Source organism: Crassostrea angulata, chromosome 8 (assembly GCF_025612915.1).
Source record: "Crassostrea angulata isolate pt1a10 chromosome 8, ASM2561291v2, whole genome shotgun sequence".
Taxonomy (NCBI): domain Eukaryota; kingdom Metazoa; phylum Mollusca; class Bivalvia; order Ostreida; family Ostreidae; genus Magallana; species Magallana angulata.
Genome location: NC_069118.1, coordinates 25,035,329 through 25,107,417, shown reverse-complemented (window position 1 = coordinate 25,107,417; position 72,089 = coordinate 25,035,329). Strand labels below are relative to the sequence as shown.

Sequence of the window (72,089 nt, the reverse complement as noted above, 5' to 3'; positions counted from 1 at the left end):
AGAATAGTAAACCCTTATTCAATTTTAGGGATTTGAAATGTTTTAATTTCCCAATTAATTGTAATTCATTCATCCCTGAGAACGAGTTCTATGAGCAATATGATTCGCTTCTTCTAATTTTTGTAACAGTTTTCTCTTCAATTTTGCCCCCAGCTATAAGTTGGGGTTCAGTTCGTTCCGTTCAAGTTTTCTTTTTCTGACTATATTTGAATTAAAATACATGGCGCCCTGCAACATAAAGTGAGGTCCATGCAGCACCGCCTCCCTTGTTGCTACATGCCTTAATGAGTTAACAGAAACAAATCAAGTGAGATTATTTTCTATATCCAGATGTTATCTCTCTTATTGGGACATCCAACTTTAATGCAGTGTATAACTTAACTACATTCTCCCCCCCCCCCCCCCCCAAAAAAAAAAAAAAAAAAAAAAAAAAAATTTTCAATTGACTTAAATCTCGGTGTTTCGTCCTTGATAAATTGAGTTAGAATGACGTATAAAAAATAATAAGGGAAGAAAAAATGAAGATATAAAGGAGTGATTTATAAAGCATTTTTATTTTTAAAAAATGCCAGGCATGTTTTTTTTTAAATTACTTGTACATGTGTCAGCTCTGCGAGAGCATAGATCATAAACTGATAACTTATATATAGAAATTGAAAATCATGTTGAGTTTTATTTCATTAACAAAGATTTTTTAAAGATGCGAGTCTCCGATGCTGTTTTATATTCAAATAGTTGAATACAACATTTAAAATTTGGTTTCTGTCTGAAGATGAACAACTTTGTTATATTTTCAGAATGATTTCAATGTATTCAGGTACGTTATTCTGATTTGAAATTTTGATTTACGGAGTGCCACTGTTGCAGACACTGTCAATTTGCAAGTTTAGTCATTTCTATGTTCATCATTTAGTATCATGGTTTCTCCACAGGTGCTTGAGGACAGAACCCCTCCACTCCCACCCCCACCCCCGATTTCTACCCCCAGGGTAGATAACTCTCCGGCTTTTGATAGTCATCTACATTGACAATTTCTGAAAATAAATGAAAGTTAATATTCAACGATTAATGTAAATTCATACCCAACCTGCATAAAAAAGTATATTTATGCAGAGGGCTGGCTCGAATATAACATATTAATAAGCCTATTATATAATTTTCAGATATGATGCATGTCACATGCGTAAATTAATGACTTTTAACATTTCCATATCAAAAGGAGAGTCTAAATCTGTGAGGTGAAAGGAGGATATGAAAAGGGGGAGGGGTCTCTAAGCACCTACGTGATTAATCATGCATTAGACATGCACAGTACGAACTGACCTCGTATTGACCCTGTTGACCTGGATTCCGGCCATTACTCGGTCTACAGGCAGTGTCAAAAGTTCATACACGTACATGCATATGTATCTAGTCGGCTTACATGTCTAAATCTTTATGTTTATGAGTTCCATTTTATCTATAATTTTATTCATATTAGGAAAAAAAATATCTTTTTATATGTAAGCCCAATTTCATGTGAAATTTAATTAAAAAAGAATTCATATAGCTAGGGATGCCTAACTGCAGTGATATGTAAACACAAATAGGGCACGAGCCCTGTTTACATGACAAAGAATTGTCAGCCCTGTATCTTGCTTTTAACTCCACGAATGACTCTCAAATTTCATTTGATCCTTAAGGTCTTCCGCTGGGAGCGGAAGACCTTACTATTAATCTGAAAATTTTTCAAATTTCTTCTTATTTTTTTTTCTTCTAGACGCCAACTTTGATCCTTAATATCTCGCTCGTTTGTTCATCGATTGTTTTGAAATTTTCAGGACTGATAACATGCCGCGTGATGTTGTCTTTGCATATTTTAGTTGAGGAAAATACACATCCGGTTTTGAGTTATTCCCCTTTTATTAAAATTGACGACTTCTTTTGTCCAGGGGGGTTTAGCTTTAACGATGACTGTCAGAGTCTCAAAGATGGGCTGGTTTGGAAGCTTATAATACATTGAAGTTGTGCGAGATATATTTTATTTATTATTTGAATGCAAATAAAAGGGGTGGTATAGATGTTGAAACAAAGGTAAGAAAAAAATTCAAAAAAATTCGCGTATTTTCCGTGTTAGTTTTCTACCTGATAAAAATTTGTTATAACATGTATTTTAAAAGTTCTTCGTCTTACCAAAACCTTTCATTCGGTAAACAGAAAAAAGGGGCTGTCTCCTATAATTAGGGAGTTAGAGGCGTCAAAAGTGTCAACTAAGAACTACATTTATTATACTTTGAATTGAATGTTTTAGAAGAAATCTATCGAATTAACATACACACTTAATTGACTAGCAATTGTTTGATGTACATTTAGTACGACACGCGAGTGAATGAAATCGCCCAATTGATCGAAAATCGGGTCACACCCCACTTCGGCGATTTACTTGTACGTAGCTTCCGGTAAATATTCCAATTATATGAATGTATATTTGTATCAATTAATCCAAATAGATGATTCTTTGTTAATGATGATAATCCAACACCAACTATTACTTACATTGTAGCATAATAGACAATGTGTATCATCTTGTTGCGATGACACCCCCCCCCCCCTTTTTGACCGTTCAAATATGGCAATCTATTTTTAAATCCGGATTACACACGTGCATTGTGAAAAGCCCTTTTACTTGAAAACGCTTGCTTATTGTTGCTTATTACATCCCATATAACGTTTTCATCAATTCTGAATATAAATGTTGACACATTAAAGATGCATTGTCATGACGTCAGGCAATTATTAATTCAAGCTTGTAGGTGGAATGAAAACATGTTATATGACATAAAGATAACAATAGTCAAGGGCTTTCCGTCATTTTCAAGCCATGATAAACATGATAAAAAGGAATCTCAAAATAAGAAAATAGACACAAAGTAAACTGCATTCCCGGCATATGTTCACATTGTATCATGTGTCTCAGAATTCCTATTTTGGACTCGTCCACTATAACTTCGAAAAAATTAATGAATGAGACATTCTGGCGCGTAGTCTTGTAAACGAATTTTCCATTGGTCAGAATGGATCTTCCGTGAGGGTCGGGGTAGGTATAAAAACCAATTTAATCGTTCAAAGTTTTGAATTGTTAACAACGATATATTAGATCGAATGTTTTAGAACGATTTATAAACCCAAAATACAGTTATTTTTAATCGATTGACGTGTGGGCATAGGTATTAAGTAGGCGGGCATCCTTACACCCCATTAATTGAAGACGAATAAAATCGCGTCCAGCAGATAGAATAGCAAAACTCCCTGGCATTTTAGTCCATGTTATTATAAATTTATGATTTTGTTTGTTAATAAAAATTCAATACAATTATTAATTAACAATGTACACTCTAGTACTCTAGTACAAAATTTTGTTGCGATGACCCCCCCCCCCCCCCCCGGCCATTATACCTTTTTTTAAATCAGGATTACACACGTGCTTGCATTTGCAGAAGACAATCTGGAACTTAACTGTTAACTATATGTTACCGATATCATCTCTTTGCAAATGTATTTCTCCTTAGTAAGTACGTGTGGTAACTTATACATGTAACTGTGATAACCATAGAGGAATGCATGATCTGCACATAATAACTAACTGCTTGATACAATATTTCTTTTTTTCCAACATGTTTTAAGTCAGTGATAATATGAAAATATATGCCTGACTTCATATCGGAAATTACTCATTTTCTTTATTCCTCTTCTCAATAAACAAAACAAACCAACAAACCAAATTGATCCAGATAAATATAATTATCAAAAATAAACCAAAAAAACAAACTACACATATTCATCCTTCACCCACAATATTGCCTTTCCGATATTTGTCATCGTTGTAGACCCGTGTAACAATCTATTTAGTAGGTGCTTGCACGACATAGAACCTCTTGCTGATCAACGTTTTCATTAACGCATATAAAGGAAACAATTATTTAGATTTTTTCTTGAATTTATTTTGATGTAAATAAAAAAGAGAAGAAATTAGTTCTCAGTCTCTCTTTATGCTTTTTTTGTTAGCGGTTATTCTAAGTTCATTTTGCATATCCTTTTGTAATTTAAAAATATGCAATGTAAATCTTTTTTCCATGCAATATTTCGGATTAAGCAATGAAGAGTAGTATCTTGAAACTTCATTCAACATTTTATTAGACCTTTAAATTGTAAAATGCTAACAGTGAAAAGTGTGCCCGACTTCTTTTTTTTTTAAGGGAAAACTTTATTGATTAAAAAAACCTGATTCCAGACAAAATAAAATGACATAATCAGTTTGACATTCTCTTAGTGCAGTTCTGTAGCTCTTAGTCTGAAAAAGAATCGGATAGACGACCTAGGACCCAGATCGTCCATCCAAATTTCTTGAATATTGCAATTTCTTTCGTACGCGGACGCATGTTGACCGAATACTCACCGAGACTAAATGGTTCGTATTTTAAGTTTTAACTGCGTTTAAAGGTAATATTGGAATTCCGATAATTTTGAAAATGATTAATTAAATAAAAATGGTTAAAATTACCGTTAAATCACCGGCATCGGTGTTCCCCATGCGCTGATCTAGATGAGAAGGGGGAGGGTTCCAGACCCCGCCCCAACCCCCGCAAAATTTCTTTCCATTGCATGTACAATATAAAATTACAAAAATATGCCTCGGACATCCCCAGGCAAACTCAATAACCGTCAGACACTCAACCCCCACCCCAGGAACATTTTTCTTATCCGCGCATGCCCCCTCCCCTCTCAAAAAACAAAATTATTCTTCAGAACCCCTGTAAAATTTCCAGGATCTCTGCATACATTCTAAAATATTCATTGGCGCTTGCGTTCGATAAATAATGCGAGTAAAATGTTTGGTCTTTTTACCTTCATACCGGGCATACCCACTGTGTGATTATAATCGTCATCCATATTCTGTGTATATTGAGTCAATTATGATGATAAGATAAGTTTCTCAAATTAAATGCACATGCAAAATACAACATGCGGCGAATCAAACTTCAGACAACTTTTAAAGATTTGTATTTGCTTATATACATGTGTTTTGTTTCTTTTACTCAGTGTTTATACATCTAATATTGTACCATTATCAGGTATCAATTTTTGTATTACGTCACAAGTATGTTGCTTGCAACAAGCTCGTCTCTAGTTAGAAATACATTAATTTTCTAAAGCACTGTAAATAATCAAAATAGAAAAATAGAATTTGACAAAAATCGTGACCATGCCCCTTTTATATATCAAAGTCACTCATGTTTCATTAATGTTCTATTAATACTGCAAAATGGGTTTTGTCAATTTAACCCCTTATTTTTGATATAACGTTTTTTTACACATACACACACACATGTAAGTAGTGGTACATGTAATACCAGTATGTTATTTAGTTGTATAGGACTAAGCAACATCCGTCTGAAATCTATCTCTATTCTGATAATTAACACACCACTTGTCAATTTATTCGATAAGGTACAGTAGCTGTATTTCACGTACAAACGATGCTTATATTATGCCCCTTTTTCAAATAATGGAAGAAGATAAAACATTTTTTTTTAAAAATATACTTATTAATGTTAGAAATGAAAAAAAATACAATTATGAATTCAACAGTATTTCAAAAGTAAAGCTTAATTTGTTTCATAGAAAATGCCAACAATGATATTCATTATTCACAGAAAAAGGCCAGTTTTCTTTGATTTACATCACATTTTTGCAATTACATGTAACGATGTCTACTTTAGATATTTGATTTTCTTAACACTGCCTTTGTAATACTCGCACACAAACAGATTGTCGTCATCGTCTACGTATAAACCATACGGATCCTCCAGATCACAGTTATCAATGTAACGGAGAAATTGTCCATTCTGATCAAGAATGTGGATACAATGGTTGTCACTGTCTGCTGTCAGGATACGACTCTGACTGTCTGATATGATACCCAAGGGCTCAAATGGGTCTTTCTTGGTAACTGAGCGATTACCAGTGTATCTCCATCTGAGTTTCCCTTCCCGAGTAACCACCACTACTGCACTAGCCCCACAGTCAGCTACACAGATGTCATGGTTTCTGTTCTCTGTGATGTATTTATTATTACTATTCCCTGAGAACAAAGGGTTACCTACATCATCAAATTGAATTGTTTGTTTCTCTGTATACCTCCAGTAACGGACAACTTTGGATTGCGTTTTATCATCACTGTACATGGTAACTAGGAGATGACCAAAAGAAGTGACACATAGTTTACTAGGCGTCCACCCCGGTAATCTGATCAACTCTACTGTCACTCCATTCTTTAATTTATTTACTGTCCCTGTTGCTCCACTAACATACAATAGATCCTCATCACTGTCTACAGCTATATCATTGGGAAAATTACCTGAATTTTGTTCGATTGTCTGGAGGAGTGAACCTTTAATGTTGAAGCATTTGATATCATTGGTCTCTCCACTCGTCCATATCTTATTCAGACAGGTAACATTACGTAGAAATTTATGCCCAGTCTGTATTGTGGCAACAAGCTCCGGTTCATCCAGTAGTTCTCTGGCTGAAGTTTTGGGTCGGTTCAGTGACAGGACATTTTCTTCTGTATCAGTAGATAATAATGGGGTGATCTGCCCAAACAAACTATACAGCTTTTCGTGGTCTATTGGTTTTGGAATGAATGTTGGCAGTGTAACCTTAACTTTGGGTGGGGGCTTACTGAACTCACTGACCTTAGAGCTGTATTCAAAGGTTTGGGATACTTCAGTAGATTTCTCAAGTGTCCTCAAGGCCAGAATTATTTGTTTTATGAGGGACTGTATCTGTTTGATTTTAGCTAAGTGTTTCTGTAAAATTTCTTTGTGTTTCACTTTCATCTTGCTGATTTCAGTTTTCATTTCGTTGATAACGATGTCGATTTCTTTGTGCCATTGTTCTCCTTGTTTGGATATCGTTGTTGTAAGTTTATCGTATCCTCCATCCAGGTTGGAAAGCTGATTTTCTGAATCAAGTGCAATTTCTTCATATGTAGGGGAAATATGATATTCTAACTCTTTTGCATCTTTCTTAATATCATCTTTCATTGTCTTGTAAACTTCTGTAACTTCTACAAAGTTATGTCCTTTGTGCTGTTTTGATGCCATACAAGAAGAACAAACAAAACTATTGTTGCAATCCTTGCACTGAAATTTACAACTTTTTTGTGGATGCATTTCACATTTCGGATAAATGAGGGTTGATCTTCGTTCGTTGAAAGGGACTATTACATGTTTATAATATCCATCTGAGATATGATCTACTACACAGGGTTTGCAGAGGTTCACATGGCAAAAGTCACAGTAACTGTGTACTATGGCGGTCTCACAAAGACTACATCGGTGTATATCCTGGGCACTAGAACGGGGATCCATGGTTGTTCAATCTATAAAAAAGAATTAAAAATTAATATATATATGTTTTATGTTCAATGATAAATAATGTGTTCTTAACTATATAATTCATCCAATTACTAGTAACTAAAATTAATTTTTAATTGATACAAATCATGGGTAGGTTTCAAAAATGTTTCAATCATTTTAAAATAACTCAAGCTGATATAGTTACGTTTGATTACCTACTAGATAGTAGATAAAGTTGAATAAACAGAACGTTAGATTCAAAACGAAAGTTGGTTTTTAATGAGATGAATATTCTTTTCATCAATTTAGATCTAATCAGAATTATACGTTTAATCACCATAATTAGTGTACAGTAGTAGTTGGGGCTAGATGGACCGTGGATATCGGCCTGGGTAGCTCGGTCGTAGAATCCTGACGCCCCATGTTCGTTTTAACTCGAATCAAATCTACATATATCATAAAGCCGTTCGGGCTTTATTAAATTTGATCACGCCCCGACCAAAGGTTTCGCCTCCTATTACTCAAAGAACGATTCCTTATTCCTTAATCAAAGATACAAAGACAAGCCTTGTAATTTTACAATATCTTACTTTCTGCTAGGCGTGGCAAAAACGTGACTGATCCTGCTCTGAATGTGATCACCGGATTAGAGGTGAAAAAATACACGAGTTACTCCCCGTTCATCGCTATCGACTTTGCCTGCTTCCAGACACGAAGCACAGTATTTGAAAGGGGGAGGGGGGCAAACTCATCCGAATATTCGTGACGAGCAAATAAGAAAATAAAAATAAAAAATCAATGAAATTCCTAATCCATTTGGGGGGGGGGGGGGGCATAGTACTATAAGTACTATTACTTTAATTTCACTTTTCATTTTCTTGTTTCCAATTGAATTGTTTACAAGGTTTCAAAAAAGTAGGGGGGGGGGGGGGGACTTCATTGTAATTCAATTCTTTAGTTTATGTGAAATTGAATGTAAGTTGATATTATAATATATTGATATTAATATTGATATTATTTTAATATATCAATATTATTATATTTTTATATAATCTTCTATTCAAATTATTGAATTATGAGCGTTTGAATGGAACAGGGTCTACATCTAATAAAATTTGATTGCACGAACGCGGAGCTAAATAAGAATTTGCTTTGTAGAACACGGAGTTTCGACTTGTAGAGCGCGGAATCTTTACATGCAACAATCATGTTATTAAACATACATATGCCAATGAACACATCAAAGAGATAGCACAGAAACCATTAATTAGTCTAACTTTGAAACTATACGGTTTTTTTATGTCTGTGCCATGTCACTTTCGACTTTTACCCTTTGTAGCCCATTTGTAGTCGTTTCGAGTGGACTCGAGCACAAATCTGTGCATGTCGAAAAAATGTCTTTTTATGTCGCCAAGCAACGGCGAGAATTAAAAACGGTTTTGAATCCTCATGCGAGTTTTATAATCTCAAACAGATATCGAAGACATGTTGAACTGATGCTGTCTAATCTCGTGTGTATGTAGGCGACAAGTCGAAGTCGTATTATGTCGGCGCTTCTCGTCGTGTGAAAAAGTAGTTCGACATTCTACGAGTTGCGCTGCGAGTTTTCAGGACATAAACAATTCAGTTAATAGGACATGAAATGAGTTTAAAAGACTTCTGTTCAACATTTATTTGTACGAATTTGGTCGTGTTCTGTTCGAAAAAAATTTCAACATAGCAATGCATGGTGATCGAGCTGTTTTATTTTCATTTGATTTTTTTCTGTCCTATATTACATGGATGATCGTCGAATCATCTTTATCAGCAAATATCTTTGTTGCATAGGTTTCTGAAACTTTGATGGACCATAAAGATAAGTATCTATTAGAACCAACAAACGAATAACTAGCCAAGTCGTAAGAGGTTGTCCATACTTGTACATTTCTCGTAGAACAATCGTCACAACTCGTCAAGAACTTGTACGTGCAAGTTTCGACTAATCTCGCCTCATGCATTATCGTAGGAAATCTTCGATTCTGGAAAAGTGTCGAACATATATCGTACAAGTGTTGCCTCAAACTCGTGTTAAAAATAAAATTATGAAATATGCATATTTTACACAGGTTGGTCCATCTCGGTAAAATTCACAAGAGTTTTTCATGAATTGAGTGAAACGTTTTATGAATATTACTTTTACTTTCAATGAACACAAACAGTACATAATTAGAGAAGTATATAAACCATTACTACTTATATAAAAACGAACTGTTTGAAAGAGATGATATATAGGCAAAACACTGAAATTTGAATCATCAAAACTTTCCTCAGTCCGTTTCCTTTCAACTTTCACCGTATTCCTTAAGTTTTTCAAAACCAGCATCTCAGTTCGGACGATCCAAATTTTATCTCCCCTGTTCTCTTCAAACGCTCAGAATTTCTTAATAAGTGAAGATAATGGATAGAGAATTTTTTTTTTATTCCACACATTCTGCAGACATACAATGTATGATTATGATGCTTTAAATATAATAATTCAGAAGTGCAATTTTTTTGATAGAGAGAAAAAGAGAGAGAGAGAGAGAGAAGGAAAATTCAAGTAGAAATTGGATTCCAGATGTTCCAATGAGTATCAAAAATCTCATTTTCACCATTTTATAAGAAATAAAGTTCTGTGTTTCATAGAAGAGCTTTAAAGACGACATTGCATAAGAAACACTCAACTGTTTCTCGGTACACCTTGCTGTGTAAATATAGTACTTTAACCAAAGAAAAATGATATTAAGGATATCTTTGCTTTTACCAAGGATGCCTAGAATGAAAGTTTTCTTGGTAAATGTAACCTGAAAATTGATTTTTTCTTTTAAATAATGTTTAAAATTTTCTAAAAAAGATTGAACACATTCACAATCCCACAGTTTATGTTCTATAGTCTCCTCTTCTCTGTGACAAAAGGTACACATTTTAGAGTTTATTTTTTTAATTTTGAATAAAAAAGAGTTTGTTGCTAAAATTTTGTTAATTATTCTGTATTGGAACCATTGAAGTTTACAGTTTTTTGTTATTATGAAAGGTAGTTTATGGATTAATTTCCATTCCATGTCCTCTATATCTAATAATTCATTCCACCTTCTTTTACCTGTTGTCACAGAGGTATTATTGTTTTAAATATCATAAAAAAAACTTTGACTTTTTACATTTCATAACTTTATGTATGTTTTCTCTAATAAGCGGGTTTGCTAATTTTCTTAAAGTTTGGTTTTCACCCAATTTTCTGATGTATGTCTTTACAGCATGGATTATACTTGCAAATTCTAAAAAGTTGACCGTTACATTATTATACATATCACAAAACTTATCAAAACTAAGAAAAGTATTATCTTCCTCAATGATATCATTGATGTATCTAATATTATTATCAAATAGTTGTTTATTAAAAAAAGATTTCCCTCCAATATGGATCAAAGGGTTATAAAATAAAGGTGAGTCTGCAGTTGCGCCAGACTCTAATATATTATGCAGGTCAACCCATGCCTTAAACACATCTATCCAGAACTTGTGTTTTAATGATTTCAAAAGTATACTAATGTATTCAATACCACATGATGTAAATTTATTTTGATTAAAATTAATTATGAATTGACTCAACCCCCTGCTTGTAACAATAAGCTGTCTCACCCAGAATAATTTCATGGAGGATATATTTGCTTTGATATTTATCATCTTAAGACCACCTTCTTCATATTTTTGAACAAGAACACCCCTCTTTATTCTGTGAGGTGAGCCATTCCATATAAATGAAAAGATTAGCTTTTCTAATTCTTTACAATAAAAGACAGATGGGTTTGGGATAGACATTAGTATATGATTCAACAAAGGTAGTACTAATGTCTTAATAACTGTAATCTTGCCCATGGGAGTTAAATGTCTTTTCTCCCACTGTTTAAGGATAGACTTAATTTTAACCAGTTTTGGATCATAGTTAATACTAGGCATATTTAGCAAATCAACAACAAAATTTATTCCAAGCAAGGTGAATTTAGTAGATCCCCAATTCAACTTGCTATTAGGAATAAGTATATCATTACTATATTTTTTGGAACCTATCCATATGAGTTTTTTAATAATTTATACACAAGACGGACATTTCCGAGAATCTATGTAATGTAGAAATGGTTTCTAATAAACTTTCTTCACTTCCATCCAGGATAATCGAGGTGTCATCTGTAAGTTGCGAAATCTTTTTTTCTATATTACCAACTGTTACACCTTTAATTTTTTATTTTTTTCTAATTTGTATCGCCAAAATTTCTGCACAAATCAGGAATATATAAGGGGATAATGGATCTCCTTGTCTACACCCCTTCTGAATATTAAAAATTTCAGAGAGATTGCCACCTTGATTAACCGCAGATGTTATGTTTGTATAAAAAATCTTAACCCACTGTCTAATAGTGGGACCAAAGTTAAAAAAATCTAAAGTTTGTTGTATAAAATTCCAAGATAAGGTATCAAAAGCCTTTTCAAAGTCGATAAGCAATAAAATACCGGGAATTTCTTCATCTTCGGTATATTGCATTATGTCCTATATTAACCTTGTGTTTTCTCCAATATATCTATTAGACATAAATCCAGTTTGATCTGGATTTATAAGTTTATGTAAATATTTTTTTAATCTAGCAGCAATACACCCAGATGCAATTTTGTACACAGTATTTAATAAAGTTATAGGACGCCAGTTCTTAATATAGTGTCTAGCTTTGTCACCTTTAGGTAGCAAAGTAATTACACCATGTCTTTGTGTGACTGATAATATATTATTTTTATATCCATAATTTATAGATCTAACAACAAAAACACCAATGTATTTCCAAAAAACCTTAAAAAATTCTGAAGAAAAACCATCAGATCCAGGTGATTTATTAGGTTTCATACTAGAAAGTGTTTTTGAAGCCTCACTAAAAGTAATTTCACCCTCTAAAGAATTTGATTCCGTTTCGGACAGTTTAGGAATGTCAGCATATATTAATTCATTATTTAAACCAAAGTTGACATTATCTAACTTTTTTTCATATAATTTTGTATAAAAGCTTTTAGTTTCAGTCAGGATTTTTGTCTGGTCATATATTACCTCCCCTGAATCTAACTCCAATTTTGGTATAATCTTACTAATAAAATTCCTGGACTCCAGTCTACAAAAATAACTTGATGGTTTTTCTCCTTCTTCAATCCAGTTTGCTCTACTTCTAATATAATTGCCCTGTAATTTATGTTTTCTAAGCTTTTCTAATTCCTGATTTTTGTTATATAGTAAATCTACATTGCTTTCAGAAATATTCTTTTCAATGTCTTTAATTTCTTTCACCAATTCTTTTTCCTGTTTTTCTTTTTTCTTTTTAATATATGATGAATAAGAAATAGTTTTACCTCGTATTTCCATTAACAATGTTTCAAGGAATAACTGATCATTAATGGTGAAAAGAATATTTTCATCTGGCAACTGATGTAAATTGTTTATATTATAAACTGGTAAAGCATATTGTTTCTTAACTTGAAGTATAAAATCTCTAATACACTCTAAATAATCATTATCATAAGTAAGGAGTTATTAAATTTCCACAGCCCTCTTCCTTTCTTAAAATCATTAAAGACAAGTGACATGCTTATGGCCGAATGATCTGACCTGTAACTGGATTCTATTGTACATGTTTCTAAACTAGACAACAATGATTCAGATATAGAAAAAAAATATAATCTGCTTTGCTAAAGAGGGGATCGTTTCCTCCATGTATATCTACGTAAATCTTCATGTAACTGTCTAAAAGGATCTATATATGTATAAGTCTCGATCATTTCTAAAACCTTATTTCTAGCTTTCGGGTTATTTATACCCTTATAATTCTAACAATCTGTAGTAGGATCTAAAACTAAATTAAAATCTCCACACCAGATAACATTCTGGCATTGCATATCATCAATGTGCATTTGTATATTTTCATAAATTTGCGGGGTGTCCGTATTTGGACCATAGATATTGCATAATAATACATCATGGCTTTCTATAGATATCTTAAGGTAGTCCTATACTCGGCACTAAATGGGCTCAATCATTAAAAGCTTAGCTTTAAATGATAAATATACATTCTAGCAATACATATACAAAAGAAAATATGCATGTTTACATGCTAATTTGTTTGTTATCACCTCTCAGACGGATGTACCCCCTTGCGAAAATTATTGACAATTATGAAATTTGCCAGACGTCCGTTTATCCTAAAAATAATTACCAATTTTGGGAAAATTAGAACTGAACATACAAAATAGAGTATAAATATTTATTTAAGCCATATCTCATCAATAATTTTGCGCAAATTTTTGTAAGTAAGTACGCTTTATGGACCTGATGTATCAAAATAGAATACAAAAAATGCAATGCTAATATCGCGTTTGGTAAGTTTTTTTTACTATTTTATGGACTCAAACTTAAATTCATGGTGTTTATTCTATAGATTGACATCTTAGAAAAAAGATTTGGTAAAATAAATTATATGTTGACGGATTACTTTTCACGCTATAAGCTCTAAACCAAGTAGACCCTGACGAAAAAATCCGTAAAAATCACATTTTGCTACAGTTTTCTGCCTAGATCTGTCAACAATGTTAGATATCATTTAAACATTAATCAATTGACGATTGATTAAATTCGAAATAGCTTCTGTCTCTAAATTTAAACCGGTTTTAGTAAAAGAAAAATAAAATTTCGGGGGGGGGGGGCATCAAAACAAAGAAGATATAAGCATACCTGAGATCCTGGTTAATCAGAAACTTCGTTTTTCATTTTACTTAACAGAATCGAGTTTCTCAACATTAACCATTTCTATCTCTCATAGAATACATATATTACCGTTCTAATTGCTTATTATTGCCATTGTTTACAACAGCGATGTAGAGCAAAATCAATACCGGGTATCTAAAACGCTTTGTGAAAGTCGAACCAATATTGTAAAATCCGTATTATGACGTAGTGCGATACTCGGACTACTTTAAGTAATAAAATATTCCCATCAATATCACCTTTTTCAGCGAGATCCTTGACATTATTATCTACAAGGACAGCAACTCCTCTAGAATTTGAGGTAAAGGAACTGAAATAGCATTGAGATCCCCATAAATTTCTGACCTCATTTTTATATCTTTTGTAAAATGTGTGTCCTGCAAACAATATAAATTATATTTCAATAATCTCAAATAATTAAAAACATGGATAGAGAATTAGCAATATTGTAGATCAATGATTTTCACAGATTTGTGTTTTTCTAAATTGTGTTGAAATGGCGATGAACGCTAAAATTTAATTGTTGCTTAGATCATTTGCTGTCCAAAAATATCGACAATTTTGATAGTCAACCACCAACAGCGAAAAAAGGCATTTCTCTAATAAACAGAATTTTATACCATTTACAAACTCCCCCAATGATATAAACCTAAAACAGATTTGAAGTAAAATTTTAAATATTGGCGAGTTTAAAAGAAAATTATACATTCCCTGCTTCGTGGCACTTACCAATCCTCCGCCTTCGCAATGTCCTCTGCGTTCAATAAAGCCGTATAATGGGAGTGCTTCAGCATATTAAAGATCTATAGATCAGCCTATTTAGGCCAGTCTAATGAAATAAATAACTTATTTTGCATTTAATCGCAAAATTAGTTGCGTTAAAATAACACAATCTTGTCTTTAAATTGCAATGTGCTTTGCGTTAAAACGCAAAAGAATGCGTAAAAACGTAACAGGAATTGCTGATTAGATTGCAAAGTTTTGCATTCAAACGTTTAATCGAAAAAGTTTTGCATTTAATTGCAAAAATGGTGTTGCGTTTAAGTGCAAAAGTTTTTGCAATTTTTGCAATTAAACGAGAAGAAACATCAGAAAGTCTAAATTTGAAGACTTCATGTCTACCCAACAAAATCTCTAGAATCAAGGAGCTTCCAGTTCCTCTGCCTAAAACTGGCGCCCCTCTAACTTCAAATTCTGGATCCGCCTCTGCTCTAGACATGATAGTGAATTGCTTTGCGGTAATGGATTCAAAGGGTGGGGGATGCGCCGGGTCCCCCCCCCCCCAAATTGTCAAACCTAAGTTAAGTCATACTCATTTTGGCAAAGAAAGTGTACAATTGCGTGTGTCAGTTTTCAGCGTTTTGGAAACTTGAGGGATTTCTGTACATTAGACATTTCAACAGTGTAGTATGAAGAAAACTCGTGTGTTTAAATGTGAAATGTACATATAAAGCCCATTTTAGTCATGCTCTTTCAAATGTGACCAGTCAGCCATCTTAAAGTATTGGTTATATAAGCTACTGTTTTTAACGACTCTTCCATGTTTATTATGAATATCCTTTTTAAACTTCATTTACATCGCCCCATTGAACTTGATTTTTTTAAATGATTCATTTATTGCATTCGTAAGAAAAATTTCTAATATTTATGCAAGGCAGAGAGTTATGATAGGATTACTGGATGTCTTAAATCTACCAACCTTTAAAGATTATAATTAACTTTATTAATATTAAATATTATCATGAGAGAAATTTCACATAAATCAAAAGTCTGTAGGCTTTATTTTTACCCTACAAATTCTCTAGAATCCAAGAGCTTCCGGGGGCTTTGCTCCCTGGCCCTCCACTAGGGCTCTGCCCGAGTGGACCCACTGGGGGCCTAAAGGTCCATAGACCCCTGCCTAAAACTGGTCCCCCCTCTAACTTCAAATCGTTGGTCCGCCCCTGTAAGTATTTGTTTAAAATAAGTCTGTTGGACTTATCATTATATAAACATTACCTTCACAGGATGAACGTTGAGTTATGACGTTTATATAGCGTCGTAGGTAGTCCTTGGTTTACCTGTGAGTATTAGGTTCACTATTAACGACTGGACGGAGTGACCACACTCGTACTGACTCGCACATTTCGCCAGAAAATCGCTTGTGCCTTGCATTTTTAAATAAATGATCTCAAAACAGTTCGAGATTGTCATGTTTGCTCTATAATTTGTTTCGTGTCTCTTTATGTTTTACCGAAGTCAAGAAATTTTAATGATGGCGAGGTGTTCTGTGCGGTCAGTCAACGTCTCTTATTCTGGCGTTATTGAATTATTATTTTTTCAGAACTTCCAGAACTACTATAGATACTACTATAGATTGAACCCTGTGTCGGATAAATATGCCAGTGCCTAGGTGGCATTTTGCACACGTCTTAGCTGTATATATCGAAAAATTCAAATATGGCATATGTTCGACCATTGCTTAAAGAGTTTATAACAACTTTAAATTTGTTTTCATTGGATCTCACCTGTCTGCAGGTGAGATATTTACCTTTTCGAAATAAATTCTTACAGGAAAAGAATATTTCCCATTATTGAAAAAAATTCCTATAGAAATTTCAATTACGATATGATTTGATAAAATACGAGAGGAAAGTTTAAGTTCCTATAGGAAAACAACCTGTCTGAATCAAATTCTTACAGGAAGCACCATTCTCCTATTGGAAAATTAATGTAAACTATAGAATTAATTTTAAAAAAAATCCTATACGATTGTCAATATTTCCTGTAGGAGAATCATTTCTCCTATGGGAATTATCATTTTCCTATGGAATATTTATTCTTAAAGATATATATCTCACCTCTCAGGTGAAACACACTAAAACAAAAGCAATTATTTACTCTGTAGACAGTGGTCTATCATTTGGTATATATGATTTTTCCGAAACTGCATGTTAAGCGGGTGTAAAAATGGCACATTGGCACTGGCATAATTATCCGGCTCAGTGTTATCGATTTGAAATTATATGACAAACATTTTGGTATACAACATGTACTATGTTTAAACTCATTTAAGAAGACAAATACGGATTTGTCCATAAACTAGGACAACCCTCTCAGCTTATGTGGCTCTTGTTTTCGGGGTAGTTTTTTGTTCTGTTTTTTTTTTTTTGGGGGGGGGGGGGGGGTCCAAAAGTAAATACAACAAACTTAAATGCAGAATTTGTAATAATATCCTGTTGTAAATTTTGAATATACCGGATGGCTGTAAATACAAAATGTACAACATGAGAACGTTGTCATGTTGAACATTTTGTATTTACTGACACCCGGTAAATAAAGAAAAAATACAACATGACAATATGATTGATCGTATCATTTACAAAGTGTTTATGATACTTACTTTTTTAAAGTAATTTAAAAATTATTACGATAACTACTGCAACATTAGATAAAAATACATGTTTAATTGTATCCTCTACTCTGTAAATACATACAGGAGTCAAAGTACAGCAAAGAGTTTACCTATAACAAGCTGCAGTTTACACATTTAAACATCTGTTCTTTACTTAAACAGCAATGGTTTTGTAGTACTTTAAGGAAACAGTCATTCATGTTTCATTAATGTTCTATTAATACTGCAAAATGATCCTTGTCAATTAATCCCCTTATTTTTGAAATAACTTTTACATATACATGTAAGTATATGTTATACCAGTATGTTAGCTGTATAGGACTGAGCAACATACGTCTACTTCTATCCTGATAATTGACATACCACTTGTCAATTTATTCAATAAGGTACAGTAGCTGTATATCACATGCAAACAATGCTTAATTTTTCAAATAATGGAATAATATTAGACAATTTTTTTCATTGAGAATAAACTTATTGTTGCTATAAATGAAAACAAATATGAATTCAACAGTATCACGAAAGTAAAGCTTAATTTATTTTATAAAAAAATGCCAACAATGACATTCAATATACAGAGAAAAAGGCCACTTTTCTTTGATTTACAACACATTTCTACAATTAATTATGTCTACTTTAAATATTTGAATTTCTTTACATTGCCTTTGATAAACTCACACACAAGCAGGTTGTCTTTATTGTCCACACATAAACCATAAGGATATTCTATATCACATTTATCAATATAACAGAGAAACTGTCCATTCTGATCCAGAATGTAGATACAATGGTTATTGAAGTCTGCTGTCAGGATACGACTCTGACTGTCTGTTGTGATTCCCAAGGGCTCAAATGGTTTGTTCTTGGTACTGTAACCGAGGGATGACCGGTGTACCTCCATCTGAGTTTCCCGACCTGATTGACCACCACTACTGCACCAGCCCCACAGTCAGCTACACAAATGTCATGGTTTCTGTTTTCTGTGATGCATTTACTATAACCTTTTTCTGAGTACAGGTGTGTACCATTATCATCAGACTGAATTGTTTGTTTCTCTTGTTTCTCTGTAGATCCGGAGTAACGGACAACTTTGGATTGAATGTAATCAATACTGTACATGGTAACCAGGAGATCATCAGTAGAGGTGACACACAGATTGATAGACCTACATCCCTGCAATCTGATCAACTCTTCTGTCTGTCCATTCTTTACTTTATACACTGTCCTTGCTGACAAATCAGAGTACAGTAGATCACCATCACTTTCTACAGCTATATCATTGGGGGAACTTCCTGATTTTGGTTTGATTGTCTGGAGGAGTGAGCCTTTAATGTTGAAACATTTTATATCATTTGTCCGTCCACTCGTCCACATCTTATCTTCATTCAGACAGGTAACATTATGTAGTCTCTCTTGCCCAGTCTGTATTGTGGCAACAAGCTCTGGTTCATCCAGTAGATCTCTGACTGAAGTGTTGGGTTGGTTCAGTGACAGGACATTTTTTTCTGTATCAGTAGATAATGGGATGGTCTGTTTAAACAAACTATACAGCTTCTCACGGTCTATTAGTTTAGGAATGAATGTTGGCAGTGTAACCTTAACCTTGGGTGGAGGCCTGCTGAACTCTCTGACCTTAGAGCTGTATTCAATAGTAAGAGATACTTCGGTGGATTTCTGAATTTTTTTCAGGGCCAGAAACGTTTGTTTTATGAGAGACTGTATCTGTTTAATTTCATTCAAGTGTTTCTTTAAAATGTCTCTATGTTTCACTTTTATCTCGCTAATTTCGGTTTTAATTTTGTTGATAACAATGTCGATTTCTCTATGCCATTGCTCCCCTTGTTTGGATATTGTTGTTGTAAGTTTCTCATATCCCCCATCTAGATTGGCAAGCTGATTTTCTAAGTCAAGTGCAATTTCTTCATATGTAGGGGAAATTTGATTTTCTAACTCTTTTGTATCTTTTTTGATATCATTTATCTTAGTCTTGTAAACTTCTGTAACATCTACAAAGCTATGCCCTTTGTGCTGTTTTGATGCCATGCAAGAGGAACAAACAAAACTGTTGTTGCAATCCTTGCATTGAAATTCACAACTTTTGTGTGAATGCGTTTCACATTTCGGATAAATGAGGGTTGATCTTCGTTCGTTGAAAGGAACTATTACATGTTTGTCATATGCATCTGAGATGTGATCTACTACACAGGGCTTGCAGAGGTTGACATGACAAAAGTCACAGTAACTGTGTACTGTGGCGGTCTCACAAAGGTCACATCGGGACACATCCTGGGTACTATGACTGGGATCCATGGTTGTTCAATCTATAAGAAAAAATAAAAATTAAGGTATCCGATCCATATAAGGACCTAATTATCATAACTTGAATATCAATGATGTATTAAATACTATTATATTAATTCAAAGCATTTTAGAGAAGAAAAAAAAAGATTAACCTAGAGAAATCAGCAGTAATTAATTAATGAAGATTGCATGAAGATTTATGGGGAGAAGCACATTTTTTAAAATAATCATTAGGAATAGGAAAACTATTTAAAACACATTTTATACCGTATATATTTTTTTAGAAGTTAATTTTATAGATTAAAATCAAAAGGGGACAACCTTTCTCCAGGAAAGGTCTATCATTAGGACAAATTTTACTCTTACATAATGATGCGTAAACATGAAAAGTATGTCCAAGTACACTGAGTAGTAAGCCCATACATAACTGTCATGCCTCACAATTCCTTGAACATGGGCTGTTATGGATCAGATACCTTAATACATATATTTTTTTTTTATGTTCAATGATAAAAATAAAAAGATTTTAATGTTTTCTTAATTCTTCTACATATATTCAGAGAGTGAAGAATTCATTTTGCAAGTAACATTTGGATTTAAATTTCTTTATAAAATTCACCCAAATAACTAAATTTGATTACCGCCTCCTCCGGGGGTCCCTGATTTTTAATTGTCATGATACAAATCATGGCTAGTTTTCAAATCTTTTTAAATTATTTAAAAATAACTCAAGCTGACATAGTTCCGTTTGATTACCTAGTTAGTTTATCGTGTTGAATAAACAGAACATTAGATTCGAAACGAACGTAGCTTTATAATCAATAATTTTAACATTTCTTTCCATAGATGTAGATCTAATTAGAATTACTGAGTATACGCTTTTAAAATCACCATAACTAATGTAGTAGTTGGGGCTAGATGGACCGTGGATATCGGCCTAGGTAGCTCAGTGATAGAGCTTCTGACTGAAGTTGCAGGGGTCCCGTGATTCAACTCGACTCAAATCTACATACATCTGTGTTACTATATCATAAAGCCGTTCGGGCTTTATTTGAATTGATCACGCCCCGACCAAAGTTATCATCTCAAATTACTCAAAGAATGATTCCTTATTCCTTAATTAAAGATAAAAGTACAAACCTTATTAACTAAAGAAGAAGTTTGACAATATCTAAATGTCTGGTAGGTGTGCCCCAAACATGACTGATCCTGCTCTGAATAATGTCAAATGGGACCACCTTCAGATAATCAGTTAAAATAAAAAATACACGAGTTACTCCCCGTTCATCGCTATCGACTTTGCCTGGTTCAAGTAAGTTATTTTTTTTATTGAGAGCAGGCACGTAGCACGGTTTTGAAAGTGGGGGGGGGGGGGGGGCAGGATTATTCAAAAATTCTTGACAAGCAACTAAATAAAAAAAATTAATTCCAGAAATCAATGGAAATCCTAATCCGTTGGGGGTGGGTGGGGCTGGGGGATGGGGGTATAGTACTAACATATAGATATTATATATCTAACTTTAATTTCACTTTTCATTTTTTAATTTTCAATTTTTTAACAAGGTTAAGAAAAAAGTGGGGGGGGGGCAACTCCATGGTAATTCAATACTTTATTTTCTGTAAATTTAAGTTAATATATTGAAATTGATATTAATATAATATATCAATATATTATTATATATTGTTTCTATTCAAATTATTGAATTATGAGCATTTGAATGGAACAGGGTTTACATGCATATATTAAAATTGGATCGTTCGAATGCGGAACTAAATATGCATTTGCTTTGTAGAACACGGAGCATCGACTTGTAGAGCGCGGGGTCTTTGCATGCACAATCATACAATTATACATGCATATGCCAATAAACATATCAAAGAAAAACATGTAGCATAGAAGCCATTTATTTATTTGTCTAAGTTTGAAACCATGTACATGTCTATATGGTTTTATTATGTCTGTGCCATGTCACTTTTGACTTTTACCCTTAAGCTTTGTAACCCATTTTCGGTCGACTGGAGTAGCCCTGAGCACAAATCTGTGCATCTCGAATAAATGTCTCTTTATGTCGCTAGAGCTCGCCAAGCAACGGCGATAATTTCAAACGGTTTTAAATCCTCATGCGAGTTTTATAGTCTCGAACAAATATCGAAGCCATGTAGAACTGAATAAATTCAGTTGCTGTCTAATCTCGTGTGCATGTCGGTGATAAGTCGTAGTCGTATTATGTCGGCGCTTTTCGTCGTGTGAAAAAGTAGTTCGACATGCTACAAGTTGCGTTGCGAGTTTTCAGGACATAAAAAAATTGATTAAGTTAATACGACATGGAATTGGTTTCAAAGACTTCTGTTCAACTTTAATTTGTACGAATTTGGTCGTGTTCTGTTCGAAATTTTTTCAACATAGCAATGCATGGTGATTGAGCCGTTTTATTTTCATTTGAATTTTTCTGTCCTTTATTACATGGATGATCGTCGAATCATCTTTAGAAGCATGTATCTCTGTTGCATAGGTTTCTGAAACTTTGATGGACCATAAACATAAGTATCTATTAGAACCAACAAACGAATGAATAGCCAAGTCGTAAGAGGTCGTCCACACTTGTACATATCTCGTAGAACAATCTTCACAGCTCTTCAAGGACTCGCACGTGCAAGTGTCGTCTAAACTCGCCTCGTGCATTCTCGTAGGAAATCTTCGATTCTGGAGAAAGTGTCGAACATATATCCTACGTGTTGCCTTAAACTCGTGTTGAAAATAAAATTATCGTCCTAATAACGTGTCATTTCGGAATGGAACTCGAGCAAAAATCGAACTGATGTCCCTGTGAAAATGCTACAAATGATGAAATGTGCATATTTAGTCATTGGTCACCAAGTGCTGCCATTTGTAGCAATTGTTATTGGTAGAACCATGAACGATCGATTTTTGGTCAAATTCAAAACAATGGTATAGTCTTTGGTTACCTTTGCTAACCATCTGTAACCATCTGAATGAACATATTAAACAGTGGAAAAAATTATCCTCTAGTAAATTTACTGCAGTAACTGTATTTTCCCAACACAGTTATCAAAAACTGCTTCGTTTAATGATTTATTCCACTAAAAAAATGGATGTCAAAATACAAAAAATTAACAATTTTATTCCTAATTATATTACAAAAGACGTCATTGAATACTACAACATGAATATCAATCCATCATTTATGCAATGATTGTAAAATTGTAAAAGAACTAGGTTCAAGTACATTTTCAGTCATATTTTGACCTATTTTAAGTGATTTTGAAAAATTTAACAATCATTTACTCACACAACTATACCAAAAAAATTCAGGCTATAAACAGTTACCTGATTAAAATGGTATAATTGTGTTATGAAGTTGTATTAAACATGTATCGTGTTTTTCTTATAACTTAGCAGTAGACTCAATTTTATACAATAGTTTATTAAATAGAAAGCAATCGCCACTATGCAATTTACATTTTAACTTTGTTGTATATAAAACATCAAAAGGTTTCTTTATGGGCGACGACGGCGGACACATTTGTCTTTTTAAGAAAAAGCTATTGGAAAATATGTCATTTTGTTTTGGTTTTTTTACTACATCTTACAAGTATGACATTTTTAACGCATTATTCCCTCTTGAAAACAGAATAAAAGTGTATAACTTGATACTTTATTCAAACACGTTTTAAAGATTGTATATTTGTATTTTTATTAAATTTAAACAATTTTTGATTTTTATGGCATCTATTGAAAGAAGCTGTACCTTTTTCTTTACAAGCATATTTACACACGAGCAAAAAGTATATTATAACACATATTAGTGACGGCGGGGCTTGGGTACATAGACAGACTCTAGAAACCCTCAGTTGTTTTTATTGCATTCAAGATATTCATGCAATGAGATATTTACATATTTTATACAACAAATCATTATTTACATAAGTTTCTACAGATTTCTTATAGCCCGCTATATTGAATTAGCTTATAATGACGTCACTAGTCACCTACCAAACTTGCCTAAGCTCTAGGCTGCTGGTAGATTTGGTGACCTCATTTGAAATTGAAAATGGTCAACATCGGTAACCAATTGTTACCATTGGAAACATGTGTAGACATTGGTGACCAAACTTGCCGTTGGTAACAATCTGGTGAACTCCAAACGCACCTAGTGATAGGAAAAAACAAAATTTTACATCGCATCATGAAAATAAAATTATCAACTGTATATAAAAATAATGTACGTATAGTTATAAACATTGTCAGTATATATTACAAAACACAATGAAGCGCTGCTTTTAGTTCAGAAAAGCTGCTGTATAGGTTTGTAACAAAAATTGCTTCAATCAGCAAGACTTACCATTCTTTATCATAAACTAAAAGGTTTTAAATAAAGGTGTTACATACAGTACATGATAATATAAATTGCCACGGTTTCTAAATTTTCATAAAAAGGTTTTCTATTTTTGAATGTGGAAAAGATGATAGTAAATGGATCCATTATATGTTTAAGAAATGCTAAAAATGTAAACCAGAGAATTTGGTACATGTATAACATAAGAAGGGGATTAAATGAATGATCTTCCAGTGTTTAGTTTGATCTCAATATAGGGATACATTGTCTTGAATGAAATAAATTCGAAATGTGATATTGTGGGGTTTTTTTGGTTTTTTTTTTAAAATTATTTTGTTTTCCCAGATCTGCTCTCTCAGAATAGAAAACCCTTATTCAATTTTAGGTATTTGAAATGTTGTAAGTTTTAAACGACGATAACTAAGTCAAGAGTTTGCAATTGTGTTGGTCACATTTTCCCCAATGAATTATAATCATTCATATCTGGGAACGAGCTATAAATAGAGAAATAAAAATCTTCTATCCAAAAATTATATGGCCTAAAATCAAACACGTACTGTTCGTGTACTGAACTACATGTAATAAATAAAATTTAGTTATATTTGAAAAAATAATCAATCCATCAGGGGGAGGGGAGGGGGAAGGGGGTATAATTATACACGTATGTAGATATTGCCTCATAAGTATTTGATCAATATGCTTCTCGTAATTTTTTGTAAAAGTTTTCTACACTATTTTGCTCCCTGCTAAAAGTTGGGGTTCAGTTCGTTCTGTTCAAATTTTCTTTCTCTGTATATGAATTCATATACATGTCGCCTTCCAATATAAAGTGGGGTCCATGCAGCACCGTCTCCATTGTTGTTGCATGCCTTAATAATTGTGAGTCAACGTACAGAAACAAATTAAAGCAATATAAGCTGCAATTTTCAAGGTTTTTTTTTTTTTTACGAAAAGGTTATTTTCTACAAAAATGACAAATATATCAAGGTTTTTAAATTTCTGTTAGCCCTATTTTTGTGGGACAAGCCGTTAAACAGTCTAGACGGGACTCCCAAAACGGAGTTAACTCCCAAAACGGAGTCTTTGGCTCCATCATGCATTGCGGTAAAATGGCGTTTCTAATGTAAACAACGTGCGAGTTATGCCCCTTAGTTCTAAATAAATCTCTAAAATTGGCTAAAAGCACGACAAAAATTAATTCTAAACTTTCAAAAACATTTCTGAACGTTTATGTATCATATTAATGTCATATGTTCATAACCGTTTACTTGTATTACCTAAGATTAATTTTTAAAATGAAAAATTCACCCATAACTTCGATCACGCACAACTATAACTGTTTTGAAATAAATTCAACGCTTGGATATGTTTATTTATCATTGTTTGTTAAAAGTATAGTCTCATTTTAATCATTTTCATGCTAAATTATTCAATTATCTTGAATAATTATGTATTTAACATGGTTTTCTAACGCCGCAAATGCCGCGAGCGATTATAATTGTTTTTATGATAATTATCAGTTCAATTTAAAGAGTTTTTGAATCTAGAGTGACAATGTATTTCATTTTCTGGGCTTTCAAACAACCAATCCTATTTTTTAAATACCAAAAACACGTTTTTTAATCATCGCTAGAGCAACCAGTTTTTGTTAGTAATCGAAGCTTTTTTTCGTTTACGCACTCATCAATTTGTATGTTTGGTATTTTAAATTGTAACACAATACGAAAGAAGTAAAATTTAATGCAATTTACCTTTTACTAACGATTAAATTCCATGAAAAACACAAAAATATCACTTTTTAAGCATCGTCCAAACGTCCAACTTCGAAAAGAAATAACTTTCTTAAGTGCAAATAAACCCCTATTTCGTGCAAATACGATCGATAGTAAATTTTATCCTGGGTCTTTTAAAACATGTTAGAAGTCTGCCAACACATGCAACACTTTGCAAGACGATTTCTTGTTGACCCTATGTTTTCATCGAAAAATCGCTATATTTTGTACCATTGCGCATGCGTAGACTCCCAAAACGGAGTCCAAAATGCTTGCAGAAATTATGTTAGATTATGTATTCTCAGATGCGCATATGTACATGTCACTCAGTTCTTATGAAATCCTTGCCGAAGGGACGTTCTCAAGCACGTCTGACCACCTTCCCGTTTTGGCTGTGTACAATATACAAAGCAATCAACATCATCTCATTGAATTTACTAGCAAAACTCCAGCATGGCACAAAATATCAAATGAATCCAAACAAGCCTATGAAAGAGAGGTCACTCACCAGTTAGATAATATAATGGGGAATAATGTACCAGAGACCCACCCCGAAATTAACGAATTCTGTATGGCATTCGTTAAATGTATAACAGCAAGTGCGAATACTGTCGTTCCCAGGTCTAAATTTAACCCCCACTGTAAGCCCTACTGGACAGGGGAGGTCAAGGAAGCTCATGCCCAAGAACGGAGAATGAGGGTCATTTGGGTTAGGGAAGGGAGACCCCGGGGGATGCATCACACATCGTACTTTAACTATAAGCGCGCTAAAAGGCGTTTTCGTAAATGCCAGTCACTAGCATTGGAGCAGTATATCAAGAAAACCTATACCGACATAGATAACGCAGCCGGCTGCGACACTCGACTGTTTTGGAAACTGATAAGCAAACAACGACCCCGCAAAAGCAGGGTGTATCCGGAAATTCAGTACGGTGGTATAACTGCAAATACCCCCCAAAGTGTGTCCGATTTATTTGGAACGTACTTTGAAAATGTATATACCCCTCAAAACAATGGTATCTATGACGAAGAAAATTTTCTGTACATAAATAAATTATATGATGACGTTAAATCTGATAACGAATGTGACAAACGTCTCGAATACGACGTTTCCGTATCGGAAGTAGACCAAGCCGTTAAATCCCTTAAACTGCGTAAAGCGCCGGGAATTGATGGTATTCAAGCAGAGCATCTAAAATATGGGGGCAATAAAGTAATCTTTAACTTATGCAAATTGTTCAATGGAATTATCAAATGCGGGGCGATACCCAGTGAGTGGAAAAAAGGTATTGTTGTCCCAATATATAAAGGAGGCAATAAAACAAAAAACTCCCCAGATAGCTACCGACCAGTATCATTGTTGTCGTGTCTGTTAAAGGTTTTTGAAAAAATACTGCACAATAGAATTTCGGACGTAATAACTAGCGAAATTAGGTTCCCAAACCCCCAGCAGCAAGGGTTTCAGAAGGATTTGAGTTGCATTACCGCAGGTTTTAATTTACAAGAGACTATATGTCATTACAATGACCACGGTAGTTCTGTATATGTGGCATTTTTAGATTGTAAAAAAGCTTATGACACAGTTTGGAGAAAAGCGCTCATGTTTAAACTTCACAAATTGGGATTAAAGGGCAAGATATGGAAAATAATAGACGATTGTCATATCAATAATGAAAGCACAGTAGCTGTGAATGGCACAATTTCTGAATGGTTTAAAATTAGACAAGGTGTTCGTCAAGGAGGTGTATTGTCTGGATTTTTATATTGTGTGTTTATCAATGATTTATTGAATTGTTTAGAAAATGTAAGCAGTAACTTTGGTGTTTACAATGTAAAATCAACAAACCCAGCATTAGCCGACGATATTGCATGTTTAAGTTTAAGTCCGACGGGCTTACAAAAGATGCTAAACGTTGCATATAGATATTCATGTTTATGGCGCTTTTCCTTTAATGCGCAAAAATCTAGCGTTGTTAGGTTTGGTAAGGGAAGGCCCCCAACGCAGCATGCCTGGAAATTAGGAGAGGAGGACATCTCAATCAACGATAGCTACAAACATTTAGGTATTATCCAACACTCTCAATTCAAGTCTGGTGAGCGAACAACGGAAAGCTGTAACAAAGGCAGGAAAGCATACTTCGCAATACGGAACGACCTGTCTCATAATACGAACCCTCTAACTCTTGTTGGACTCTACCAAAAAATAGTATTACCTACTGTATTGTATGGATGTGAACTGTGGAACAATTTAAAGCAAACAGATTTACAAGTTCTAAATAAATTTCAACATTTCGTGATAAAAGACATCCAAGGTCTAAAAATCTCAACAAGGTCAGATATGTGTGAGAGTATGCTTGGACTACATCCCATCGTTTCGGAAATAGATAAAAGAAAATTAGCCTTTTTTGGAAAACTGTGCAAGCTTGATATTAACTGTCTGACGAAAAATATTTTCTTACTTAGATTATGTGACTTTTTACAGGACGGCAACAAACCATTTTCCGGATTTCTAAAGGATATTTACGAAATTCTAGCCAAATATAATTTACTTCAATATTTACATTTATTTCTCGAAGCTGGCAATTTCCCTGAAAAAAAGGATTGGAAAACTATAGTTAAAAAGTCGATTCATAATCACCATACTGAGGAATGGAGAAGTCGCACGGAAAATGACCCAGATTTCCGAATGTTTAAAGTTTTTCACAATACAGTCTCTCCTATCAGACTCTGGAAATTTGAATTTTCATTCGATGAAGTTCCATTTATTAGATTACTAGCGAAACTCTGGACCATTCCACCCATGTATATAGACCAAAACTGCAGAATATGTCAATGCACTTACAACAACCAATTTCAGCATGCTGCATTGGGGTGTCCAGCCACAGCTTTTGTTAGGGATTCGTTTTACAACAGTTTAATCAATAATTTTGATGTCCATTTATATGTAGAGCTTTCACAGCTAAGAGATGAAGTTTTATACTATATTTTGCTCGGGGGATTTGAACCCACAACATTATTTGATAAAGAAAACAAGAAAAAATTTATCTGCAGTTGCGCAAAATTTGTATGTAGTGCAGCAGCATGCTACAATAGAGCTCTATTATTCTTAGAGCAAATGTAACAATTTATAAATATTTTCCTTACTATATATGTATATACGTTGTCTTCACAATTATTTCCTATTTTTGTACGATTGACTGATTTTCTTTATATATTGTAATTTACAACATGAAATCTCCGCAAGGGGGAAATAAAGATTGAATGAATGCTAAATTATTCAATTATCTTGAATAATTATGTATTTAACATGGTTTCCTAACGCCGCAAATGCCGCGAGCGATTATAATTGTTTTTATGATAATTATCAGTTCAATTTAAAGAGTTTTTGAATCTAGAGTGACAATGTATTTCATTTTCTGGGCTTTCAAACAACCAATCCTATTTTTTAAATACCAAAAACACGTTTTTTAATCATCGCTAGAGCAACCAGTTTTTGTTAGTAATCGAAGCTTTTTTTCGTTTACGCACTCATCAATTTGTATGTTTGGTATTTTAAATTGTAACACAATACGAAAGAAGTAAAATTTAATGCAATTTACCTTTTACTAACGATTAAATTCCATGAAAAACACAAAAATATCACTTTTTAAGCATCGTCCAAACGTCCAACTTCGAAAAGAAATAACTTTCTTAAGTGCAAATAAACCCCTATTTCGTGCAAATACGATCGATAGTAAATTTTATCCTGGGTCTTTTAAAACATGTTAGAAGTCTGCCAACACATGCAACACTTTGCAAGACGATTTCTTGTTGACCCTGTGTTTTCATCGAAAAATCGCTATATTTTGTACCATTGCGCATGCGTAGACTCCCAAAACGGAGTCCAAAATGCTTGCAGAAATTAACTTCCGTTGACTCCGTTTTGGGAGTCCGTCTAAACTGGTTAAAAAGCCTTAATTGAAGCAAAATTGAATTATTGTCGTCCTGTACAAAAATTGAACTGCTTTATATTCCTTATAAGAGAAATCTTTCTTCTGTCAAAAATGAATGATTTTTTTCAAATCTGATTTATCATAAAAGTTTAAGTTACAATGTACATGCAGACTTAGCATACTAGGTTTTAGCAGCAAAGAGATTATTTTCTTTATACAAAAGTTATCTCTCTTATCGGGACATTCAACCTTAATGCAATGTAACTTTACTGCATTCTTTAAAAAAAAAAATCATTATCAATTGACTTAAATCTGTTTTGTCGTTGATAAATTGAGTTGGAGTGACGTATAAAAATTAATAAGGGAAGAAAATGGAGATATAAAGGAGTAATTTTTTATGCATTTGTATCAAAAAATGCCAGGCATGTTTTTTTTTTAAAATTACTTGCACATGTGTCAGCTCTGCGAGAGCATATATCATAAACTGGGAACTTATATATACAAATTGAATATGTTGAGTTTTATTTCATTTACAAAGACTTTTTAAAGATGCTAGTCTCCTATGCTGTTTTATATTCAAATAATTGAATACAACATGTTGGTGTATGTCTGAAGATGAACAACTTTGTTTTATTTTCAGAATGATTTCAATATATTCAGGTACGTTATTCTGATTAGAAATTTTGATTTACGAGTGCCACTGTGATTGTTGCAGACACTGTCAATTTGCAAGTTTAGTAATTTCTCTGTTCATCACATATTATAATGTTTTCTCTACAGATGCTTGAGGACAGGACCCCTCCACCCCCAACCTCGATTTCTACCCCCAGGGTAGATGACTCTCTGGTTTTTGATAGACATGTACAAAATATGTCCCATTAAAAATTTCTGAAAATAAACGATTTATTCATACCCAACCTGCATAAAAAAGAATATTTGTGCAGAAGGTCGACTCGGGTATACATAACATATTAAGAAGTTTATCATATAATTTTCAGATATGATACATATGTCACATGTGTAAATGACTTTAAACATTTCTATATAGGTCTATATCAAAAGGAGAGTCAACGACTGAGTTAAAGTACGTTATATACTCTGCTGACCTGGGGGTCTAAATCTGTGCGGTGAAAGGGTGATGTGAAGGAGGGGGGGGGGGGGGGGGGCTCTAAGCACTTACGTGATTACTCATGCATTAGACATACACAGTACTACGAACTGACCTCGTATTGACCTTGTTGACCTGGATTCCGGCCATTACTCGGTCTACAGGCAGTGTCAAAAGTTCATACACGTACATGCATATGTACATGTCTCAATCTTTATGTTTATGAGTTCCATTTTATCTATGATTTTATTCATATTAGGAAAAAAATATCCATTTATATCTAAGCCCAATTTTATGTGAAATTTAATTTAAAAAGAATTTATGATATAGTTAGGGAGGCCTAACTGCAGTGATGGTTTCGTTCGACCACACAATAGGCACATAGGTGACCAGGAATATTGATTATCCTATAAAACGGAAACGCCTATTTTTTATGACGTTGTTTCATTTTATCTCTCAATCTGTCTTCTTCGTATTGTTCATTTTTCTTTTTAAAAGCACTTTGTCTCAATGTCTGATGTCGCTTTGATTCTGTTCGGGTTCGGTGTGCGATATAAATAATGCGATGAAAAAGTCAAGACGGTCTTGAAGACAGTCACAGGTCCATTACTGGTAAGTGACAAGAGTGTCGTTAATTTTTAGCACATGTCTTGATGAGATTTATTTAGAAAAAAAATTATATCGGGAGCACTTGTCCATATAATGAATGCAGCGGAGAATCTATAGACCCTCTCAATTTATCAGTCTAAAGAAAAGAAAAACGTCAGCTGCTCAGCGCATCATGCTGTTGGACAAAGAGCAGCATTAATTTCTTATTGTCAGACTGTTGACTTTAGAGCGACACATATTTATCTCCCTTCCATTTCCTAGAAAATAATAGGTGCTGGACCTGCCCTTTCTATAGTTAACATTTAATCGATGGAACTGAAAAATTTTATTTGATAAAAACCGAAGTACACCGGTAAATACATGTATGTAGACGGGTGTGTACTCTAAATGCAAAATCGATTATTGTATACATGTATTCATATTTACATGTATAGACGAATGTCAGACACTTCATTCCAAAGATAAGACCCTCTGAGGTAACTAACTACATTTCAGCCCACAAATTCAGACCGTGCATTTAATCAATTCAACACATTGACACAAATAAAGACATTTAATGTTGTATCTCACGCCTCATATGGTAAGTTATACGGTGCGTCGATTTACCCAAATGGACCCAAATGAACCCAAATGGACCCAAATGAACCCAAATGGACCCAAATGGCGACACAAATGGACCCAAATGGCGACCCAAATGGCGATTAAAGTGGAAAACAATTATAATAAAATCCTTATTACTAATATTATTACTTGTTTTAGTCATTTCATCGGGCTGTTAGCCGTTATTAAGAAAAATAAAGACCCAAATGGCGATTCAAAAGGCGATTCAAGAAAAATATAAATTACAATAAAATCATTTTTACTAATCTTATTACTTGTTTCATGAGGTTGTTAGCCGTTATTCAGACGAATTAAAGATAAATCATGATGAATTAAATGAACGTAACTGTTTGGAACAATTTAATAACATTTTTATAAATAATTATGAATATTATAGCTGTCTTAATTAGCAGGATAAGAGATGAATAAAACAAATTGTATTAACAGTGTTCAAACATGATGTTAAAAGTGGCAGTGATTTTGTTGCGAAAACATTTAATGTGGTAATATCCCGTATGGGATTATAAAAGAGCAACATTGTAGGTATTTAAGACCAATCATATGAAAATTAAGGCGAGATACAGCACGATATAATATTTTTATTTGCTACCAAGCGAGTATATGGGACGAATTCTATCGTTAAACCGGGTCCGTAGGATATCTGTCATTTTAACAATAGAACATTCTATCTAGGAGGAAATAAACAATAGGACATTTTGAACTAAATAGAAAGGAATAAAATGAAAAAAATAAACAGTTAAAAAATTTACGTAGATATTGCATATAGTCAAACCATTAAATTTTAAAAGTGGGAAATTACACACCTGGCTCTCTCTCTCTCTCTCTCTCTCTCTCTCTCTCTCTCTCTCTCTCTCTCTCTCTCTCTCTCTCTCTCTTGGGGTAGGGGGTTGCTCTGTATGTATCATAACCATTAAAATTAGTACCTTTGGCATACTTATTGAAAAAACATCTATGTTACGTTAAATATAGTTGCATTGTTTTTAATTTTTTTTTTAATTAATCACATATTTTAATTTTGCAGTATCTATTTATTCCTCATATGGGCATTTTACACGACTTATTCACCCATCTACTTTTTGTTCAGTGATGACTGCCATTCGACATATTTGTTTCACAATTATTCTTAGAGTTGCTATTTAGTTAGTACAGCTACTGTTGGATCTAAAACCTGTCTGTTCGTCCCGTAAAACTTTATGCACTGCATCTTTCATTTTGTTTACAATAACTCTACAGAGGATCTTACTAGTTTTCTCATTTCAATTACAAAGATATACTGAAATAATTCTAATTATTGTTTTGGACCTTCGGCTTTTATTTTTCCAAATTTCCCTAAATTATGGCTCTTTATTGGGGTGGCCTCCTCGTGACAAGAGCTGGGCAACGTTATTAAATAGACAAGTTAATCATAATTCATTTTTAACTTGTCTGAATAACGGCTAACAACCCCATGAAATGACTAAACAAGTAATAGAATTAGTATTGAGGATTTTATTATAATTGTTTTCTGCTTAAATCGCCATTTGGGTCTTTATTTTTCTTAATAACGGCTAACAACCCCATGACATGACTAAAACAAGTAATAATATTAGTAATAAGGATTTTATTATAATTTTTTTCCACTTTAATCGCCATTTGGGTCCATTTGGGTCGCCATTTGGGTCCATTTGGGTTCATTTGGGTCCATTTGGGTTCATTTGGGTCCATTTGGGTAAATCGACGCACCCGCCGCTATATCATTCTGAATTTCTCCAGAGTGATGTATAATTTGACTGTGTGTATATGTATGTATTTAACAGGGGTCCTATGAAGTGAATATATACGGACACCTGCAGGTTCGTTGATGTAAGATTTATTATAGTATAACAATAAATCGCTCCGTAAATATACATAAATATAATTCAATTACACATGTTCAATGCACATTATATTTATAATCGATTTCACAAGTCATAAAAATACATGATTCAATTATAAATGCTATAAATAAGACAGAGTTATTCCCCTTGTCACAGCAATTTATAAAACACATGATCATTATTGAACATTCATATTTCAATTATATATTCTTGTAAAAAGTTTAAAATTAATTAAGCATATATGTATGACAAAGAATATGTACCTGTTTATGGAACAGAGCTTTCAAAGCATTCAGTCATAATTACTGAATCTACTGTATGAGTGAGTATGAAGTATAACTGTAAATTAAATAAACACATTCACTCTAATATCTTTCTCACTTTATACATTGAATTTAGTTTGATAACTCAGAATAAATGATGAGATGGTTAATTTACAACTTGTTAATTAGAATGGAAAAATTAGTATACTTACATAATTATAGTTTCTGCTCAGTTCTGCTTATGTCAAAGTTTTGGAGGTAATAGTTTTAACCAATGAAATTTAAGGAATAAATAAAGCTTAAATACTACTCAGGTACCCTCTTAGAGGTGTACTGAGAGTATCAGTGGTGGATCAAAAGATTTAGTTATTAATGAATTATTTATTGAAATATTTTAATTATTTTATTATTTGATTAATTATTATCTTTATTCAATGTATACACAATGTTGATAAAATGATATATACATTATTGCTGGTCAATATTAATTGACACATAGCTTTGTATGTTATTAAGTAATTGAAATAGAGTTACATATTCATAAATGTACAATCATGACGTAATTGTACATTTGGATTATTTAAAATATACCAACTATTACATAATTATATATTACTCAAATCTGTTTACCTCTAAAGGTGGGGGTGTGTGTGTAAGAGTTTTGACACATTTGAATCTGATATTTTTTGCATGTTTGGTCCAGTTACTGCTCTAATAGCATCTGTCGCTTTTATAATTAGCTCAGCTGAGCCAAAATTGAAAGTCTTTTCTGAAAAAAATGTTTGTTGTCTGTCATTGTTTTCTCAATCATTGTTCAACTTTCACATTTTCATCTCCTCCAAAATTACTGGGCCAAGGTCAACCAAACTTAGCATGATTCCTAGGGGAAACAAATCATATTGTTATACTTTCATGTTAAATAATGAAATCTGATTGGTTTAGATGCAGTTGATAATCTGTTCTATTACCCTCAGCGTTAGCAACACACTTGGCAATGGGTAACACAACGAATTGTTACATGTGCGTAAATTATGCGCGTACGGTTTGCCGTAGAATTCATGTCATTTCTATATAAATGCAGTAAAAATTTCTCTAAAATTAAGACATTCAGTATAATAAAATAAATAGTGCCTGTTTGGAAGGGTATAACAGTTGAAATTGACACCCCTCGAAAACCATTGTCAACCTACGCTTCGCGTTGGTTGACAACGCTTTTCTCGAGGTGTCAATTTCAACTGTTACCCTCCCAAACAGGCACTATTTTATAATCATGGGTAGAATAGGGCTGCAATGGAAAGGATTGAATTTTTACATTGAAATAAATGGAGATAAGAATCTTTTAAAGTCTTGTTATTTAAAACTGTTACTGAAACAACAATAGGATCTTTAACTTTAATCTTTAACTTAATGAGAAGATTTATTGAAAATTTTTGAAAATACAGTTGTCTTGATAATTTGTATTGATATTACATTTAATAAAAAAGTTACACAGGTGAGTGATGTGGCCATGGGAACTCTGTTGTTTACATACAGAAAATAGAATTAAAATGAAATATTTTGAAGTACAAGTCATAGTTATCTTTTTATTGATTTTAATTATTAATAAATCAGGTTTTGCAATTATCGTTATATAAATGAATACACCAATATTATTTACTTAATTAAAGATATTGATCATTTGTGCATTTTTTACACATGATTTGCAAGTGTGATACTAAAAAAGACCTTTTCAAAACAAAGTTCCTTTTAAATACTAACGATTTCATGATCAGTCAAATCCAATCAAGGTAAGTTTACTCAAATATATATAAATCATAGACATCAGTCTATATACATGGTTAGAACAAACATGAGGTAAACCTGCAGCTAGTTAAGTATGTACCGGTATGTTGGTAGGAAAAAATACTGAATATAAGAAAGGATAATGAAAATCTGTAGCTCTTTCATCAAACACGAGTTAATCTCACTATAAGTATTTCCCTCGGGCAAGCCTTCGGGTGAAAGATCTAGGTCTAACGAAATAGCTATCCCACCCACAGTCATTGGATGACTGTATGATATTTGATTTACAGGATTATTGTTATTGTAGATAAGAAAAATTGCAAGGTAGTGGATAGACCAAGGGATGCCATTTGAAAGATCTGGGAGATGTTTGGATCGGCTGCTACAGTCCTTGCTTTTTTGTTTGTTTGTGCTTGGACATCTTGTGGATGCAATGGAAACTGTAGCCTGTAAGTTTTGATTAATAAAGAAGTGAACAAAGAAATATTTTAAAAAGTTTTCTATCAAATGGAAAGAACAATGTATATACTGGTTTATTCATGTATGAATAAAGGGGTGTTCCCTAAATTATTGGATAACTGTATAATAAAAATTCTGATAAGAGAGATATAACTCTTATTAGGATATCATACACCTTTAAAGGGAAAAAAATATTTCATACTGGTCTGCTTAAATTGTATGTATTTTGGTATAATTATAAATGTGTTTTCTTCTACTGTATAAATATCACCAAGGCAACCATTGAAGCCAGTTCCGAATGAGACATTAGAATCTATACTACTATATTAAAATAATAGACTCGAATTTTTTGTCTTTAATACCGAGAAATCGGAGGAATACTGTCTTTTGTTTTATATACTTTAAACATCATTGGTACTTGAAGATTACCAATTTGTTTTTATTTTTTCTCAGTTAAGCTTCGCTAATTAAAAATCAACGAAAGTTCCTCAAAAAATCCCGGATATCACCTGGATTTTTTGGATTTTACAATCTTGCGCTTGCGCAAAACATTCACGCTAATGGGATCTTTAGTTTATGTTTTACACAATATCACATCTGCATGAATAAACTCAGAAATACGGGTAAATGTTCATTGGACTTTTGCTATATATTCTGTTCATATATAATAATGATTTCTTATGAGAGAAAGTATAAAATAACAAATGTAGATGTACATTTAAACTAAGTACTTACTTTTGTCTTTGTGATGACAAAAAATATTTGATTACATGCAAAAAAGTTTCATTATATTTGTTAGGAGAGTGAAGAAGATAGAATATGTTTTATCAATAAAAATAATGTCCTATGGACCCAGTTTTACAAAGAAAATACGTGTACATTGGTGAAAAAGTGTTGAATTCTTCCATTCTATGGATTGAGATTTGTAGTTGAAAGGTATTTGCAGTCTCAAAAAGGTTTGTTGTGATGAATTTGACTGTTATTTTCAAGTCAACTTCATTAACTTTCTCCAAAAGCGTTCCGGAGCGATTCTGCAATTTTCTGCTACACTACGGGCATTCTATCTGTGTTGAGGGCCTTTCCCGAGACACAGATTATTTAAAAAAAAAGGAAAGTGTAGTGAAATTAATAGCATTAGTGTAGGCTTATAGCTTCGTTATGTAAATGTCAATAATAACATGTCTCGATGTACCTATTTCGAAAATGTCCGGTATGCAATGTCAACCCGTGCACGCACGGGTCAAAGTCTAGTTATTTAAGAAATGAACTCAATATCTACCCAAGTTATACGAGTATAACCTGGGTTGGGGCAGTGTATGCTTTATAATCCGTGCTGCGGATTATAAAAACGCGTAAATTGCTCCAACCCAAATTATACAAGCTTAACTTGGGTAGAAATTGAGTTCATTCATTATAATTTAATTTTCTGTAATTTACTGTACACACTGAGTGTATTTTACTTATAAAAATGATATTAAATCTGTTCAAAATTCAAACGTATCATCAGATTGGTATGTTTTTGACGTACTACTTGATGCACTGTGACATGCGAACCAGGTTATACAAATTTATTAACATTTTTCTATCCAATCAAATGCTGCGTTACAAACAGAATTAAATTATATTGAGTTGATTAATGACTGATTTTTAGTAGTAAAACAAAAACTTAACAAAACTTCTAATTGTTCACCCTCATAAAAAAATAACAATAAAAAAATTAAGAAGTAAAATAGTGTGAAATTTTTCAACTTTGTTTTTTCATCAATAGCACAGATAGAATAATTAAGACAATAGTGATTAAAATCAAAGTGTTCATGATATCAAGCAAAGGTCAAGGTCCTGAGTCGAAACCAGATGTCAAGATCAATACGTCTATCTTAACTACTTGAAAGTTAAGTGGAAATAGGACAAACCGACAGCAAAGCAAATAAATATGCTTTAATCATTATACTGAGTGAAGACTTAGAACTTTGGTTCACTGACTATTGAAAAGTAGTAAGTTACTAATTAACACCTCTTTTTATTAATGCAAATAGATGAATTCGGAAAGAATTGTACCTCCAGTCCATCATCGGACAGGCACTATCAAGGGATTGTCAATGAAAATCGGCAATTGGACATCACCTATGAAGGAAAGACTGTCAATGATTACTGTGCAACCATCTCGTTCAAAGGCGTTGGAGATGGTCCAAGTGTAAGGGACGAGTATAAAGTGTGCGTAACTCCAGTACACTTCAATGATCCAAGTTGTTCTGTGCAATTAAACTTCACAGAGAATTCATCACTTGATGTTTTTAAGGTATTATCATAACAAAATATAACATAAGTACAGGAAATACAGGTACTTTTTTTGCATTTTCCTGTACATGTAATCTATCAAATAATACTTGCATGTCCGAGAAAGTGTGAAATGCAAACATTAATCACCTTTTGATTTATTTCTGTCAATTTCTGTCGTCATTCATTGATAAAATTACATGTACATTAATCATGAAATTCTTGAATTGCACACAAGTACTTACTAATAGTCATACTATAAATAGTAAAAAAAATTGTACTATAATCTACTCATGAAAATCTTCAATCTTCAGTTTTATGCCCATGTAACCAGGCATGTAGCATTGTTTTTGAAAGTGGGGGGGGGGGGGGGGCAGAGTCATCCAAAAAAAAATCTTGACAAGCAAAAAAAAAAAGAAAAGGAAAATTTAAAGTTTCCCAAAATCTTCAAAATTTCATTCCTCATTTCCTTATTTTCATATCAATTTTTAGCTCACCTGAGCTAAAAAGCTCAAGTGAGCTATTCTGATCACATTTTGTCTGTCGTCCGTCTGTCCGTCCGTAAACTTTTCACATTTTCAACATCTTCTCAAGAACTACTGGGCCAATTTCAACCAAACTTGGCACAAATCATCGTTAGGCAAAGAGGATTCAAAGTTGTGAAAATTAAGGGTCACACCCGTTTTCAAAGGGAGATAATTAGAAATAAATGAAAAATTTTGAGAAATTTTCATAATCTTCTTCTCAAGAACCATAAAGCCAGGAAAGCTGAAACTTGTGTGGAAGCATTCTCAGGTAGTGTAGATTCAAAGTTGTGAAATTCATGACCCCTTGGGGTAGGGTGAAGCCACAATGGGGGGTCGAAGTTTTACATAGGAATATATAGAGTAAATCTTTAAAAATCTTCTTCTCAGAAACTAATCAGCCAGATTATTCTTTATAATTGTTAAGACTTTGTCTCCAGGACAATTCTTTGGCCTCACAAGAAGGTTCAGAGTTTGATGTAGCTTTATATCTCATATATAAACAATTGTTTAGGATCTTTTTGAGAACATCAATACTCAACATGTGATATGACTATAAAATCATCCTGTTAGAAAAGGGACTAATGATTATAAACATAAGAATATCCAGGGGGGAAAATGGATTTTATTTATACAGGATCTACATTGTATTATCGTACATTGTCCAGATTGTTTGTATTATGACTCCTTTAAGCTGATTTTATCATACCTATTGTTCCTCAGGTGAGTGATGTGGCCCATGGGTCTCTTGTTTACATACTGCCCAAAAAGTGGGGGGGGGGGGGGGGCAACTCCATGATAATTAAATTTTTTATATGTAAATTTGTTGCTGCGAGAAAAAGTTGATGCTACGTGCCTGCATGTAACCAATGTATTCAAAGGCTTATACATGTAAGCTTACTACTGTCTGAGTTGCATGTAAACACTTGGGTAAAAGTATAGAAAATAATACATGTATACATACAACCAATTCTTGCCAAGGACCATTTCTCCACAGTGCATTGATTGTTACTTCATTTTTCGTACATGTTTTAATGTGTTGATAAAATGATGTACATGTAACAATGCAGCAGTGAGAAATGGTCCTTGGCCAGAATTGCTCGTATACAAGGAGGTTTTGCAAACTAGGATGTATGTATAACTAGACTGGTTCAGTTTAATTTATATAACATGAATATGTACATGTACCTCTGTTACGACTTGGCCTACTTATAACATGTATCACCATATCCTCTGAAACACATTTATTTATGATTCATAACATTTTGATTTTTTATATTGCAGAGTATAGACTGCATGAACTATAATGTATCCAAATTCTGCGGTGGACAGAAAAACTTGGTCTTCATGGAGTTAAAGGTGCTAAATGAAAGTGAAGTCTCCAGAGCTAACTTCAAACTACTGGTCACTGCAGAGAAGGTTTACATATGTAAGTTTTATTTGCTTTACAAGTCCACAATTTTTTTTTAATTCTAAAAATCACATGTTGCATTGTCCGAACCCAGAGAGTATATATCTGCATATACTGTATAATTTGAGGGTTATTTCCACCCGTGTTATTTTCACCCTTCTATACTTGCAAACAGTTTCGCTTTGTCTTGAATTCACTCAGACACAGTATGTTTAAAGAGAAGAAAATTGAAACATTGAAATTTGTCCTGTCTTAAATTCTCCTGCTGACAACAAGGGGGAAAGGGTCGAAAATAAAACGAGGGCGAATATATTTCCTTGTATTCAGTAAAACTAAAAGCGGTGTAATGGAGAGAAATCCTGTCGGTTCTAAGGATGCACATGTTGATGCAGACCTTGTCTTATATATAATAATTTAATTGATTGGATTATTTTAATTTGTTGATATAATTTCTTTCTCAGATGAAGATAGTTCAGTGGCAGATTCAGTGGTGTATTATGTTGTGGGGGCAGTCATCGGAGTCATTATTGTGGTTTCGTTTTTTGGAATCAGGAAGTTCCTAGCATCAAGGAGAAAAAAGAGAATGCAAATGCAAAATCAGGGGAAATAAATAATGCAAGTATGAACCACACTGTGTAACGATTTTATTTGCATTTACTGTAAACCAACCTTTATTCACAATGACTTAAGTTTGCAGTTTTCTGGGGCTGTCTGGTTGGCGAGGATTATTTTTCACAACCAAGCCTTTTGCGGATCCATGTTGTTATTACAATTCTACAATTCTGACTGGATTGCAGCAAGAAATATTCACGATGACAAGGCTCTCACAAATGTAGCGAAGATTTGTTGGTTTACAGTACTCATTGTTTTGATATATTTAAACCTTAACTTATTGTCAATGTTCAAATATGGTTTTTCTTATTACATGTAGTTGCAAAGTTTTCATGGAAATGCTACCTTTGACACTTCTTTATATATAGAATATTTAATTAATCCTTCAAATGCAGTATGACATTTATGCATGAACTTTTTGGCTTGAACCAGAGTTTGTACAAATATGTTTGTTGCATTAAGTGATACAATTTTAATATTCAAATTATTTCTCAAACTGTGTAGGAAGAGTTTAAATTGGTTTTTAGCTCACCTGAGCAGAAAGCCAATTAAGTGAATTTTTCTGATCATTATTTGTCCAGCTTTGATTTGTTTGTCAATCCATCTGTAAAATGAGAGAGAGAGAGAGAGAGAGAGAGAGAGAGAGAGAGAGAGAGAGAGAGAGAGAGAGAGAGAACGTCAGAATTAAGGAAGGAAAGGGAATATATATGAAAAATTTTCCAAGTTCATGCTATTTAATATTTGAATTGAAAACAATATCAAAGGAAGCCAGTATGGAGTTTATTGTTACCATTATCCCTTTTAAGTCAAATTGGGATCACAGTCTGAGAGAGCTGGAGAGAAAGAGGGCTCCAATTTTATACTCAGACTTTTATATGAGAATGATAGAGGAATATTAAACCTTTTGATTGGAATTATAGTAAGCTAATATGAAGATTTACTTCTTTGACCATTATTAGAATGGGCCACAAAAGGGTTTATCATTTTGGGAGGATGTGTGAATTTTTTTTAAATATACAGTGTAATATTAAAACAAGCTAATGTATATATAAGTTTATTGAATTATGACTACATAGATTCTTAAAGTGGTCAAAATGTGGTTCAGATTTTTTACACTAAAATATATAGAGATAAATGGACATGGGTTCCTTATAAGCAATTTTATTTGTATGAATATTCATCTCAATTTTTCAAACAATGACCTGGGAGAGGTACAAGATTTGGGACACAATGGGGTCCAAGTTTATTGGCTAAAATGCATGTGTATGGGAAAAAAATCTGCAGAATATGATGGCTCATATTTGGTGAATTCAATGAAAGGTATGAACAATTATGGCATAAAAAATATTATGTCATAGAATACCAGTGGTTTTATCATTGTGCTGGCCTTTGTAAAGCTACTTTGGTCAGAGGGAAGCCGGTTGACCACTTTTGTTCAGGTGAGCAATGTTGACTGTGGGCCACTTGTTATATAACATGTAGTACATGTATATGATAGTGTATTTCTGTTCGTTTTAAAGGTCACAAGTTGTGGCACAAAATAAATTCAACAGGGGCACCATTCTCCACTATCAACAAGTTCACTGGATTCAAAAATGATAATTATGAAACTTATTAAATATATTAATATTAATTAATTCAATTACGCTTATGAATACATGGTTATTTATTGACTTATACAATTGATATTGTTTGGGAAGTCATTTTTGTTACGTAAGCATTTAGTTTATGTTTATGTTTTTGTATTTCAGGGATTTCATATATATACTTGGTAACTTGTTACTTTGATATTATATTGTTTTGAAATGCAAGGGAAGGTTTTTATTGCACACAAGTTTTGTAGCAAATGAAACATCGATATTACTTGTATGTATGAGATTTGAAATTTTATCTAGTCAGGGACTTTTAACAAAAAAACAACTTTACACAATTTATTATGAACTTGGCATATCATGTTGATATTGTTTTAATTTTTTATGATTCTTGTTGTGTTTTATATCATGAAAATTGTACTCCAGAATTTCATGATTCTGTGTACCTGATTATGGTTTTTTTATTGTAGAAGATGAAATATTTCAATTAAATGTATCATTTATTTTGATTTATGGTTGTTTTTTTGTTCAAATAATTATTTATGTTACATTTATAAGGAATAGGGAATTTGTTTTTCAAATATTTACATTTCTTTGCTTGCATGAGCTTTACATGGCATATGCATGATCATAATGATCACGATTAAAACTATTCCAATTGAATAAATCATACATTTAGGTTTAAAGGATTTTTTAGGCAGTGACCTATGGTATAATTTGTAGGGCAAGTGTCAAGGTCATATTACATGGACCACACAAAATTCCTTTTTTAAAAGATGTACACTCTCATCTTATCCTGGTCTGCCTTATACTTCACATAAACAGAACTTTTTGATGAATGTGTGCAGTAACTTTGAACTAAGTCAATGTGAAGGTCATTGCGGATCTAATTTCTTTATAATCCAGTTTTGGGCCATATGTTATTTCCCCTTTGCTTGATCTTGCTCAGATTGAACAAAAAAATGTCTGTATGTAAGGGGCAATAACTTTGAATCAAAAGTTCTATGCCAGCTGGTCAAGGTAAAGGTCAAAGCAAAGTTCTCTGAAATGCTAGATATCCTAATATCCAAATTATTTGATCGGGGCCCTTTGAAATGGGATCCATCTCGAAGATGTCTAGTATATTAATGAAAAGAAACTGTCAACATATTGAACATTAGAAATTAATTCAATTTGTATGTTTATATGCATTTAAGAATTACTGAAAACTGATAATGATCTGATATGTGAAAACGATACAGTATTAAAGCGCAACACAAAGCCAGGGATTGGTCAAGAGCAGAAAATTGGTTAATTTTATTATGTATGATTAACGCCGATTATTTGTTTAAAATTTGAATACAGTAAGGACATCTATTATTTAAATTAAGAGTTTTTGTTATGCATTTTGATTTTGGTTAAATATTACAAAGAACACATACAAATACACAAACATTTTTTAAATATTTACCTAAAATGTGGTTTGTTTTTTGGTTTTTTTTGGCTTGAGGGAGGACTCCTTAAAATTATATTTTCTATTAATTTTGTAAATTTAAGAAATTCAAAAATGTTTGTTGCGAGAAAAGGAAAATAACAGCCTCCTCCCGATGCCACATGTCTGCCATTCCCTAATTGAGTTAGCTGGTACCAAAACGATCGAGTGTCAGTTACCCTTTTATAGCCCGAAAAATATGAGAACCCTTTTAATAAGATAGCCCACTAAAGCGGATCCAGAGGTATTTTCTTGAGGATGAGCTAGGGATAATTTTGCTTGCCAGGTGGAGGGGGATGTCTGAGGCCTATTTTGAAGAAATTTGGCGCGAGAATTTAATAATTAGAGTTTGAATTTTTATAAAGGGGTCTCCCTGAATCCCCCACTAGCATTCTCTAACGACACATATACATGTACTCATAAAAAGGAAGTTTTTACGAATTTACCAAAATGATAAGATACTACATGCTATTAATAACTCGGGTACATTAGGATCGTGAAGAAGTTATAACTATATAAAGAAACCTTAGATTAAGAACAGCATCACAATTAATGATACACTGTAAGGTAAGAGAAGACGTGCAAAGAAACACACCTTGCAAAATTTCTCAACGTAATCATCCGGGTACTTTTCATGTCGTTTGCAACGACAAATTCCCATAGATTTTCTGGGTTGTTTTTTTTTTTTGACTGTGTATTGGAATATCTTTTATTATGTAAAGTATCGAATTTGACACATAAAAGGCCACCTGGTCACTCTGCTGTTACATGGCCTGTGAAAATTAACTGAAAATAATATTAAAAATTGTATATAGGGGCCTTTATATTTGGTAATTTGTAAATAAATTTTCAATGTGTTTAAGATCATAAGGATATTATACTTACCTGGTCATTATTCTCCGCCGGTGTGGTATGCGTTGCCGGTAACGGACCTTTACTATCTTGAGCAGTGTATCGATTAAATACAGGTGAGTTTAACCTAATGATTTTTAGCCGGGCTCTGCTGAAAGCAGAGTCCTGGCTATAGGCAGGCAAAACGCCAATGTTACTATAAATAGCACAAGTAAACAAAAAACCAAACAGCGTCAAGGTAAGGCTTCCGCTAAACCAAATAGTTACACAAAGAGCCACGTTTTGTCAAAAGTGTTGGCATTTTGTTTCTTTTTTTACAATTTCGAATGAATTGTCTATCTTTTTTAGTTTTCTTATTAATAACGTGTTTTTAAAACATTACTATGCATTTTGGACACATACAATGCGCATGAATTTCCATGAACTACTTTGCTGCGCGATGAAGAAATGGGGATTGAATATATAATGCTTGTTGCAAAATTCAGCAACTGTTGAACTTTTTAACTTCTACTAGACAGACATATTTTTTGTTTATAGCCGCTTACAAAATTTGGTCGCTCTCTGATGCTTTGCCGACATTAAAAGCATGAGAGAGAGAGAGAGAGAGAGAGAGAGAGAGAGAGAGAGATTTTCAGTCTTTACTACACAATATGCATAAAGACACACCAAAAGAGCCCGGCTTTCAGTACTTCAGTACTTTGATTTTTTCATTCACTAACAAGCAAAGAAGGTATAGAATTGTAGTAGATATCAAATAATTATTAAACAGACATAACACAGGTAACTGGAAACTCTATATTACATGTACGAGCGAAGCAAGCGAAGGTAAAAGTTACCGCCACCAACCCCCCCCCCCTTTTTTTCCCCCCGGAATTTTTGTTGGGGGGGGGGGGGTCTACTTGTATAATTTTTATTTAAAATTGGCCGTTTTGAATCTCCCCAAGAAAGATAACTCTGATCCACATCGGACATTGTGTTCATTATAGTGGAATAATTAATATTGACCTTGGAAATAGACCATGTGCATTATTCAGTTTCGACTTCGACATCGCCCGGAGTTGTCTCTCCTTGCGAGGTCATCCTGAGGTTAAGTAAATCCTCTGGTGCTTATTTTCATTTTTGTTCGGGACGGGAAAATAGTTTGAGGATTTGTGGCCTATTTAAATCAAACGTTTGGAATATATAATTAATTCGTTGCATTAATCAGTTGTTAATGTATACACGTTTTTAGATATTTGATATTGCAAAATATGTGTGATTGAAGAAAGCTAGAAGATTTGGAATAAATAGGTCATTATATTTAGTGATGACTGTTGGAAGCCCCAAAAGATGTGCTGGTTGGGTGTTACTTTCCTCTGTGATTTGTTTGTACATGTATGTGCATCCAGTGGAGGCAGTGGAAACTGTGTCTTGTGAGTCGTTGAAAATAAGAGCTAGGCCCATGGGCCTCATTGCTCACCTGAACATAATGTTTATTTCTTTGTCAAACTTATTTGACATTTCTTTGCCTTAATATACCGTATATTTTTATAATGATACAGCTGTACTATTTATATATTTACTTATATCACCAACTATCCAACGAAACTTTAATAATAACACGAAAGTGTCTTTCCCTAAACCCACATCTAAATCAACTCTGAAATTATAAAAATATGTTGCATCTATTTTATTTTCATAATGTACGGCAACTCTCATAGCTTATTTAGAATCTGTACAAAAGTAACAAATCTATGATTTTTCACTTAGACATTAAACAAAAAGTTGGCATTTAAAATGAATATCTTTGTGTTGTTCTTTTGAGATATTAAAATAATAAGTTATGACATTTCAACTGCATCATATTAATAAATAGGCATTATTATTATTGTGTTGTAGCATTATATTTTTAAATTATTGAGAATGTCATAAAATGTATATATTTATGATTTAATAATTTGACAGACAATAGCCAAGTTAAGACCACTTGCTCTACGTTAATAGCGAGCGCAGCTCGCCGGCGCGCAGCGCCGGCGCGAAGCGAGCTCTACCGGCAAGGCGTGTGTGAATAGAAAATTCGGACTAGTTGCACATTCATTCAACGGATTTTTTTGGCGTCAGTAAATCGGACCAGTAATGCCTTGTTTTAATCGTCCCAGTAATTCCCTGTAAATATGGTTTCCCATTTCACACTCTCACGAGAACAAGATAAAGACTATGTACATCATGCATTGTAAATAAAATAATTCCATTACATAAGACTAACAGAGTTGTCGTTCCTTCGAGTGACGTCACAATGGATTTCTTGCACATTGATCCCACAGAATTTTTCGGAGTCAGTAAATTTCGACCCACAATGCAATTTATCAATGTCGGACGATCTCACTAGACTTGATTCCTTCTCGCGAGAATCAAAGTAAAACTTTTGAGAAACAGATAAATTGTGTAATTTCAAGAATATCATGCTTTTTAAGTAAACAAAACAGTATATTTCACTTAGTTTTTTTTTTTAAAGAGACAGACGACACTTGACGACGTGAACTTTGACGTCACAATAAGGGGAAATTACTCTAAGTAGTTATTGTTAATCTGCTGAAATATAAATACCAAAATCTTCTCAAAATCTTGCAAAGCTAACGAATGGGGACATCTTTTTTTTTTAATAGGAAACAGTTGTAACTTGCTCTCATTTGGATGAATGCTCACATTTATTTTTACAGTAATTAATTTTAACGTTTTTTAAATGGGGGCGCGGCAGCATCATTCAAAGAATATTTACAAGCAAAATGAAAAGAAATTCTCAAAATCAGGGAAATTCTAATCCGGGTGAGGAATGGTGAGTGCGTAGTATGCATTTAGCTCTTTAACTGCTCAATGGTATCTTTATTTTCACATTTATTACATCCTCCCGGGGGGTGGGGGGAGGGTCTAAAACCGTTTTTCTTATATGATCAGCAAATTTTTTTATACGTAAATTATATTTTTTTTAAACGGGGGGGGGGGGGTGGACTCTATGATAAGTCAATTTTTTATATGCAAGTTTAAGAAAAATGTCTGCTGCAAGAAAAGAGGTAATAAACTGCAATAAACATTATGTTAAAATCTTTATTATTCAACAACATATTGTAAAAACTGAGATAAATTCTATTTAAATAAATAAACAATCTTATAAATTATGAATAATGAAAATTTACTAGAAAAAAATAGGCATGTTTATATTTTATTTTGCATTCAAATTCATTTACCGTGGCGTTACGTTGATACTTTTATTTTTATTGATTTATCATAATTCATTATTTGATCACATGCTGCGCTCGCCCCAACGGTCGCACCGTAAAACATATTATGTACACTCAGTTTAAATATATTGAATCAACTAAACATTTTTTTTTAATTTAAAGTAGATCCAGTGTTTTGTGACGTCACACATTTTTGTAAAACTTTGAATTCTATAAAAATTGTGCAAGATAGTTTTATTTATTTTATGTGAATATAATCACATTGATGTAATTAGAAGTATTGGTAGGTTAAAGATATTTTCGCACTTAATTTTATACAAAATTTCCAATAAACAAGAAAAACAAATTTCTGCCTACAAGATTTTACTTCTAACCGGAAAAAAAAAACATTTTTCTAATGCTAAAATATGCTTTAGTTTATGTTTATCTGGCATCTCAAAAAGTGTGATGACATGTATATTTTTTCTAACAATTGATGACATTTAAGTCTATTAAGTCGAAATCAGTTCAGTTTTTCAACTTTCCTCAGAGAATTTTACGAGTATGGAGCTACCTTAAAATGAATCCAAGATAAATTTGAGAACCATGAATTGCTGCGAAAAAAATCATTGCGATACAACATTATCGCAATATTTTTTTTTTTACTTTTACTGAAATTGAATGCATAAAAAAGAAAACAATGAAAATTATTATTAATACCTTTAGCTAGAAAATAGTTGCAACAAAATAAAGAGTTTTATAATGGATAAAAGATAAAATTGAAAATCATATCTGTTTTCATCTAGTACCATATACATATCAGATTTATCTCTGATTTCTAAACTATCCTAACAAAGCCATTGATAAATATTTCTCTCTTTTTTCATAAATACTAGATGAATTTGGGAGGAACTGCACTAAGTCTTCAAGATTATTCGAGCGCCATTATCATGGATATGTCAATGAAACTCGACAATTTGATGTCACATATAAAGGAAGGGCTCTCAAATATATCTGTGCAAACATAGGCTTCAAAGGTTCTGGGAAAGGTGAAAGCCTCAGGGATGAATATAAAGTGTGTGTAACACCAATATACTTCAACGACCCAGGTTGTGCTGTGCAACTTAACTTTACTGAAGATGTGTCCGCTAAAACTTTTCAGGTATTGTGTGAAATTATATTACTTGCACACATATTTTTTTGATTCATGGATATGTTTTATGGCAGTGATATACATTTCATTTTCATTACACGACCGTCAATCCTTGAATGACGTAATGCAATACATTTGTCCTCACCCTGTTTATTGCATTTGATAGTAAACATTGACAACAGTGTGAATGTAGATTAGTGTCTAATAGTATGACAAAAGAATTAGAGATTTAGTTGGTTTATGTATCTGAATAAATTTGGTTGATGTATCTGAAGAATCTCATTGGCTTACCTGAGTTAACGAAATCATCTTTGGATGATAATAGTTAAGTATCTTTCATATGAAAGAACCTTTTCAGTGGAGATTCATAAACTTTTAATCTGTTACTAGTATTAAGGTGAAATATGTGGCACATTGGCCTCTTCTTATTTTTAGCCTGGATTTTTTATCACGTGAAACATGTTTTGATTCATATTTTCTTTTCTTTTTTCAGACTATAGATTGCCTAAACAATAATGTAACAAAGTTTTGTAATGGACAAAATAAATATCTTCACATTGACTTTGAGTTTTTAAATGAAAATGAACGCTTTAAAGCCAACTTCAAACTCCGTGTCACAGCTGAAAAGGTGTACAAATGTAAGTTTGGTTTCCTTAAATATCAATGGTGTTGCACACATCATAATTGTACAATAACTGAGCAGGCTGATACAAATTAATTTGTTGATGTTTTTATTTTCAGACGAAGAGAGTTCAGATGCACTGGTGTATGGAATTGTGGGAGGTGTTATAACAGCCCTCATTGTCGTTATAATCGCTGGAGTAGCAGAGTTTATATCCAGAAGTCTTAAACGAAGAAGAAGGATGCAAAATAGGAGGATGTAAGGAATGACTAACTCCTCTACCAAAATTGTGAAAGTCATGGCCCCTGGGTCAGGGGTTCAGGACATGTGGGGTGGGGGCAATATAGTGTTAATGCATATATTGTTTAAAAATCTTTTCTATTCTCACAATCAGGTTTACCAGGAATTCCTCTACTAAAATTTTAAATTTCATGTCCCCTGGAGTATGGGTTTTGACTCTAGGGCAGGGCCAAAATGGGTGTATAGGAGAAATGCATATAATATTTAAAAATTATTTTCTTTATTCCCACACACCTGAAAGGAAAACTGAATTCATGATTTTGTAGACCAGATCTTTAAGGTTTTCACCAAAATTATAGGTTTCATAGTTCTTTTTTGAAAGATTTCAGGCAGGGACGTGGTCGTCATTACAGATTTATAATTTTTCTACTCCAGAATGAAAACTAATTAAATGCATATATGAGTCTCCTCGACAAGTTTGTGTATGGGTTATATGCTACCCAGGTGACCGTTAAGGCCAATTGGCCTCTTGTTTAATATAAATTCAAATACTTTATACACAAGAATTTATTGTTATCTATTGAACATCCTTTTGATATACAGTTTATAATTGAATTTTTTGAGTTATATTGTTACAGAAGCACTTGGTTGACGATTTTGTTTTAGGTGCATTCACTTTGTCTGCTTGTTTACTGATTACGTTGATATTATATTTCACGAAATGAAAAGGGAATGTTTATTATTAATGTAAGTTTGGCATGGTATATATCAAACATAAATAAAAATGTTGATGTGTGCTTTACTAGTAATTTTTTTTTGTCGGGGATTTTTATCAAACGTTAAATAAATTTTTCCCCAATAAACTTGGCTGGTCATTTTTGTATTAATTTATTAGGGTTTTCCGTTTTCAACGGAAAACCCTTCTATTATTCTACTGTTTCTTCTTCTTATTTTTTTCCCGCGAATTTTGTGTCGGCCATTTCTCAAACATTGTTTGTCTGATTCTTATGAAACTAATTCAGGGTATGTATATAATATTAAGGTCTAAAAACTGATTTTTAAAATTTTTAAAATTCACTTCTGGTTATGAGTTATTGCCCTTTAATTGAACAAGAGGCCCATGAGGCCACATCGCTCACCTGAGCAACAATGGGCGTTCAAAAGATATTGTGTCAGATGGCCATTGGTAGAATAACAAAAAAATAAATATTGTAAAGTATTCGAATTTTACACTTACTTTGCATACACGTTATCTTTGACATTGTTCCTTCATGAAATACTGTTTTTACACAGAATAAGAAAATATAATAGATAGCATATAAGATATAGAACTAAATATTTGGTAGGGGTACACTGTTATATAACTTCTAATTCCCTGTATTTTCGTTCTGCCCCCTCCCCCACTTAATAAAGCGATCAAAATATATGAGAGCATATAGGTACATTTTCTTCCTCAACTACTTAATTACTAGTTATTGTATTTTTTTTAAATTTAATAGTTATTGTATTTTATCAAAAAAATCCTACATGTATATATGTGAAGAAGAAAATTGCACCTCAATGCGCTCAATTTCTCAAATTAAAAATATTCAACAATTTAATTTGTCTTCTCCATTATGATTAAATGCCTGTTGTTTACCTCGCGTAAATTCGTGACTTTTATAACTTTACTCACACTTGATTGATGAATACACTGGAATGAAAAAAAGTTGTCACGTGACATGTTAAAGAGCCATAAAAATCAATGTTACCGTATTGAAAGGCACATCACTCTAATTTACTATGGCCCACCCATTATTTTCATTTTTATTCAAAAATAACAAATGGCTACAAACCAGGATAATTTTCCGCTGTGATATTTTCTTAGGAATAGCGATAATTCTTTTATCCCCACAACAGAAATGTGTCGGAACTATGGAAACTGTTTTAACAATGTCGTTTTTATTTACTCGCATTTCACATTACTGTGGAATCATTAATATTCGTGGTGGCTCAATTTTCGTGGTATTCGTGGGTAGTCCTCTCCCACGAATTTAAATCCTCAACGAAAACAAATTTAGAAAGTTATCTTTGTTACTGAAAAAGTAACCGAAGCATCCACGAAATTACATCCCCTTGAATGAACAAAAAATTCACAATCCACGTAAATTGGCCCCCACGAATTTAACGGGGCATGGTCACGATTTTGGTCAAATTTTATTTTTCTGTTTTATTATTTGCAATGCTTTAGGAATGCATTTCTAATGATTAAACGAAATTTGGGTGCAAGTCGTTGAGTTTTAAGCAAGATACGATGCTTACAATTCTATGTCATGTAAACAAGGCTCGTGCCCTGTTTTTGTTTTTCATAGGTTCAATATACCATTAAAAATCTTTTTAAAGCTGGTTTGTCTATCTTATTTTTCATTTTAAGCATACATAAACAGTTCCTAACGATTAACACATTCATTTTAGGTCTAAAACTGGAATTTTCACTTCAACATTCAAAATGGAAACAAACGTTTTGTTAACAAAGCGAAGAATTGTAAGCTCTGTAACTCGCTTATAACTCATCAAATGCCACTCAAATTTTGGTTGCCTATTAAAAATGCCTTACTGAAGCATTGTAAACATTAAAATCGAAAAAATAATTTTTGAACAAAATCGTGACCATGCCCCTTTAAATGATTCCACATTATTTATTGTATAAAGAGGGGGCCCCAGAGAGTAGTTATATACAGCATATCATTCTTTAATTTTTTTGTGTACAAGTATTTAAAGTAGATCCAGTGTTCTGTGACGTCACACCTTTTTGTAAAACTTTGAATTCTTTAAAAATTGTGCAAGATAGTTTTATTTATTTTATGTGAATATAATAACATGGATGTAATTAGAATTATTGGTAGGATAAAGATATTTTCGCAATTAATTTTATACTAAATTTACAAATTTTTATATATTTTATCTATGCAAAGGGGAAATAACTCTTTTTCTGACTTTTCTCTCAGTTGTATGTCTAAATTCTATAGTTTTTTCTTATTCCAACGATTAATTTTAAAATATTTTTGTAATTTTAGTTTTCTGATAAAGTTGACATTAAAATTAAACAAGAAAAACAAATTTCTGCCTACAAGATTTTACTTTTAACAGAAAAAAATACATTTTTCTAATGCTAAAATATGCTTTAGTTTATGTTTATCTGGCATCTCAAAAAGTATGATGACATGTATATTTTTTCTAACAATTGATGACATTTAAGTCTATTAAGTCGAAATCAGTTCGGTTTTTCAACTTTCCTCAGAGAAATTTACGAGTATGGAGCTACCTTAACATACTCTAATTCATATAGAATTTCTAATGATCAACCAAAAGAGCGTCAGTTGTAGACTTATAAGCAAGATGAGCTCAAAATTTTGCTACGTTTGAGTCATATTTTGTTCACATGAGTTTATTACATTCAGCTTAAGATTTTTAACTTGGTATTTCCTATTCGGCATTTAAAATGGGAAAAAATGAATGGCCTCAGATCTGTGTACAAATATAGAATTGTGAGCAAATCTGTATCTTGCTTATAAATCGAAGCTTAACACTCAAATATGGTAAGTAAATAGAAATTGTAAACAATTAAACACAAGAAACATGCACTATAACAAATAAAGAACACAATTTATTTTTCAAAATGAATCATATACATGTATATACCTACATATTTCCGTCGGCGATATTAAACGATATTTAAACTGTATGAATAAACTCGAGAAAATGCCGAGCATCTCAACAAAACATCATATTGCATTATTCTACCATTACGCAAAAGATGATACCGAATTACCGATAGCCTGATTGAATTGCATTTTAGTTCTTTCTTAATACATCAGATGTTGCTTAATTTGCGCAGGTAAACAGTAAACTGTTTGATTTCCGAAGTCTCTGTTTGATTTGATACGTAAAAAACAGGAAATACAAGCGACAGTTCCCAGGTTAACGCAAAGCATAAATGGAAACGAAACGAAAATCACAACATGCTAACACCACCGTCATGTGTGAAAACTGTCAACGCATTGAAATATTTAGCCTCAATTTACTTCACAAAATCGGCACCAATGTATATTGAATGTTTCAAAGATTCCCTTCGTACACGAACTGTTGCACAACAAACAAATTCATCATTGTCAGATCGACCCGTTTATCATATAGTGTCATGGCTGCTTTAAACAAAGAACCTCGTTTTAGAATTATGGAATACGAGTCAAGGTAAAATGGGTAAGCAAACCCGGGCCGGGGCAAAATAAAAGCCGGGGCAGATCGGCAATCGTCAATTCCAATTACGCATTATTTTGCAGCAATATTTACAGCGAATTCAAATATACTGGTCAGTAAATATCTTGAAACTTTAATGAGATTGGCAGATTAATAACTGTAAATCTTTTGTTTTGCCCTGGCCCTGTCATGCCTACCCATATTACCAAGACTATGGATGCTATAAATTGCTTGAAGCACGCGGGTAGGTTAAGGCAACTCCGAGTTTAATGACCGTCAAAATTATGATCAATTTAAAAATTGTTTATTTTTATGAAAACAGTGCTGAATATTAATACCAAATGAATATGTTCACCAAGATATTATTTTTCTACTTCGGAATCGACTCGATCTTTGAAGCTGCCGTACCATGGTATCACGTGACAGTTAAAAATAGATCACTTTTTTACCTTAACAAAAAATCAAAAAGTGTAACACGACCCCGAAGTTGATTTGTATGTTTGCTACAATAATTCGATCGGCAATTAGTTCATGTTTATTAGTATTACTGCTAGAATCCTATTGTTTATCGCATAAAATAAATATTGTAAATATTTATCGGAAACCCTCCCAACTTCTATAATTTCATTGAAAATACTACGTATTTTTCATTTAAAACAACAAGCACAGGATTCTAGCAGCACTTTTCAAGTAGTTTAGGTCATATACCGTTGATATTTACCAAAGTCATCTTTCATAATATCCGGGGTAGTGTTACACTTTTGCCTTTTTTTTGTACACACTGACAGAGGAAAGGCTGGTCAAGCCATATAAATGTCGATCTGCTTACCTTATACAACTCGCTGAATAAACAAAATATCCATGCCTGTATTATCCTGATAATATCCTAACTGACACTCATCTAAATCTTAGCTATCTGTATTGAATAAGTCTTATTTTGACATTGTTTACACTGCATTCCGATGATTTGTCTCCCGACATGATCTTCTCTATCAAACATGCTTGTGACGTCATCAATGATAATTATACGTTATAGAGAAAAATCGAAGCTATATTCAGTTAGAAGAGTTTCTAGTCATATTGTATGCCTGTAGTTTTTATAATTTAAACCAGAGATAAAGTTTAAATCGACAAGTTTCTGAGTAAAATATGACATCATGATGCTTATTGTGACGTCATATTGATCAGAGGAATTTGATCGCTGAGAGTTGCCTTATCATACCCGCGCACGCCTTTTCTTTCTTATTATTTTCGTAATAACTCAGATGTGAAACAGAATTGGCCCATAATTTTTGCAATTTATATTTTCCTTTCCATAAGGATTACTTATGCTAAATAACATTGAATTAAACTCAGTAGGTCTTGAGAAGAAGATTTTTAAAAATGCACCCCCCTTTTTCTACAGTTTCGATGTTTTCTCTGCTTTGAATGAAGATCTGTCTTTCATTTTTATGCAATTTATATTTGCCTTCCCATAAGAATGATTTGAGCCAAATTTGGTTGAACTTGGTGAAGTGGTTTTAGAGAAGTTCAAAATGTGAAAAGTTTACAGACGGACGGACAGACGGTCGACGGACAAAATGTGATCAGAATAGCTCACTTGAGCTTTCAACTCAGGTGAGCTAAAAATGGGGGGTCTTTTGTCCAGAGTTGATATCGGGAACTACACAAGATAGATGCATAAAATTTAGCAAAATTGTAGGTAACATTTTATAGTTTTGCTGGCATGAACATTTTGGCAAAATCTTTTTTAGTTTGTGAGCTATTTGCCGGTAAAGTTTAAGGTTTTTTGGGGTCTGAAATTGTGTTGCTTTTTGTATAATAACCTTTAAACTAAAAATATTTTGTTAAAACATATAGAACAAAAGTTGTTTAGAATAACGAGAGCTATTAAAAAAAAAAGGGCTGGCTACTATAATTAGGGGTCAGCAGTTCATACACTTTTTTTTCTGATAGCTAAAATCGTTTTCATTTTATAAAAAGAAATAATTCAATTAATTTTATTATATTAAATATTGTCATTTGGTATCAAATTAAACAAGTTCTGTGCTATATTTTTTTTTTCAAATTTAATAAAACAAAATATGTGAGAATCGTACATGAACGAGTTAATATGTCTACATAGACACACAAGCGAACAAATGCCGTTTTAAGGCCCAGGCATTTACTGCTTAAAATTGTGTTGCGTCTTAGATAAATTGTTGTGATTCAATTTCATTTTTTTTCATCTACATCATTTATGAATTCAATGAACACACACAACTACTTATTTTAAACGTTCTATGTGCAACTATTTGTCGCCCGCCCCCCCCCCCCCCCCCCTGTTTGTAACCCCCGCGCGCGCCGAATGTAAGCCGTAACAAACGGCATTGTAGAAAAGAGAGGGCCGTAATGCAGAAGAGAAGTTGTGTATTCTTTCGGTGTACACATGCATTTTCAATTTACTGTGAAACATATGAACATGCACAGGGAACAATACTACATATTTGTGTGTTTAAGGAGGATATTGTAGTGTTTGTGGACTCGTTACCCGTACGGGCTATCTATTCGCCCGTGACGTCACCACGCGGGGAATCTGCACGAGCGAGGATTCTACCGCATGCAGCCAGCGATTGAAGACGTAGGACATGTGCTAGACGCGGCGACAGGCAAGTCCAGCAGCAACCCACATATATAATCAGTGATAGTGACTGAGAAATACTATATTGGCGCCCAACTCGAGGCCCTGAACTTGCCATTTATTCCGAGAATTTTTTTCCCGTAGAGTAAGCCTGTATCATTTTGTTTAGGGAGTTTGCGTAAAACGCGTTGAGGCCGCCAATTTTGGGGGCCCTCGCGTGGTCAGCTTTCCTGTTAGTTTTTGTAAACATTGAGTCAGTTTTAGCTTTGTTTGTGCTACTTGCTTTGATTTATCATCATGTCATTTGAAGAGGCTCTGTTTGCTTTGGGGTTGGATGAGAGATCGCCCCGATTTATGTCTATGGCTCATGGTAGGGATGAGTTGTCACGGGGTATTAGGCTCGGCTGTGTGTACGGGCCAGATCCCGTAAGTATTGTTAGGCAACCCACATACTTGGACACTACAGGGCATGTTAGAGAAGGCTGTGTTGAGAGAGCACCCCACAGATATTACATAGGTCTTCCCCATGTTTGGATTAAGTCTCCTGACAGATTTGAGAGGGGGAGGGGTGAAACTATAGATCCAGTTTGTTTATCGGCCAAGGGTTTAAGTTCGCCAGTTGGTGTTAGGGACTTTGTTCCACCTAGTGACTATTTAGGGGTCCCAATGTCACAATGTTCCCATGTGGCCCTTAACCCTACTGTCAGGGATACTACTTTATGCCCACCTGAGCCTCAGGGGCAAACCCCAAATTTGTTGGATTTTGACCCCCTTACTACCCAGGATTCATCCCCCAGTAATCCAATGCCCACCGGCCCTGCATGGCCCGGATGCAAGTCCTCAGATAGCCAACCTTTCTATTCGCAAGGGGTTACACCAGAGTCTATGGATGTAGGTCAGGGGCAGCAGTATGATAGACCAGTTCAGGCAGTTGATTTAAAGCCCCAGGTTCCACCCACCCAGAACCCCACTGTCCCAGATGCACAGTCTCAGCTCAGTGGTGGCCATCGAGATCATCAGTATTCACCAGACCCGTTTGTTATGGGCGGATGCTCGGATCATTGGCCTATAGTAGTTATCCTGTATCAGTACTTGAGGTCCCCTCCCAACCTTGTCATTTTGGAGGTGAAGGAGGTGGGAGAATGGCACGTGCATATGAGCCCCCACCACTGAAATACCTTTTAATGTAAGTCACGGATTCCCGCAGCGTCTCAATGTCCCTCAGAATACGCGCGGATACCTGCAGCGTATATCCACCCCCCGGAATACTCGTGGAGACCAGCAGCAGCCTATGGTTTACCTGGAGATGTGCAGACCCCTGCAGCGCGCTACAACCTCCAAGAGTTTGTAGCACCGCCCACTAGCTACCACAATCCGACAACCTGGAGTAGGCCGAGGTATAAGGATCTGCATTTTGATTGGAGATCCAGCTGGAAGCCATTCCTGCACATGTTTGTTAGATTGTCACGAAGCCAGCGCTGGACAGAGACTGAGCAACACGACCAGTTCTGCTTCTTCTTGGAAGGAACCGCTAGTGAGTACTACACTCTGTTACTGGAGACCAGCCCTGATTTGCGCTTCGCCGACATCCTGAGGAAGTTTGACAAGCGCTTATGCTCAGCAGCACCTGATTTAGCCCACCAGCTCAACTTCCAGCCTGCAGTCCAAAACAGCGGTGAGTCCCTGAGGTAGTGGTCAGACCGAGTACTGACGTTGGCTACTCGTGCCTTCCCCCAGCTACCGGATGTTCACTCTCAGGCTATACCCCGCCTGTGTTACGGGGCAGAGGACCGGGAGGCAGGCCTGTATGCCCTGGATGGCTAGCCCAAGACTGTTGATGAGGCTGTAGACCGGATGCAGTTCTACCGGCATTCCCGACGGGGCAGACCCCCATGCAATAGGAACAATACAGTGAGGAGTTTGGTTGTAGATGAGGAGTCGAGTAAAAGAGATGGGAAAGCCGAGAGTCAGATACGGGAGTTGAAAAGCTGAGTGCAGCATCTTGAGAAGACGCTAAAGGAAGTTCTAGATTCGGTCCGGCTTGGGATCCCGACGACTTCTTTTCCTATATGGCAACCAGGCCCAAGGACAGGTCAGTGTTTCAGATGCGGAAAGACTGGGCATTTCCGTAAAGAATGTCCTGCTGTCCTTAGACGGAAGGCGGAAGTAAGCGCTGGAGAGGTTGTAGATCACTCCCTGCGTAGCCGTGGTGCCTGTCAAGGAGTTGCAGATGAAGAGACCAAGACTTGCAGTCAAGCGCCTAGCGGGCAGCTTCACACTGTGAGCTTACTTACCCAGGATGAGAAGACCAGTTTCAGGAAGCACCCTGCAGATGACTTATGTGTTGTGGACAAGGACGCCCCTTGTCCCAACATAAGGCGCAGGAGGAAGCGTGGTAGGCGTAGGCGTAGGATGCGACACAGAAGACCAAACTTGCTGAAATCCTTCTCCACAGATCCTGATGTCCCTGAAGAGGAAGTTACTCCAGTGGTCAGTAATTGTCGGCTGAAAGTGCTGAGCAGCAAGGTGGTTCCTACGGAATCCAAGTGCCCTGAGGCCAAGGTCAAGGATGACATAGTGGGAGACTCTTGGCCCCCAACCCAAGCTGAAAATACCAGTAAGCAGTCTTGAGACAGCGGTTGAGGATGTCCATGTTCCTGCAACTAGGAACGCCCTTGCTAGTTGGAAGTCAGTTGGAAGAGGACAGCCTTTAGGAGCAGCACCAAACTTGGAGTATCTCCCTTCGGGTGTCCAGACTAGGGTGACAGACGCACGGGAGATGCCGTCGCCATCTGGATTGTGTAGGGCGTGTCTCGTGGATCAGACGTAGTAGAGCTGCCCTTCCCGGACTGAACCCGTAACCTAAGAACGACTTGGACTGTCCCTGTATTATCCTGTTAAGAATTTTATAAGAATTACAGAGTTAGATGTTTTTGTTATAGTGTGAGTGTTTGTTTACTAACGTGTAAATTTTACATGTTTACTGGATGTTTAGACTCGCTCAAGGGTCATGGGAGACTGGAAAGGATGACTGAATTTATTTACTGAGATTCAGGGGGCCCAGGTTCAAATCCCGGTTTGGTCCTTCATTATTTCTCCCATCCTGTTACAATATTGGTGTTGTGACCAACCCCTCGAACTGACAGGTTAATTCCTGCCAGGGGTGATCTTCGAGGGTGAAGATCATTTAAGGGGGGAGGAATGTGACGGTCAGACTGGTTTGAATACCGGTGCCAGATACATGTAGTTCAGCTGGTAGAGCACTTGACTAGAGATTCAGAGGGCCAGGTTCGAATCCCAGTTTGTTCCGTCATCATTTCTCCCATCTTGTACATATATATCAGATATATGACAGATGATTAAGGGTCATCACATGTTTTGCAAGATGCAATAAGTGTTAAAAACCTTTACTTTACAACATAATACATTTATGTGAATATTTATGTTTCTTGATATTATTTGGTGTGGTTTTCTTGACAGCGTCGCAAAAACAATTTACCCGCTCCTAAACCACAAACTTTCTAATTAGTGGATTCAGCTTACCGCTGATTGGCTGCTGTTGCAGCAGACGAATAATATATGCACGCACAAAACAGAATGAATTTATCAGAGAATGAGTTGAGTTTATTTCAAATGTTGGAATTTGGGTATTGTTTTAAAATGTATACATGTGACAAAACATATATTTGTTTTCCCTTGGACTGAAATGTCACATTTTCATTGGTTTAAACATAGCACGTGATTGCCTTATATATCTCTATATTTGTTCGGTGAGAAATAATATTAGGCAATATGGCCGTCATTGGCCGACGCTTCGCTTACTCATTTCGACATGTCATAGTATTTAATAATACATAAACTTCTTAAAGTATTTGGAGTAGTTGCCCTTTGAAATTCTTTAAAATTAGAGTAGTTGCCCTTAGAATATTGACGTCACAGTGTTTTGTCTGGAGCAGAACAAAATAGCAGCGTCAAAATTTGCTCAAATCTCTGCTGGGGAAAGGGAGAAAACATTTAAAATTGAATAGCAACAAAACATTGTACCGTAGGTAAACATGAGTGAAGCAAAGATTTTTAAAGAGTATTTGAAAGGTGAGATTGAAAATTTTAAAGAGTTTAAATGAGTTAAATTGGACGAAATGTTAAGCATCTTGTACATGGCTATGCGTAGATCATCGCTATTTGTAAATAAATATGTCGCTTGATAGTCCTCGGGAAAACGAAACACTTATTAGGTTAGTAACCTAATAAGTAATAGTGGTACACACAGCTTTAGCTTTATGAAGAAAATTTGGGTTAGACCATATACACTTCCATGCAAGTAAATGATATTTACAAAAAACTTGCAATTTATGGCGCACGAAATATACACTAGTTTTATAAAGATTGACATACATGTAATGTACCACATTCTGTGAAAAATAATCTATTGAAAATTCTTCATTAAGTTTACTCATACATGTTTTATGCTTATTACACATAGTATTGTTTTTAAAACATGTAATTTATAAGAAAAGAAACAAAAACCCTCGCTAAATTTATTTGCAAAATAGAAAACCAGTAGAATTGATAAAAAATGGTATACCAGAAGCTAATACATGTACTTTGATGCTGTTCGGTGGGTAAATATTCCTTTGTAATTTACGAATTGAAATATTGACTGTTGCACTACAAGTAATAAACTCTCTCAAACTCTCTCTCTCTCTCTCTCTCTCTCTCTCTCTCTCTCTCCCCCTCTCTCTCTCTCTCTCTCTCTCTCTCTCTCTCTCTCTCTCTCTCTCTCAATTTGATAAGTGTCTATACCTATGACAAATTTTTAATATTATATTATGACTTGATATGCAAATTTTTGATCTTGTACTGCCTCAGTGTTATGTCATGTATTGGGATATGTCATACTTATTACACTGCATGGTCAGTGTATTTGTTCCAGAAATAATATGCATATGTTAATGTAAACACAGCTATTACTAGTACTTGTATGTAAACACAGCTAATTATTATTTTTTTATTTCAGCTCAAAACAGACTCTTGTTACCACATGGCACCACATGGCTTTTACCTGTTGATTCTTGTGGGTCAGCTCTTGAGAATTACCTGTCACCTCTATCCACATGCATATTCCTTGTGTTCTACATACTATTTACCGGTAATTCAATTTAAATCTTATAATGCATGAACAATAATGGAACTTGAAGAAAGCATCATGCCATGTTGTGGTTTGTGTTTGATAAGAAATTATGAAAACAAAATTAAGGCTGTTTAGAGAAATTCATAATTGCTGTGAAAATTTGTTTTTCAATAGAAGTATGCAATTATGTTTCCTTTATTTTTTATTTCATAAAGACATTTAGATGTGTTTATATAATTGAAAAATCCCCCCTCCCTTCTATCCAATTGTCTGCATTAAGATTACATGTAGGATATGTAAATGTACATTTGACTTTGAAATAACATCTGCTATGATAATTACTTTTGAAATGAATAAGAAACAACCTATTTCTACCTTTCTAAGGTATATATGCATAAAAATAGTAGAAAAACATGTCAAATTTGAACATTTTTCATGGAAATCAACTCTGTCTCCAGCTACCTGGGTGTGTTTGAATTTAATTTTAATTTAAGGCAGAAGTTTAACTTGTAGGTTGTAACTTACTGTTTTAGCATGGTTAGAAGGAGACTAGAAATCAGAATAGATTAGATATTCACTTAATATGATTGTTAGCTTACTTTTTTTCATGAAAACAAGAAATCACAAGCAGGACAGCTGTCTTTTTGTTAATTAAAATGGTACAAATCATACAATAAACAAATAAAAATCAAGTTTTAGAAATATTGATGATTGTTTTCAAATATGTGTGAGAAATGACTCAAGGAAATTGCCACAAGTTTAAAAAAAATTAGGTAAAACATTTCAAACCATGACTTTTTATGAAAATCAAAAGATGGGGGGGGGGGGGGGGGGTAGTCACAAATCAGTATCTACCGGTATTATATTTTTACGTATAAGTATCCTGTAGGGACCCCTCTGGACACGGTGTCAGCTACAGTACGTATTGGTCAGTTCTTTTCTATTTTTTGATTACCTTATTTAAACTGCCGCATTGCAGACCTGGCAGACAGTGGCCACGTTTTCTACATGACAGGTCCCTATCCAGTTTCTGGCAGTCCATCGCCGTGGTTATACCTGTCCGCCACTGTCTCACGCCATGCCATATCTACCTATATCGTCCGTCTTCTCACTGGATTGCATCTACTTGTATTCTACATGCCCGTGATGGAGACTTGGGATACCAGAAAACTTAAACATTTTATTGTTCATGTTATGTATAAATTATGTATATTTGTTTGGTTTTAATTTATATAAAAATTGTAAATATAAATCGAATCCTGTTGTGTATGACTGAACAGTCAACAGTCACGACGGCGGTCGTGACAAAATGGTGTGAGAAGTGGGATATTTACGTGACGATTTTGAAGATGTTTTATCAGATGTTCCTGGTGTGACGACTTTGGGAGTCCACGACATCAAGTTGACGACAAATGAACCAGTTCGTACGAAACCATATCCTCTTCCTTTCGTTTCCCGGGATACCGTGTGTGAAGAAGTGCGGAAGATGATAGAAGCAGGCGTAATTGAACCGTCGTCAAGTCCATATTGTTCATCCATAGTTAAGAACCCCCCCCCCCCCTTTCTCTTGGACATATGATTTTTTTTTCGAAATAAAGTGCTACCCTTCAGCATCCGGTGTTTACTACACTGAGTAAACATGTGGAAAAAAAATAAAGCAGTATCTTTAAAAACACAGATTTATAATAACATCTACAAAGTATTTTCTACTCTATTTCTTATTTAAAAAATCGATTATAGTTCATACAGTTTTGAACTGACAAACCCTCGAGTAAAACGACGTTCAAGTACGAGTACATGCATTCGTTTTTACTTTTAAAAGCCGCTTTCAAATGCATTGTTTAATTGAATAACTTAAGTAAAGTTTTAATTCGTTTTATACAAAAAATGCTAGCTACCTTCATACCCACAATAGAAAGCCTTTTTTTTATTTTCAAGAATCGGAAATTCTGTCACAAAAATACCGGCACGGTGTAAAGGGTTTATGCATAACTTTTCAAAACTCTACTAGCGCCAGATGATACAGTAGCGCACCCATTAGAGAGATCACATCGAGTTCCCTGGGACGACAATTGCTTGTACTATTGTATTACACAAAATAAAAGGCATGTACAAGCTAGTCAGCAGATAAATTATCCCCTTTCTTTTGTCATATCCTATAATTTAGACCTTTATTTAAGAGGGCATTCGACAGAAATCAAAATCGATAAATAGTTCAGAATTTAAACATCAAAGACATAAAAAAGCACTAAAAAATCCATTTTTATAATAGTTTGTCGTAACTGGTCTGAATTATTTTTTTTTGTTATTTGGTGTTTTCTTTCTATTAAGCATAGACGCACTTTTTCATTGCTGGAGACTTTATTTTAGGGCTAGAAATTATGCAAATCTTCCTTACCTAAAACAAAACTGCAAAACACTCAATAATGCAGTACACTCTGATGTTGAAATAGAAATGAAATAGATAGTGACGAGATAAATGTTTATTTTTACGCACGGAAAACGTTCAAATGTCTTTGTTTATTGACAAATGATGAATTTTGCACGTATTGGTTTTCATCAATTGGACCCCCCCCCCCTTTTTCCAAGTTGCTGGATCCGCCTCTGACCTGGTCACTCTGCTGTACGCAATGGGTTTTACATGGCCTGTGAACATTAACTGAAAATAATATTAAAAATTATATATAGGGGCCTTTATTTGGTAATTTGTAAATAAATTTTTATTTTCAATGTGTTTAACTTACGCAAATAAAGATCTTTGTTTTAACAATTTATGGGTCACCGGATCATAAGGATTTTATACTTTCCTGGTCATTATTCTCCGCCGGTGTGGTATGCGTTGCCGGTAACGGACCTTTACTATCTTGGGCAGTATATCGATTAAATACAGGTGAGTTTAACCCAATTATTTTTTTTCATTCACTAACAGGCAAAAAATGTATAGAATTGTAGTAGATATTAAATGATTATTAAATAGACATAACACAGGCAACTGGAAACTCTATATTACATGTACGAGCGAAGCAAGCGATTTAAGGAAAAAAAGTTACCGCCACCCCCCCCCCCCCTCCCTTTTTTCCCCCGGAATTTTTATTTTGGGGGGGGGTCTACTTGTATAATTTTGATTTAAAATTGGCCGTTTTGAATCTCCCCAAGAAAGATAACTTTGATCCACATCGGGCATTGTGTTCATTATAGCGGAATAATTAATATTGACCTTGGAAGTAGGTGCATTATTCAGTAACGACTTCGATATCGGAGTTGTTTCTCTTTGCGAGGTCATTCTGAGGTTAAGTAAAACGTTTGATGCCTACTTTCATTTTTGTTCGGGACGGGGAAATAGTTTGAGGATTTGTGGCCTATTTAAATCAAACGTTTGGAATATATAATTAATTCGTTGCATTAATCAGTTGTTAATGTATACACGATTTTAAATATTTGATATTGCAGAATATGTGTAATTGAAGAAAGCTAGAAGATTTGGAATAAGTAGCGGGACATTATATATAGTGATGACTGTTGGAAGCCCCAAAAGATGTGCTGGTTGGGTGTTACTATCCTCTGTGATTTGTTTGTACATGTGTGTGCATCCAGTGGAGGCAGTGGAAACTGTGTCTTGTGAGTTGTTGAAAATAAGAGCTAGGCCCATGAGCCTCATTGCTCACATGAACATAATGTTTATTTCTTTGTGAAACTAATTTGATCTTTCTTTGCCTTAATATACCGTATATTTTTCTAATAATACAGCTGTACTATTTATATATTAACTTATATCACCCAATATCCAACGAAACTTTAATCATAACACGGAAGTGTCTTTCCCTAACCCCACATCTAACTCAACTCTGAAATTATCAAAAAATGTTGCATCTATTTTATTTTCATAATGTACGGCAAGTCTCATAGCTTATTTATAATCTTTACAAAAGTAACAAATCTATGATTTTTCCCTTAGACATTCAACAAAAAGTTGACATTTAAAATGAATATTTTTGTGTTGTTCTATGAAATATTAAAATGATAAGTTATGACATTTCAACTGCATCATATTAATAAATACGCATGTGTTGTAGCATTATATTTTTAAATTATTGAGAATGACATAAAATGTATTTAATTATGATTGAATAATTTGACAGACAGTAGCCAAGTTTAGACCACTTGCTCTACATTAATATGTACACTCAATTTAAATATATTGAATCAACTAAACAATTTCTTTAAAATTTAAAATGAATCCAAGATAAATTTGAGAACCATGAATTGCTGCGAAAGAAAACATTGCAATACAACATGATCGCAATATTTTTTTTTTACTTTTACTGAAATTGAATGCATAAAAAAGAAAACAATGAAAATTATTATTAAGACCTTTAGCTCGAAAATAGTTGCAACAAAATAAAGAGTTTTATAATGGATAAAAGATAAAAATGAAAATCATATCTGTTTTCATCTACCATATACATATCAAATAACTCTTGAATGATTGATCTCTGATTTCTAAACTATCCAAACAAAGCCATTGATAAATATTTCTCTCTTTTTTCATAAATACTAGATGAATTTGGGAGGAACTGCACTTCAAGCTCATCTGAGACATATTATCATGGAGATGTCAATGAAACTCGACAATTTGATGTCACATATAGAGGAAGAGCTCTCAAATATTACTGTGCAAGCATAGGCTTCAAAGGTTCTGGGAAGGGTGAAAGCCTCAGGGATGAATACAAAGTGTGTGTAACACCAATATACTTCAACGACCCAGGTTGTGCTGTGCAGCTTAACTTTACTGATGATGTGTACGCTGAAACTTTTCAGGTATTGTGTGATATATCAAATAACAAAAAAAAAATGAAATTATACTACTTGCACACATAATTTTTTTTATTCATGGATATGTTTTATGGTAGTAATATACATTTCATTTTCATTACACGACCATTAATCCTTGAATGACTCAAAGCAATACATTTGTCCTCACCCTGTTTCAGTTTATTGATAGTAAACATTGAAAACGGTGTTAATGTAGATTAGTGTCTCTGACAGAAGAATTAGAGATTAAGTTGGTTTATGTATCTGAATAAAGTTGATTTATGTATCTGAAGAATTTCATTGGCTTACCTAAGTTAACGAAATCATCTTTGGATGATAATAGTTAAGTATCTTTCATATTAAAGGACCTTTCAGTGGAGATTCATAAACGTTTTATCTGTTATTAAGGTGAAATATGTGACACATTGGCCTCTTGTTAATTTTAGCCTGCTTTTTTATCACGTGAAACATGTTTTGATTCATATTTTCTTTTCTTTTTTCAGACTATAGATTGCCTAAACAATAATGTAACACAGTTTTGTAATGGACAAGATAAATATCTTTACATTGACTTTGAGTTTTTAAATGAAAGTGAACTCTCAAGAGCCAACTTCAAACTCCTTGTCACAGCTGAAAAGGTGTACAAATGTAAGTTTTGTTTCCTTAAAAATCAATGGTGTTGCACACATCATCAATGTACAATAACTGAGCAGGCTGATACAAATTAATTTGTTTATGTTTTGTATTTTCAGACGAAGAGAGTTCAGATGCACTGGTGTATGGAATTGTGGGAGCTGTTATAGGAGTCATCATTATCGTTATAATCGCTGGAGTAGGAGAGTTTATATCCAGAAGACGAAAAAGAAGGATGCAAAATAGGAGGATATAAAGAATGACCCAAAAATGAATGTGAACCACAGTACAATGTAAGTACAATGAATATTATAGAAAATAGTTAGATGTATAAGTCATTGATTTAGAGTAAAATTCATAGTTTTTCATTAGTATTTAGATGTAATTTATTGCCGTTATTTCCAAAATCTTTGTCAAAGCAATTACTTTTAATCATGAAAAATAGTTGTTTAGCTCAAGATCTGAATAAAACTCAAAAGAGTTTTTTTAATGATTGTTGCGTCAACATGTGGTCCCTGCATTCATCAATTTACTGTTTAAATGACTACGATAATACCAGCAAACATCCATGGACATGTTTCTTTCAGGTTACAAAATTGGATAGGAAAAAGATTCAATAACAACACAGTTGAGAGTGTACATCAACAATCGTCTGATTAGAAATGATGGTATTTATAGGTCACCTGAGTAAACTCAGGTGACCTATTGCTATCCGTATTCGTCCGTCGTCGTATGTCATGCGTCGTCCATTAACAATTTTACATTTTTAACTTCTTCTTAAAAACTACAAGGCTAATTGTTATCGTTCTTGGTGTGAGTCATCTCTATGGTAAGAGGGATCTAAATTGTGAAATTCGTGGCTCTACCACCCCTGGGGCCCCACAAGTGTGGCCAAATATGCAAAAAAAAGCCAAATTTTCAAAAATCTTCTCTACTCCCACACATGTGAGGAAAAACTGGTTGCATGGTTGTGATGTCCATGAAGCCTCGTACCAAAATTGTGAAATCCATGGTCCCTGCGTCAAGGGTTCAGGCTCTAGGGTGGGGCCAATATTGCCATATAGTAAAAATGTATTAAATCTTAGAAAATCTTCTTCTCTACTCCCATATATGTTTGTACAAAACTAAATGCATGATTATGATGTCCTTGAAGCCCTCTACCAAAATTGTGAAATCCATGACCCCTTTATCAGGGGTTCAGGTTCTAGGGTGGGGCCAATATGGCCATATAGTAAAAATGTATAACATTTTAAAAAAAATTCTTCTTTACTCCCATATATATTTGTTCAAAACTCAATGCATGATTATGAAGTCCATGAAGCCCTCAACCAAAATTGTGAAATTTATGGCCCCTGGGTCAGGGGTTCAGGCTCTAGGGTGGAGCTAATATTGCCATATAGTTAAATGTATTGAATCTTAGAAAATCCTCTTCTGTACTCCCATATATATAGCCAATATGGCCATATAGTAAAACTGTATTAAGTTTTAAAAAATCTTCTTTGCTCCCAAACATGTGGGCAAAAAACTGAATACATGGTTATGATGTCCACTAACTCCTCTACCAAAATTGTGAAAGCCATGGCCCCTGTGTCAGGGGTTCAGGACATGTGGGGGGGGGGATATAGTGAATATAATGTTTAAAAATTTTCTCTATTCTCACACATCTGTATGAATAACTGACTTCATAATCAGGTTTACCAGGAAGTCCTCTACTAAAATTTTGAATTTCATGTCCCCTAGAGTATGGGGTTTGACTCTAGGGCAGGGCCAAAATGGATGTATAGGTGTTAATGCATTATATAATATTTAAAAATTGTTTTCTTTACTACCACACACCTGAAAGGAAAACTGAATTCATGATTTTGTAGACCAGATCTTTAAGGTTTTCACCAAAATTACAGGTTTCATAGTTCTTTTTTGAAAGATTTCAGGCAGGGACGTGGTTGTAATTACAGATTTATAAATTTTCTACTCCAGAATGAAAACTAATTAAATGCATATATGAGTCTCCTCGACAAGCTTGTGTATGGGTTATATGCTACTCAGGTGACTGTAAGGCTAATTGGCCTCTTGTTTAAAATAAAATTCAAATACTTTATACACAAGAATTTATTGTTATCTATTGAACATCCTTTTGATATACAGTTTATAATTGAGTTATATTGTTACAAAAGCACTTGGTTGACGATTTTGTTTTTAGGTGCATTCACTTTGTCTGCTTGTTTACTGATTACGTTGATATTATATTTCACGAAATGAAAAAGGAATGTTTATATTTTATGTAAGTTTGGCATGGTATATCAAACATCAATAAAAATGTTGATGTGAGATTTACTAGAAATTTTTTTTAGTCGGGGATTTTTATCAAACGTTAGATAAATCTTTTCCCAATAAACTTGGCTGGTCATTTTTGTATTAATTTATTTTATTTTTTCTACTCTTTTATACTTTTTTCTGTTGAATTCATATGCGAAATAACGTTAGATAAAACATTTCAATTAATATATTGTTTGTTTTTTTAATGCGTACATAGCAGGGTATAAGAGGTTTTATTTATCTAATAAGTCCCATGGAAATCAGATGCATTAACTTTAAATGAAATGATAGAAAGTATGTCTGCCCAAATTTTAATATCTAAATAATTACATGTTCTTGTTGACTAAAGAAAATTATTTCTATTACTATATACACGAAGAACTATATTTAAATTTATTGTTCCTACTTCATGGTGAGAGAAAACATACGAGCAATTGAAACAGAAATCAATTTGACACACACCTAACAGATAACGACCGCGCAAACCGTTTGTAATTTTCAAAAAGTGGATTTGAAATAAACAGGAAGAATGGCAGAAAGTGACCTTTTAAACAACACCAGTTTTTGTATATCAAATATTATTTTACATGTAGATATTAAATCTTTAAGTGTACAAAAGTAAAATCTCAAACATGTAGACAGCGTAAATATCAATCCAATATCCTTTATAGGTATAAAAGTGTATGATATCTATAATAACTGTTCTCTGATTAAAAAAAAACCCCTCTTGCTATTAATGCCTTAAAACAAGTTTTTAACGAATATACACAAATACTCGATACATCAAGCATACCAGCGTCTATTTCAATTCCTGGTTTGCTCACCTGCTTCTGCTTGGAGCATAAAACAATTAGAGGGATACAAAAACAAACAAACAATATAAAACAAAAGAACAAAACACACACACACACGAAAAAAAACCCACCACATGTGATTCAGACTGAAAACACAAAATGAATTTTGTTTTGGCCACATGACATTGGCAACCTTTCAATATTCGATCAGTCAATATTAAACGTCATACTGTAGGGAAAACAGGTTTCTTGTTAAATAAGGTACATGTATTATATTTTTGTTTTCGAAATAACATTACAGATATGATAGATAGATCGACGATTGATTGTGATACACTTGCTAACATACTGGGTACTTATAACAGGGAAATACATGATGTAACGCATTAAACACACCTTATTCTTGGATTAATCTTTATTATCAAATTAATATCCGAAGAATGACCAAGGCAAAAAGAGATAAAGAATTGCTTATTTTAAGTATCGGAAGATTTTGGTACTAGATTGGTTGTATATTTTTTAACGAGACCTCAGAAGATTTTCAACTCTGTGTACATCTAAATTGAATTCTAAACTATTACATACGTATATTTCTGTTAATATGAATTTTTAGAAGGAAAAAACACCTAGCCTGATTATGATCTGACCGAAACATGATACAGTGCAACACAAAACAAACGCATTGATTGGACGACAGTAGAAGAATGGTTTAATTTTCGGTGTGCGTGATCAACGTCCTTTGAGTTTTCTGCCTCCGGAAACTTGAATCAAGTATTGACATATATTACATAAGAGTTATTATGACTTTTTAAGTGCAGTTCAGTTTTGTTTTGTAAAATATTCTGAATTTAATACGGGTCGCTCGTAAAAGAACGTATGGCTGATACCCTTCTATAGTTTGCAGGTCCGTTAAATCAAAGAAGC

The 72,089-nt window shown here is 33.8% G+C and overlaps 3 protein-coding genes and 1 pseudogene across 9 annotated transcripts; 2 read left to right on the top strand and 2 right to left on the bottom strand.

The window, feature by feature from the left end:
* Positions 1-5,472: 5,472 nt before the first annotated feature.
* On the bottom strand, positions 5,473-8,039 carry LOC128160452 (uncharacterized). 2 transcript variants are annotated; one of them, XM_052823769.1, is made up of 2 exons: positions 7,991-8,039; positions 5,473-7,423 (listed from the first exon to the last, which is right to left on the bottom strand). In XM_052823769.1, exon 2 carries the CDS (start codon positions 7,410-7,412, stop codon positions 5,751-5,753), a length of 1,662 nt encoding a protein of 553 aa, XP_052679729.1. In that variant the 5' UTR covers positions 7,413-7,423; positions 7,991-8,039; the 3' UTR covers positions 5,473-5,750. The 2 variants fall into 2 exon arrangements, with proteins under 2 accessions (XP_052679729.1, XP_052679730.1); XM_052823770.1 differs by lacking the exon at positions 7,991-8,039 and adding an exon at positions 7,738-7,937.
* A 10,192-nt stretch (positions 8,040-18,231) lies between these two features.
* On the bottom strand, positions 18,232-19,651 carry LOC128161381 (uncharacterized; annotated as a pseudogene).
* An 11,870-nt stretch (positions 19,652-31,521) lies between these two features.
* LOC128161648 (uncharacterized) lies at positions 31,522-43,594 on the top strand. The gene is made up of 5 exons (XM_052824968.1): positions 31,522-31,691; positions 36,518-36,659; positions 38,706-38,968; positions 40,755-40,899; positions 41,343-43,594. Exons 2-5 carry the CDS (start codon positions 36,554-36,556, stop codon positions 41,489-41,491), a joined length of 663 nt encoding a protein of 220 aa, XP_052680928.1. The 5' UTR covers positions 31,522-31,691; positions 36,518-36,553; the 3' UTR covers positions 41,492-43,594.
* Positions 43,595-45,459: 1,865 nt separating this feature from the next.
* On the top strand, positions 45,460-71,517 carry LOC128160303 (uncharacterized). Of its 6 annotated transcripts, none has more exons than XM_052823597.1 (6): positions 45,460-45,524; positions 66,061-66,228; positions 67,169-67,428; positions 67,926-68,070; positions 68,175-68,348; positions 68,643-71,517. In XM_052823597.1, exons 2-5 carry the CDS (start codon positions 66,123-66,125, stop codon positions 68,309-68,311), a joined length of 648 nt encoding a protein of 215 aa, XP_052679557.1. In that variant the 5' UTR covers positions 45,460-45,524; positions 66,061-66,122; the 3' UTR covers positions 68,312-68,348; positions 68,643-71,517. The 6 variants fall into 6 exon arrangements, with proteins under 6 accessions (XP_052679557.1, XP_052679555.1, XP_052679560.1 ...); XM_052823598.1 differs by lacking the exon at positions 45,460-45,524 and adding an exon at positions 65,392-65,500; XM_052823600.1 differs by lacking the exons at positions 45,460-45,524; positions 66,061-66,228 and adding an exon at positions 46,490-46,820.
* The last annotated feature ends 572 nt before the right edge of the window (positions 71,518-72,089 follow it).

Bases quoted from the DNA above. Each gene is read 5' to 3' on its own strand.
- LOC128161648 (XM_052824968.1), top strand. From the start codon at position 36,554: ATGCCATTTGAAAGATCTGGGAGATGTTTGGATCGGCTGCTACAGTCC. The intron at 38,969-40,754 runs GTATTATCATAA...TTTATATTGCAG, and splicing joins CATCACTTGATGTTTTTAAG to AGTATAGACTGCATGAACTA. The intron at 40,900-41,342 runs GTAAGTTTTATT...TTTCTTTCTCAG, and splicing joins TGCAGAGAAGGTTTACATAT to ATGAAGATAGTTCAGTGGCA.
- LOC128160303 (XM_052823595.1), top strand. From the start codon at position 46,715: ATGACTGTTGGAAGCCCCAAAAGATGTGCTGGTTGGGTGTTACTTTCC. The intron at 46,821-49,501 runs GTGAGTCGTTGA...CATAAATACTAG, and splicing joins GGCAGTGGAAACTGTGTCTT to ATGAATTTGGGAGGAACTGC. The intron at 50,397-50,499 runs GTAAGTTTGGTT...TTTTATTTTCAG, and splicing joins AGCTGAAAAGGTGTACAAAT to ACGAAGAGAGTTCAGATGCA.
- LOC128160452 (XM_052823769.1), bottom strand. From the start codon at position 7,412: ATGGATCCCCGTTCTAGTGCCCAGGATATACACCGATGTAGTCTTTGT.